Here is a 72,089-nt window from a genome sequence, read left to right as displayed (position 1 = left end):
AACTTCAAATACCAAAATTGAAATAATTCCGGTGAATAATGTCGCTAAAATCATCAAAATACCGAATATCGGGAGGTACCGTTATATGGGGGCTATATAATAACTTGGACCTACATGGCCCATTTACGAACTTAACCTGCCTACTGGGAAAATATACATGTGTGCAAAATTTTAGCCTTCTATCTCAATTTGTTCGAAAGATAGCTTGATTACAACAGACCGACAGACAGACAGACAGACAGACGGACAGACAGACAGACAGACAGACAGACAGACACACAGACAGACAGACGGACATGGCTAAATCGTCTTAGAATTTTACGCTGATCAAGAATATATATACTTTGTCTGACATGAATATTTCGAGGAGTTACAAACGGAATGACAAAATTAATATACCCTCCATAGTATGGTGGAGGGTATAAAAAGTCACCCTTTGTTTTGATCCGGAATACAGGGTTACCCATATTCGACGGACTCATCTGGCAACGCCAGAACTTTTGACAGAGATGTCACATCGCTTAATGACATACCGCGTTTGAGGCGTCAGTCCAAGCAGATTTTTACCATGAACCAATACACGCTACGCGAGCGCTCTGAAATATTTGAAATTTACAAGAAGTCAATTGTGAAAACTCAACGTGCTTTTAAAACATTAAAAAATGTGAGAAGTGCGCCTTCTATTATCCATTAAGCGTTTATACGAAAAATTTTCGACTGGTAAGGCTCTTTCTAATCCGAAGCCATATAAATGTCGACCAAGGCGATCGGCCGAGAATATCGCTGCCGTACGAGCCAGTGTTGAGAGGTCCCCAAGAACATCCCAAAAACGCCGTTCTCAGCAGCAGCCTGCGGACAAGCCTCGTCGATTGGAATGGGCCCAAAGGGCCCAAAGGTCCGTCGAATATGGACAATCCTGTATTCACTACTCTATTTGCACAATTAATTCAACTATAATTCGTTTAAGAAGATAATATATAATATTTTCAAAAAATTCCAAAAAAAAAATTGGTGGAAAATGTTGTACAATTCAAGACAAGATGATAATCATATAGATCCACCCATTTCAAATGTTGCGATAATTACCAGAAGAATTGTATACCTGATTAAGAATGCATATAGTTCATTGGGTCTTATTAGACACTCCACAATACTATGGTGGACATATTGACTTCGTCATTCCTTTTGTAACTCCTCGAAATACTCATGTCAGAACCAACAAAGTGTATATATTCTTGATCAGCGTAAAATTCTAATTTGATGTCCGCCTGTCTGCTTGTGTTTTGTAATTATGCTATCTTTCGAACAAATTGAGATAGAAGGCTAAAACTAGGTTCGAAAACGGGTCATGTCGGTCCATGTTTTTGTATAGCTCCCATATTACAACGGTACCACTAAATATTCGGCATTTTGATGATTTTAACAACATTATAGAATTGTTTCAAATTTGTCATACTACAACCTATGACAAACAATTGCGTATGCAGGTCCACGTCTCCGTGTGGCCCCCATAAAACGGTGCCTCCCATTTTCGGTATTTTGATGATATTATTCTATAAATTGCAAACAGAATGACAAACTTAATATATTTCCCATCATATTAGCCTAGAAGTATTTTTTGATTTTTTTATTAGCTAGGAGCTACAGCTAATAAATGTTATATATGTTCATCCAAATTAATATTAAAGTCCCCCAGAACTGTAATATGCACACCATAACAATTATTTTCGGTACTAGATATCTAACACAGCTTTGCTAAATTTCGTCATGATGGAAATGAGGTAAATGAATCACCTGTCACGCTATGTGTTAATTAGGTTGAGTTTAGTTAAGTCACATAAAGATTGGATCTAAGCTCTGTTTTCAGGTGATTTTATACCCTACACCACATAGTGGTAAGGGCATTATGTTTTTATGCGTTTGTTTGTAACGTGGAGAAAGAACCGAAATAGATCATTAGAATGCATATCAGTCCGCCTGTCCGTCTATTTGTCCATGCATTTTTGTGAACAAAATGCAGATCGAATTTATTATCCGATTGAGATGAAATTTTCCAAACAATATTTGTTTGGCCCAAAGACAATCCCTATTGAAATTGATGAGAATCGGTCCAAATTAAAATATAGCTACCATATTAGTTAGTTGTGTACCAAATGACCAATACCAGTCCAAATGAAATGACTCTTGGCACATCCGACCGAATTCAGTCTAGAAGCAATGACATCAAAATTTGCTGAAAATCGGTTCAGATATAGCTATAACTCCCATATATATGTTTCATCCGATTTGGCGTTAAAGTCTCTCACATGCGTAATATGCAATCCACAACAATGATATTTGATATCGGGCATCAGATACAGCTCAAAAATATCTCTGCCGAGATCGGTTCAGATTTTATATAGCTTTGATATATATCTTCATCCGATTTTACGGTTATTGTTCACCATACATGTAATATCAGCCCAAATTAAATATATATTTTTTTATATTCAGTCGAATTTTTCCATTTGGTTAGACTAGGTCCAGTATATCTACTGCTCCAATAAATATTTTTTAATATATTTCTTATCGAAGACATATTACATTCAGCGATGTTATTTGGTACAAAAGCCTCCGTCAAATTTGTTGAAATCGATTCCCAAATTTTTCACGTTAATACTAAACGCATGTTTGTGTCAAGCTCTAAACAACTTTTCACAACAAAATAATTATACGCAGTGAAATAAGCACCGAAATACGGTCGATAATTCCTAAAACCCGTTAAAAATTCAAATTTATTCAACAGAACTCGTAATTTACCTAGACTTAAATTTCTAGCGAAATTCCGGGGAATCCTAATTGAAACTTCTATGCATTACAATGTTAGCATACGACAGACAATGAAACTATATCAACGGGATTTGAGGTGGTGATTGTGCCGCATGAGCCTCTGCAATATTCGTTTCTTTCTGCACGTTCCACTTGAGTCACGGACAATCTGACTAATTATTGCACGTCGTGTATCGTGACGTCCAAGGTTAGAAGACATTAGTCCTGCAAATAAATCCCCCAAGAAAACAACAAAGACTTCTCAAATAATTTTATTCAACACTCTTCAAAAATGTAAATTACACGAAATTAAGATTTCGTAATAAATATCCACAAATGTCCTATTGGATAATCTCAATTTTTTCAAGCAAAACTAAATTTTTAAATATCACTTCGAATTTTCAATACAAAAGCAACTATGCAGGTTCAATTACTGGAAGGAAAATGTCACAATTACTCAACAGAAAATTACAATGGAAAGAGGAGCACAAGTCAACGTATAAAGTAATATATCTGGTTGTGGCTGATCTATCACAGTACCATCAAATATATGTATGGTTAACTTATTCACACAAACTGTATTTTATCATGAATCTCATAATATGCAAAATTCCAATGTTTCCATTCGAAAAGGTATTCCGGAACAATCCCACACAGAATTCGATACCAAAAAACAACTTTCGAAATCTTCTCACTGCAATTACAAACAACCAAAAAAAAAGTTAAGTTAATTCGACACGCCGTTCTCAATTGATGAGTTACTATGCATTTTTTACAGCATTTTTCTATATTATTTTTCCCCTTTGTAATATTTTTACAATTTTTGTTAAATATAATTTATTATAAATCAGTAAAGAAAGTCCTAAAGTCGGGCGGAGCCGACTTTATGATACCCTACACCACTTTGATAATTTAGTAGAGCTCCACATAACAATTAAAAGTTTTTATGGGAGAATTTAATCATACACGCTATAATTATAATTTAAAGTTCAAAGGACTAAATATGCCGAAATATTTGTATCTTTTAAATTCGGACTTATATTGCCCATTTGGTGCAAATTTAATTTGAAATCGGTTAGAGATATATATGGGAGCTATATCCAAATCGGAACCGATCTCTATAAAATTTAGCAAAGATATTTCTGGGCTGTATTTGATGTATTTCCCAGAATATCGTTGTTACGGAGTGCATATTACGGCTGTGGGTAACAACAATTTGGCATACTAGCTTCTAGGCTCAATTCGGTCGTAAGTACCAAATTTCATTCCATTTGGGCAAATATTAGACGTTTGGTGTACAATAAAAGGTAAATCGGACGCAGTTATATATGGGAGCTATATCCAAATCTGAACCGATCTCGATAAAATTTAGCAAAGGTATTTCTGAGCTGCATTTGATATATTTCCCCAAATATTGTTGTTACAGAGTGCATATTACGGCTGCGGAGGACAAAAATAACAAATCGGATGAACAATATACATGGGAGCCATAGCTATATCTGAACCGATTTCGATCAAATTTGGCATACTTATGTTCAGGCCTAATTTGGTTGTGTGTACAATTTCCATACTATTCGGGCTGATATTACACGTTTGGTGCACAATAAAAGCAAATCGGACGAAGATATATATGGGAGCTTTATCTAAATTTTTACCGATTATCTCCAATTTCAATAGGGCTAGTCCTTGGGCCAAACAAATGTTGTTTGGAAAATTTCATCTCAATCGGATAATAAATGCGACCTGCATATTGTTCACAAGAATGTATGACAGACGGATGGACTGACATGCATAAATCAACTCAGAAAGTGATTCTATGGAGATCCTCAAAAGTAACTATAACTTCTCCATGTTACAAACAAATGCACAAAGACATAATACCATTACCATTATGTGGTGTAGGGTATAAAAACGCTAGCAAATTAAAAAGTAAACAAATAAAAAAGCATTAAATTCGGCCAGGCCGAACTTTAAATTACCTCCACCATTTGGAAAGAATTTGAAAATTTTCACAAAAAAAATAAAACCTGTTAAAATTCTGTTTAAATCTTAAAAATACCGAATATAGCCGTTATATTGGAGTCTATACGAAGATGTTATGCAGCATAGGTAACTTTTGTTATAAGTCATTACAATATTCAAATACGAAACTTAAAAATATCCAGTGAAAAATGTAGCTAAAATCGTCCAAATATGTATGTGGGCTATATGATATCGTAGACCTATATAGACATTTCTCTTCCAGGAGGTAATGTACTCAAAAGGAACTTTTTTTCGATTTACAGGCAATGTTACTGAAAATTTTGGTTACAATCATCAAAATATCATATACGATATCGTGGACCGATATAGCCCATCTTGGAACTTGACCTGTCTTCAGACAAAACACTGATCTGTGCAAAATTGTAGCTTCCTATTTTTTAGTCGTTTTGACTCTAGCGTAATTACAAGAGGCGGACGAACGGACAAATCGAATTGGAATTTTACGCTGATGAAGAATATATATACTTTGTTATGTCTAAAATTACTATTTCTATTTAACATACATACATATGTATGGTACAGGGTATAAAAAATCCGAACGTCTTGTGTAATAGTTATATGGAGTGGATCTCTATCTCCAATTATCTGTCAGAGAAGGTGGCGCCTGTTATGAACTCAAAACACCAACTTTTAAATAATTCTGATAAAAAAAATGTAGCTAAAATCATCGAAATACCGAATATAGCAGTAGGAGTAGTACCTATTAGAAGTAGTAACCACTACGAACTATACCGTATACCCGGTACGGGGTAAAATTGTGAACAAAACAACTAAAAGCCCGTATATCTGGCGGTTCAGTTATACGGGGACCTTACCAAAAAGTATATAGCCCATTTTCAATACCAAAAGTTATTTACGCCTACGCAGGCACTGCTAAATAGACACAGAATTTTACACTGATCAAGAATAAAATACTTTGTAGGGTCTAAAATGTATATTTGGAGGTGGTATACTATTGTGGAGGGCATAACAAGCGTCGAATTCTGCCCTTCTTAAAATCGTTTTACTTTAGTGGCACATATATATTATTACTTCAATATTATTACTCGGTCAAATTAGTCTACAAAATGTTGTTGAGGAGAGCATGATTCGACGTCATTTTTTATTTACTTTTCAATTGGAAATATGTACCACCAAATTTTTTTTATTTAACACTTTTTTCACAATATTTTTTATATTAGAGGAAATCGTGAAAAACTATTGGAATGCCACTGAATTTTCACATTTTCGAGTTCCTAATATTGATTTCAATGTTATATCATTCACAAAGGTGAAAAAATTTTAAAAGAATTTGCAATACGTACATATATAAAAACTGAATATATGTTTTGACATTACAGGAATACAATAAGAAAAGAATTATGCAAAAAGAATATATGCCCCACCTTGGAATTTATTATACCATGGGTCCACATTTTGGTAAGCCCTTATTTAAATTCAATGAAATATAGGCCTATTTTTTCTAGCATAAATTACATATTCCCATATTAATCAGTAAATATTCAGGGTTCTAACCTATATACAAGCTGATTATTGTAGCATATATGCTCATGTCTTAAAAGCAGAAGACTATTCATTTCCTCTACTCGTTTCGAAGAGTTGATTGTTGACTTGTGCTGTGTGCCTCCAACAGCGCCAAAGCACTCAATACCCGTACAATGATTCAATGTTTGAGTGGAAACCGAATAGAGTTGAGTGGAAATTGTCGACTCCGCCCTCTCGATGACGTTTAAACCAATTAAAAATGACTTGGATCGCCAATCGTTGCAGAGATAAGAAATGGCGCCATGAAGTGCTGTTTAAATTAAAAGAGAGAAAATCCCAAATTGTCTCTTTTGAAGATATTCCCCAGTTGCAATATAAAGTGTAATTTTGATTATGTGCGTTTACATTCTATTTGACAAATACCTTTGTTTTTTTTTTTTATTATGTAATCTTTAACAAAACTCTTTGGAACCTTTACATGTAACATCAGCCCTTTGCGCTTGGTTCTAAATGCAATTTCTTTGACCAAAGCCCATTTTTTTATACCCTCCACCATACTATGGAGGGTATATTAACTTTGTCATTCCGTTTGTTACTCCTCGAAATACTCATGTCAGACCCAACAAAGTATATATATTCTTGATCAGCGTAAAATTCTAAGTCGATTTAGCGATGTCCATCTGTCTGTCTGTTGTAATCACGCTATCTTTCGAACGAATTGAGATAGAAAGCTATAATTTTGCACACATGTTTATTTTTTCAGTAGGCAGGTTAAGTTCGTAAATAGTATAAGTTCGTTCGGGGCGAACTTATATTACCCTCCACCATTTTGAAGGTACTTGAAAAATTTCCAAAAAATTTCGTCGAAAAATAAACCTCAAAGGGGCTTTACAAAGACCTAGTCCTGCATATACATTTTATATACATTCAAGTGAATAATGCCGTTAATACCATCAAAAAATCAAATATAGTGGATTACATGAATATGTGCTTACATGAAGAAACAATTTTCCGTCATAGTTTGTAATACGAGCTTCAAATACGAAATTTGTAACAATTCCGACGAATAATATTCTTAAAACCATCAATATACAAAATATAAGGAGGTATCGTTATTTGGGTCTATATGAAAATGTGGACCTGCATACGAAAAATTTGTCATACTCATTACAAACCTCCAATACGGAATTAAAAAAAAAAACAATTCCGGTAAAAAAAAACCCGCCTCTAAAACATTCCAAATAGCGAATATAGGGGTAACTGTTGTATGGGGGCTATACTTTATCGTTGACCTATAAAAACAATTCTCTTTCAGAAAGTAAAGTACTCACAAGTACTCCTTGTGGATGTTAGGTATAAAATTTATATTTCGAGGTGTTACAAACAAAATGTCAAACTTAATGTACCCTCTATACTCCACTATAGTATAGAGGGTACATTAAGTTTGGTTTAAAAAATACAGAAATTAGTTAATTCCCTGTACCACAATAGTGTGGAGTATAAAAGCAGTAAGTTCGGCCAATATCCTCTAGCATTCGGAACAAATTTGGAATTTAACAAGTAAAAAAACTGTAAGTTCGGCCGGGCCGCACTTTCAATACCCTCCACCATTTCGAACGTATTTGGCAAATCTCAAAAACAATTCAATACGTTAAAAATTCTGTTAAAATCTTAAAAATACCGAATGTAGCTGTCATTTTAGGGTCTATACGACGTCATGGACCTACATAGGTAAATTTTGTCATAAGCTATTACAATATTCAAATGCGAAACTTAGAAAAAAATCGGTAATAATGTAGATAAAATCATCAAAATACCGAATATCGAGAGGTACCGTTATATGGGGGCTATACGAAGACGTGGACCTGCACACACAATTTTCTGTCTTCGGCTATAGTATCCATTACGAACATCAAATACCAAATTTGAAACAATTCCGGAGAATAATCTCGCTAAAATCATCAAAATACCGAATATCGGGAGGTAAGGCTATAAGGGGGCTATACCAAAACGTGGACCTACATAGCCCATTTTCAATACCAAAAGTCCGGCAGACATAATATACATTTGAGTAAAATTTTATCAATCTACTTCAATTCGTTCGGAAGCTAGAGTGATTTCCACAGACGGACAGACATCCCTAAATCGACATAGAATTTTATGCTGATCAAGAATATATATACTTTGTGGGGTCTAAAATGTGTATTTCGAGGTGTTAAAAACGGAATGACAAACTTAATATACTACCATACCATACCATACTATGGTGGAACAAATGCACAAAGACATAATACCCTTATCACTATGTGGTGTAGGGTATAAACACGCTAGCAAATTAAAAAGTAAACAAATAAAAAAGCATTAAATACGGCCGGGCCGAACTTTAAATTACCTCCACCATTTGGAAAGAATTTGAAAATTTTCACAAAAAAAAATAAAACCTGTTAAAATTCTGTTTAAATCTTAAAAATACCGATTATATCCGTTATATTGGAGTCTATACGAAGATGTTATGCAGCATAGGTAACTTTTGTTATAAGTCATTACAATATTCAAATACGAAACTTAAAAATATCCAATGAAAAATGTAGCTAAAATCGTCTAAATATATGTATGTGGGCTATATGATATCGTGGACCCATATGGACATTTCTCTTCCAGGAGGTAATGGATTTACAGGCACATCAAAAACGAAATTTGAAACACTCCCGGTGTATTTTGTAGCTAAAATCATCAAATACCGAATACACATTGCAGTAAAATTTTATAAACCTACTTCAATTTATTCGGAGGCTAGAGTGATTTCCACAGAAGTACACACAGACAGGCGGAAATTGACATGGGGTCTAAAATGTATATTATGGTATACAAATATACCCAGTGTTTGTATGAATTATTTTGTTTACATTGCAAAGCAACTGAAATAAAGAGGGCAAGTTCCCCCTTCTTGTACACTTTTGGAAATTTTCGGATTAAAAATCCAAATCTATGCACATTAGGTATATAGTGTCTTCGGTAATATTGCAGATAAAATACGAGGAATATTTTCGAATCAACGAAGGGTTTGTTGGACCTTTTTTAGAATATGACTAAAAACTCCCTTTAGACGGGATCGTATCTAGTCAAAATTATTTGTCATAAAATTCTACTATTGGTTCTAGAAGACGTTAAGAATCTAAATGCAAGAAATTCATATATATATAAATACAAGAAAATCTTCAACAAAACATCATTTTAGAAAGATGACGTCACAAACAAAAATATTTTTCAAAAAATTTTACTGTTCACATAAAAGAAATCTCTATTTCCATTGTACATCAAAACCAGTAAGGAAAATTCAGGCGGGCCGACTATATGTTATTCTACACCACTATACACTTTAGAGCAGTTTTAGTTTGGTTTCAGAGGGAACTAATGTATGGGGGGATTATTCAATTCTGAATCGATTTTCACTAAATTTGACGGAGACATTTTAATATTTTATAACAAATAAGATTGCTATAGAGTGCATGACATCACTTCAAGAAGCATTGTATTGAAAAATATATAACGGAGCCGAGTTCCTCAAAATGGAAACGTACGTCCCGAAATTCATTCCATTTGGGCTGATATTGCCATTATTTGCACAATAAACCTAAAATCGGATTAAGGATATATATGGGAGCTATATCCAAATCTTAGCCGATCTCGATACAATTTGGCCAAGCTATTTTCGAACTCTATGAGATATCTGGTACAAAATGTCATTGTTGTCGAATGCATATTACGAATGTGAGGGACTTAAACACCAAATCGGATGAAACATATATATGGGAGCTACAGCTATATGTGAACCGTTCTTCGCCGAATTCGATGTACTTGCTTCTAGACTGAATTCGGTCGGGTATACCAAAATTCAAGACTTTTATACTGATATTGGCCATTTGGTGCACAAACACCAAATAGGATGAAACGTATATATGGGAACTATACCTATATCTGAACCGAAAATTTGGTGTACTTGCACATAGATTGAATCCGGTTGGATGTGCCAAAATTCAGGTAATTTGGACTTATATTATCCATTTAGTGCACAATTAACCCGAAATCGATTGAAGATACATGGGAGCTATATTTAAATGTGATCCAATTGTCTCCAATTTCAATAGGGTTCGTCCATGGGCCAACAAATATAGTTTACAAAATTTTATCTCAATCGGATGATTAATGCGACCTGCATTTTGTTCAAAAGAATACATGGGCGGACGAACAGAATGTCATGCATAAATCGACTTAGTGATTTATGAAGATCCATGTTACAAACAAATGCACTAAGATTTAATACCCTTACCACTATGTGGTGTAGGATATAAAAATATTACCAAAATTTTCGATCCCTTAAAGTAATATAAAATTTCGTTTTAGGCGGAATTAGTCAAAAGATTATTGGTTAGTTATAACGTCCAAAATACACACCGACTATAGGAAAATCCTCAACCTTCTGTGTTTCAGAAGGCGGCATCAAAAAAATTGCATAACTGTAAAAATTGTAGAATAATATTCTTGTCTAAAGAGTTTTTAATAGTTCTTCAATGTCTTAAAAAGACTCTGTCTAAAATTTGTTAATTTTAACATAGCTACGAGACCTTCAAATTATTATACAATGATGGCGAAAGTTAATATAAATGTATCTTTAAATTTAAATTGTTGCAAAATGGTCAGGCTTATCCCTTTATTGTTGTTTTTATAAAAACAACGTTTGTTTATTAGTGGAGAACGGTGGTAATGTTTACCAGGGGGTAAGGCAGGGAATACCTAGGTTTCGGAAAGAGCCACCAATCCTCATCAGTTCCCTTGTTTTTTGTCTGGGATATTCTCCCCAGAAGTTATTTTAAAAATAACTTCTATGACAAAAAAAATTTTTTACCCAAGTGACGAGATCGAAAGCTCAATAGAAGAGGAACCAAAGAATTAAATAAAACTAAAATTCTTTTGGAAAGTCTTCTAAATCTTACAACCGCACTTATAAACATTCACATCTTTCACGTCGACTGTGCTTTGTCTATAAATAGAACAGTGTGGCTTGTTTGTTCGGGATACCGTAGTATTTTGTTGTTGCAAAATGGTCGTTCTCCACTAATAAACAAACGTTGTTTTTATAAAAACAACAATAAAGGGATAAGCCTTACCATTTTCAAGAACAAAATACTACGGTATCCCGAACAAACAAGCCACACTGTTCTTTAAATTTAAATATAAAAGTTCCTATTTATTTGAGTTGAAATAAAAAAAATCCCAACTAATAGGACATGCTGATCTTAAGCACACTTAAGGTGAGAGTTCATATAAAGACTTTTTTGACTGGCTTAAGTCATTGGCTGTCTTCTTCAGAAAATAACAAAGGTGTGAATACATAGAACAAGTTTTTTACTGGCTTAAGTTATCGGCTGGCTTCTTTGTAAAAGAACAAAGGAGTTTTAGGTTGACTTAGTTCGATTTTGGCCCTACGCTCCTTTGTTCTTTTACAAAGAAACCAGCCGATGGCTTGAGCTTGTCAAGAAAGCTTTTTATGTATACTCGCCTTTACACCATTTGACAAGTTTTGCAGTTTTTTTTTCATACGGGAACATACATAGTGTAAAGGAATGTTAAAAATCGTTAGTTCTCTTCGAATTACAAAAAATGCTCTTAATTCCTTTCGGTCGTACAGTAGACACAACTGTTGCCTATACCTTTCTCCAATTTAATGTCTTAATACATTAACACATTGTTTTGTTTCCAGAATAACCTAACATTTATATTCTCATAAATTGTAGAAATTTAAAAAATATATATATTCCATTTATTACCCATTCAAAATGACACTCGCAGCAAAGACAATTTACACCAAAATTCGATCATAAATAAACAACCAACCGTCATAAATATCAAAGCGAAGGAACATAGATCTGCTAAAACAACAAGAATGCAACAAATTACAATCGTGATCATCATTACGATTCAGCAACCTGGTGCAACACTTCTTGGCAATATTCAATTTACAGGGATTACAAGCAAATCAATATCCACGTCTCAGAATCCAATACATCATCAGCATCAAATAACAGTTGCGAATCCGAACTCAGATGCATTTCATGTAATAAAACTTAAATTTACAACACGTAAGCGCCTTCACACGTGCCACCTTCACCGCCACCACCGTCAAACCCAGGCCTCATCTTTGGAGCCATCGTCTAACCACGCCAACACATGGAGGAGTCAATTTAAGAGCAATTGTTTAATATTTTAAGAAAATCTTATTTAGCTTTGTTTGTTTTGAGGCAAATTTTAGAGTGACGAAGCAACCAAGCCTGACCACGAAACGAAGCAACCAAACGAGTGCGGTCGAAGTTGTCGTTGTTGGCTGGTTGGTTGGTAACGAACAATGATGAAAGCCATTATCTGAACTTGTGTGTAAATCGAATTATTGGCAATTTATAGCGTGGCAGGGAAGATAAGTGGTTATATTAGCAGTGGTTGGTCATTTGCCTGGATTCGGGCATCTGCATGAAAGCAGAAGGAAGGCAATGCAACTTCGGTATTTGGAACGATCCAAATTGTTTCATTCCACAATTCAATGGACCATTGATAGTTTTTCGTTTGCAGCAATTATTGGTCCGTGTTTCGATACTTTTTGCTATACTTGTTTTTACCAAGAAGGCGAATACAATGGCGCTTATGAAGGCATAACTAGAGTTGCCAGCTTTCCAGTATATGTAACAAGGAAACAATTGTTTGGCGTATGTGGCACCATGGTACAATGATATCAAGGTAGGGCTATGATACCATATGATTTTAATTATTTTATTTTCTAGGCTGAATATGTCAACTTCATTTGCTTATGTGTGTGTTTTCTTTTCAATAACAAAAAAATTGTTCAGAAAACATACAAATTCGGGTGTTTTCAAAATGTTTATTTCAACGTATGCATCGACAAAATCTAGAGTTTTTGTAGCGAAATAATCCCTATATAGTACATGATTTTGAAAAAAAGTGTTGACCTTTCATTCAGTTATCGCGATTTTCAATTATTTATTCAAAATAAATGCAACAAGTTGTTTGATTTTTATACCCTACACCACAAGGTGGTCAGGGTATTATGTCTTTGTGCATTTGTTTGTAACAGGCAAAAGGAAACGAGATAGACCCATAGTTCCTTTTGATGATCTGCATAGAATCACTTTCTGAGTTGATTTATGCATGTCAGTCCGTCTGTCCGTCCGTCCGTCCGTCCGTCCGTCCGTCCGTCCGTCCGTCCGTCCGTCTGTCCATGTATTCTTGTGAACAAAATGCAAGTCGCATTTATTATCCGATTGAGATGAAATTTTGCAAACAACATTTGTTTGGCCCAAGGACGAACCCTATTGAAATTTGAGATAATCGGTAAAAATTTAGATATAGCTCTCATATATATCTTCGTCCGATTTGCCTTTTATTGTGCACCAAACGTGTAATATCAGCCCGAATAGTATGGAATTTTGCACATACAACCAAATTAGGCCTGAAAATAAGTATGCCAAATTTTATCGAAATCGGTTCAGATATAGCTATAGCTCCCATATATATTGTTCATCCGATTAGTTATTTTTGTCCTCCGCAGCCGTAATATGCACTCTGCAACAACAATATTTGGGGAAATATATCAAATGCAGCTCAGAAATACCTTTGCTAAATTTTATCGAGATCGGTTCAGATTTGGATATAGCTCCCATATATAACTTCGTCCGATTTACCATTTATTGTGCACCAAACGTCTAATATTTGTCCAAATGGGATGGAATTTGGCACATACGATTTGGCACACATAGTCTAGCAGGTAGTATGCCAAATTTGGTGAAGATCGGTTCAGATATAGTTATAGCTCCCATATATATTGTTCATCCGATTTATTGTATTTGTTACCCACAGCCGTAATATGCACTCCGTAACAATGATATTCAGGGAAATATATCAAATACAGCTCAGAAATATCTTTGCCAAATTTTATCGAGATCGGTTCAGATTTGGATATAGTTCCCATATATATTTTTATCCGATTTCAAATTAATTTCGCACCAAATGGGCAATACAAGTCCGAATTTAAAAGATACAAATGCTTCGGCATATTTAGTCCTTTGAATTTTAAATTATAATTATAATCATAGCGTGTATGATTGAATTCTCCCATAAAAACTTTTAATTATTAAGTGGAGCTCAACTAAATTACCAAAGTGGTGTAGGGTATCATAAAATCGGCCCCGCCCGACTTTAGGACTTTCTTTACTGGTTTATTGTTGTGATACTATTTCTGACATTACAAGCCAAACAGGTAGACCTCTATACTTACAATTTTTTTAAAGTTGGCCTACATTTTCTTCATTGTACCATGTGTGGCACTTCCACATGCCATTTGTGTTATCAGTATCCTAATAAATATAGCTACATACCGTCTACATTACTAGTAGGCTAAAAAATAATGAGTTGTTAATTTAAAATGTGCAAGACAAAATTGCTTACTATTCCCACTACAAGTAATGAGTAACGAAGTGAGCACACCGACAATAGAAGCTTACATCGCTGTTTCCAAAGTTAGAAAACACAGAAGAAACAAGTAAAAAACAGTAAGTTTCCACACAATATTTGTTCGATCCAAGGACGAACCCCTATTGAAATTGGTGAGAATCAATTCAAATTTAGATATAGCTCCCATTTGGGTTTTAAGTCCCAAACATGCGTATTATGCACTCCGAAAAAATGATATTTGGTACCAGATAACTTATGGAGATCGCTTAAGATTAGGATATAGCTCCCACATAAATATTTATCCGATATCAGATTTATTGTGCACCAAATGTCTAATATCAGCCCAAATGGACTGAATTTTGGCAAATCTGGCTAAATTCATCCTAGAAATAAGACTTCAAATATATATATGTTTCATCCGATTCGGTTTTAAGTCCCTCATATGCGTAATATGCACTCCACAACAATGATATTTGATACCGGGCATCAGATACTGCTCGAAAATACCTCTGTTAAATTTTGTCGAGTCGGTTCAGAGCTTCGATATACATCTTCATATAGCTGCTATTTAAAATATGTAAAATTTCATAATGTAAAGGGCTATTTTTTAGCTATCATAAATTGTTCGTGTTTTGTTTCACTGTTAAACATCTTCAGTTTAGTCTATAATTTAACCATGAATTGTTTTACCAACGAACAACCTTGCAAATCATTCAATGTTATTATCAAAATGCATGAAAGAGCATGACTTGCATAACAATCGGTTTCAATAAGACGGTACCGCATGCCACACAGCACACGTAACAATATACTTATTGTGAGGCGAGTTCGGTGAACATCGGAACCGGTCAATTGGCCGCTACATCGTGCGATTTAACGCCTTTTGACTATTTTTTTGTCGGGAAGTGTTAAAGTTCATGTCATTGGAAGACAACATTTAAGGATTAATTCGTGAAATACTGGTCGAAATGTTGGGAAGAGGATGCCAAATTTAGATTAGGCGGATGGACCAGTCGCGGTCAACATCTGCATGAAATAATTTTCAAATATTAAATTATATGGACCTTGCTACCAATTAATAATATTGTCCACATAGGTCCATTATTCATATAACCATAATATATACGGTACCTTACGATAGGTAATATAATAATATAGGGCGATTTCGAAGATCGAAGCTCTTTTGCTTGTCAGTATGACATTTCAAGAATGAAATAGGCCAAAAACATACATATGCAAGAGGCTTTCAAATCTACAGAAATTTTTGTTATGCAAACTATGTTGGTATTGGGTATCATCTGATCGGCCCTGCTCGATCAAACCTTGTTAATCGGTGTCATCGCCACTCCACTGAGATGGCATGACCCTTATATAACAGTGACCTGTGATAATCCCGACCATAAGCCAGATTTGTCCATGGAGATGTGCGAACTTGTTCTCTTCCCGGAGAGTGTAGGGCAAAGTTTCTTCGAGACATTACATCTCCTTTCATTTAGCCAGCTTTGTTGAAAAACCCAAGATGTCGACCACGGTATCGATTGACTCCGATCCAGTCTTGCCAATCCATATGCTTGCTGCTTCATTACCGTGATTAAGTTTGAAAAAGTTTCTAATATTACCACACTTACCATCTTTAAACCATCAGTATAGCTTTTACGGGTTCAGACATCCCTGTGCATGGCAAAATTGGTTAATACCTTTAATGACCGAAACGCAATGTATTATTTTTCGAAACAAAAAATAAAAACACAGAACTGGCTGAAGTCGGGCACCCTCAGAAAAAAAGTATAATCAGCTGATATTTCCATCATACCTTTTGATTATACCATGATTCGTATGATTTTTTTTTCGGCACTCTACGTTTACAGAAAAATCAGTAAGGAAAGCTCAAAAGTCGGGCGGGGCCGACTATATGATACCCTACACCACTATGCATATTTAGTAGAGCTCTCGTAAAAAGGTTTATACAGGGCATTTCAGAGCTCTATGAGATATTTGGTACAAAATCAAAATCTATCTAATTCTATCGTGAATTTTACGAACTATAGCTATCTCTGAACCGGGTTTCTCCAAATTTTACGTATTAGCTTCTAGACTGGTGATTTGTGCTGATATTGACCATTTAGTGCACATTTAACCCGAAATCGGACGAAGATATATATGAGAGCTATATCCAAATCTGAACCGATTTCGATAAAATTTAAAACAGCTATTCCTGTGCTCCATCTAATACCTGGTACCAAATATCACGGTTGTGGAGTGAATATTACGAATGTATGGGACTAAAACTCTAAATCGGATGAAACATATATATGGTTGCTATATCTATATCTGAACCGATTTTCACTAAATCTGATATACTTGCTTCTAGGCTGAATTTGGTCCGATGTACTAAAATTCAGTCCATTTGGACTTATATCGGCCATTTGGTGCACAATTAACCCGAAATCGGATGAAGATATATATGGGAGCTATATCCAAATCTGAACCGATTTCGATAAAATTACAAACAGCTATTTCTGGGCTGTATCTTATATCTGGTACCAAATATCATTCTTGTGGAGTGCATATTACGAATGTGAGAGGCTTAAACACCAAATCGGATGAAAGATATATTTGGGAGCTATAGCTATATCTGAACCGATTTTCTCCAAATTTGATATACTTGCTTCTAGGCCGAACTCGGTTGGGTGTGCCAAAATTCAGGTAATTTGGACTGATAGTGGACATTTGGTGCACATTTAACCCGAAATCGGATGAATATATATATGGGAGCTATAGCTGTTTCTGAACCGATTTTCTCCAAATTTGTTGTATTTGCTTTAAGGCTAATCTCGGTCACATGTGCCAAAATTCGGGCCATTTGGGCTGATATTGGCCACTTGGTGGTCAATTAACCCGAAATTGGATGAAGATATATATGGGAGCTATATCCAAATCTGAACCGATTTCGATAAAATTTAAAACAGCTATTTCTGTGCTCCATCTAATACCTGGTACCAAATATCACGGTTGTGGAGTGCATAGTAGGAATGTGAGGGACTTAAAGATCAAATCGGATGAAAGATATATGGGAGCTATAGCTATATCTGAACCGATTTTCTCCAAATTTTATATACTTGCTTCTAGGCCGAACTCGGTTGGGTGTGCCAAAATTCAGGTAATTTGGACTGATAGTGGATATTTGGTGCACATTTAACCCGAAATCGGATGTAGATATATATGGGAGCTATATCTAAATTTGATCCGATTCTCACCAATTTCAAAAGGGTTCGTCCTTGGGCCAAAAAAATACTGTTTGGAAAATTTCATCTCAATCGGATAATAAATGCGACCTGCATTTTGTTCACAAGAATACATGGACAGACGGACGGACGGACAGACGGACTGACATGCATAAATCGACTCAGAAAGTGATTCTATGAAGGTTCTCAAAAGTAACTATGGGTCTATCTCGTTTCCTTCTCCATGTTACAAACAAATGCACAAAGACATAATACCCTTACCACTATGTGGTGTAGGGTATAAAAAACAATTGGCAACTATGCAAAAGTCTCTGTGAGATATTCCTGTGGCAGAAAAAAACCAGTAAGGAAAGCTCAAAAGTCGGGCGGGGCCGACTATATGATACCCTACACCACTATGCATAATTAGGAGAGCTCTCGTAAAAAGGTTTATACAGGGCATTTCAGAGCTGTATGAGATATTTGGTACAAAATCAAAATCTATCTAATTCTATCGTCCATTTTACGAACTATAGCTATCTCTGAACCGGGTTTCTCCAAATTTGACGTATAAGCTTCTAGACTGAATTCGGTCTTATGTACGAAAATTCATGCCATTTGGGCTGATATTGGCCATTTGATGCACAATTAACACGAAATCGGATGAAGATATATATGGGAGGCATATCCAAATCGGAACAGATTTTAATAAAATTAAAATCAACTATTTTTGGGCTTTATCTGATATCTGGTACCAAATATCATTCCTGTGGATTGCATATTACGAATGTGAGGGACTTAAAGACCAAATCGGATGAAAGATATATATGGGAGCTATAGCTATATCTGAACCGATTTTTACTAAAATTGGTGTACTTGCTTCTAAGCTGGTTTCTGTCGGATTTGCCAAAATTGATGCTATTACGGCCATTTGGTGGTCAATCACCAGAAATCGGATGAAGATATATATGGGAGCTATATCCAAATCTGAACCGATTTCGATAAAATTTAAAACAGCTATTCCTGTGCTCCATCTAATACCTGGTACCAAATATCACGGTTGTGGAGTGAATATTACGAATGTAAGGGACTAAAACACTAAATCGGATGAAACATATATATGGTTGCTATATCTATATCTGAACCGATTTTCACTAAATTTGATATACTTGCTTCTAGGCTGAATTTGGTCCGATGTACTAAAATTCAGTCCATTTGGACTTATATCGGCCATTTGGTGCACAATTAACCCGAAATCGGATGAAGATATATATGGGAGCTATATCCAAATCTGAACCGATTTCGATCAAATTACGAACAGCTATTTCTGGGCTGTATCTTATATCTAGCACCAAATATCATTCGTGTGGAGTGCATATTACGAATGTGAGAGGCTTAAACACCAAATCGGATAAAACATATATATGGGAGCTATATCCAAATCTGAACCGATTTTCTCCAAAATTGTTGTATTTGCCTTAAAGCTAATCTCGGTCACATGTGCCAAAATTCGGGCCATTTGGGCTGATATTGGCCATTTGGTGGTCAATTAACCCGAAATCGGATGAAGATATATATGGAAGCTATATCCAAATCTGAACCGATTACGATAAAATTTAAAACAGCTATTTCTGTGCTCCATCTAATACCTGGTACCAAATATCACGGTTGTGGAGTGCATAGTAGGAATATGAGGGACTTAAAGATCAAATCGGATGAAAGATATATATGGGAGCTATAGCTATATCTGAACCGATTTTCACTACATTTGATATACTTGCTTCTAGGCTGATTTTGGTCCGATGTACTAAAATGCAGTCCATTTGGGCTGATATTGGCCATTTGGTGGTCAATTAACCCGAAATCGGATGAAGATATATATGGGAGCTATATCCAAATCTGAACCGATTTCGATAAAATTTAAAACAGCTATTTCTGTGCTCCATCTAATACCTGGTACCAAATATCACGGTTGTGGAGTGCATAGTAGGAATGTGAGGGACTTAAAGATCAAATCGGATGAAAGATATATGGGAGCTATAGCTATATCTGAACCGATTTTCTCCAAATTTGATATACTTGCTTCTAGGCCGAACTCGGTTGGGTGTGCCAAAATTCAGGTAATTTGGACTGATAGTGGACATTTGGTGCTCATTTAACCCGAAATCGGATGAAGATATATATGGGAGCTATATCTAAATTTGATCCGATTCTCACCAATTTCAATAGGGTTCGTCCTTGAGCCAAAAAAATATTGTTTGGAAAATTTCATCTCAATCGGATAATAAATGCGACCTGCATTTTGTTCACAAGAATACATGGACAGACGGACGGACGGACGGACGGACGGACAGACGGACGGACATGCATAAATCGACTCAGAAAGTGATTCTATGAAGGTTCTCAAAAGTAACTATGGGTCTATCTCGTTTCCTTCTCCATGTTACAAACAAATGCACAAAGACATAATACCCTTACCACTATGTGGTGTAGGGTATAAAAACTCATTCACGATTCGTTGCGTCTGCGCCTCCCGCTATCAATCCAATTTGTATGTCTCTTTGGCCAACTACTTTTCTTCTGCTGCATCGTTCGTAATCCGTTTGTATTGGCCACATCCGAACCATCATTGTCAATGAACGTGTCGATGTATGTGCACCAAGCAATGGGCAAATATAATGGTGATACCTGGAATCCAGGAATTGAAATCAATATTCAATTATCTGAATTTTCGTCATTTGTTGCTGATATTTGTTAAAGCTTCTTTCGTTAGTATCGAAATGGACGAAGCAGTAAAGGAAGGTGGGAAGGGGTATAGATTACGATACTAATCCATAAATTGGATTTTTGGCGCAAAGATGAGACTCTTTCGAATTCGTTCTGCTTCTTATAGAAATTGTAAATAATTTTATGAGGAGCATAATAAGTGTTTTTGTTACCTTTCGTTCAACACACGTTCCAGTGATCGAGGTCAATTCGATATGCATAGGAAATGTGAATGTATTGTAGCTTAAATATAGAAAGGTTCTAACTTAAGGGCCTATATTTCACATAAGATATGTTCAATTTTTTGGAAAATATGGAACTATGCGTGAGGTAGCTGACCGAAATATTCCACTTCATCTAATACAGATAAAAATATTGGCATTTGCAAAATTTAAAGGAAATTAAATCAATTGTTGTTGTTTTTATTGTTGACCTCTTGCATATTAATTCTTAATAACTTTATTTTGGCTTAAGGTCAATTGAAAACATCAGTGTTTTGTTTTTATACTTTTGATTTTTATTTTCCGATATTTCGACTGTCTTCGACAGTCATTTTCAGGAAAAAAACTACAAAAAGATACAAAACAATTAACAAACAGGATAACAATAATAATACACAATTTACTTTTTATTGAGAAAAGCAGCAGCCTTCTTTCACCGTATATGCTTAACCAAATTCTTGTCTGTCTATGCTTTTGAACTAAGTTCCTATAAATGTGTGTATATATTCGATATTTCATTGAAATTGGAGATATATACCCAAATCTTAACCGATTTCCAATTAAGTTGTCAAATTTATTATTTTAACCAAATTCCGCCACAAATCGACCGAAAATATATATATGGAAGCTATGTCCAAGTCTGAACCGATTTCAATATAATTTGACAAATTAATTTTTGGATCAAAATCCCGTCACACATTCCAAATTTCATTGGAATCGAACATATATATCGTGTTTGCTGCATCAAATAAACGAACATCTATATCCGAATCTGAGCCGACTTTAAAATAAATTTAATATTTATTTTCTAATCAAAATCTCGTCACACATTCCAAATTTCATTGGAATCAAACATATGTACGTTTGTAGGCATTTGCTAGGATGGATACCTTCTGGCATATCTTAGTTTCGTCCCCTGCATTTTGTTCTTATATTCTACATTGCACTTATCTTCTTTTTTATTTTCGATTTTGTTTTGCTACATAAAGAGTTGACGTGATTCTTAGATTTAAAGCCTAATTGATACTTGTCCTTATCATAAATATTAGAGTTGCAATATTGCTCCGAAAATCCAGGTATGCAAATAATTGGCTTGTATAACTTTTCCATTGTATCCCTCGTTTTGATTGCGCCTTTTATTAAATCGTCAAAAGTGTTTTTCGGGAAGTCGTTGTTTTGAAGGACATTCGTATTCGCTCTCCGTTTTTTTTTTTTTGGTGAAATCGTTTGCGCTTATGCTGTGTACTCTTTTTATAACATTTCCGGCTGTATTTATTTTTATTCGTCTTGAGTGTTTTGAGTAATGATTAATAAGTCGTCCCGAAGTTTTTGATACCAATCAAGAATCAGTTCATTGCCTTGCCTGATTATAAGGGCGTCCAAGTATACTAGTTTTCCTTTTTCTTCGGCCTCGGCACATATCTATCAAGGGAGTTTAAAACATTTAAAGTATTGTCAATCTCCGTTTTCTTTACAATGCAAAATAGGTCGTTAACATATTAAATCAATATTTTTGGTCTTGTCATCAATTTCCCAATTGAAGCGTCCAATAACTCCTCCATTACGATATCGCAATAATCGGTGACGCCGGAGATTCCACAGGAAGTCCTTTTTTCTGCTCATACACCTTGTCATCATACTAAAATATCTTGATTCTTTTATACATAGAGTCGGTATTTCAATGAAGAGGTCCTTCGGAATTTGTGTATGTGTTTTAATAATTTCCCTTTTGTCTGTTATTGTCCTCAAAGCTAAATGTATAAGTATGCTGGGAAAAAGAGATACAACGTCGAATGATAACAAGATTTCGTCCTCTTCAATTTTTACATCTTTAATTCTGTCTTTTAGATCCAGCGCGTCTATGATATTATTACCAGAATCCTCCGTCAAATGTTTTGAAATGTCCATGATCTATTTGGAAAGCTCATATGATGGGGAGTGGGAGTGGGTTTCCTTCTTTATGGATTTTGGGTCGTCCGTAAATTCTTGGCGCAACTGCTGTGTTAGTAATTAATATTTTTTTCGAAAATATTTATTATATTCATTTTTAGTATTTTTTCCGTCAAAAATAATGGAATGTGTATAATTTGAAGACAATCGGACTCTTACATCACATTTTATAAGAGTTATAATTATTCAAAAACTTTAACCTTTGTGGGGGAGGTACTTGATGAAGTGGACCGATATTGTCCATTTTCGCACCTGATGCAAATATAATATTTGCAAAGTGCAGTAAAATATTTGTTGAAAATTTCGGCCTTTTGTGGGGGAGGTGCCAGAAGGAGTGGACCGACATTGTCCATCTCCGAACTCGATCTAAGTTTGATTGTTTGATTCCGATATACTAAGTTTGGTTCAAATCGGATACTCCCTTCGTGTGCACCAACCAGCCGGACGGACATCGCTAGATCGACTCCAAATGTCCTGAAACAGATTTGGCCGACGTGTTGGCCGTATAAAATGATAGCCATATGGCTGATGGTATAAAAAGTATCGTATACTTTCTAAACTCTTCATACTACTCCCGCTTAATACACTGCTGATCCACATACAACTAACCTGAACATCTATCATTATTGATAATAAGATAAAAACCATTAATTTTATTACGTTGTCGATTATTTTATTCCCAATGTTGGATGGTGTAGTATTCCATTTCGCTCGTCCGTCCAAATTTAATTGTGCGCAACATGCGTGTGTGATAAATCTTCATCAATTCGAGTCAATTTCCTCTCAATAATTTATTTGCAAACATTTCGGATGTGTTCTGTATTGAACATTAGAGTTGGGGATATTATGGATTGCGATTTCGTACGACCGCTTTGGCAAGTTCGGAGTAGACGTTCGTTCATACCTTAGCAGCCAACAAATAGTACGCCAAGCATATAGGTGGAATGTCTGAACTTCTGTTCATTTGTCTTAGGATAAATGGTGTCGTCACATCGAAAAAAAGATATCCTAGCCGAACCCAGCCAAAATTTGGAAACTTGGAGGCTGTACGCGCCAAATAATCCAGGTAATATAAACAAACTACATTCTGCATTACCAGTAGGCTTAAGTCATCGCCCGGCTTCTTCATTAAAGAACGATTGTTATATATGTACCTGTATTAGACCAAACTTACCAAGAGAGGCAAAAGTCCTAGTAATGTTCTAACAGCGAACATGCTGCGCTTGGAAATCTACTAAATTCGTTTTTCCTCTAAAACAAAATTTAAAAATTGTTCTACCTTCACCTGGTTAGTTTTGGATGGGTCCGGGCCGTTATGATCAGGGCGCGAAGAACTGGTAAGGTAGAGGTAAAGTTTTATAATCCAGGGAATTTCACTCCACCCTGTTTCTTGTTCCACATACGACTGGCACACACATACATAGTTGAATGTCCAACGCTTCAAACTTGGCTGGCATGATTGACTGTATCAAACGCTTTGGAAAGTCAAGGGCGACCAACAATTTTCTATGGTACGGCTTGTTCTCGACTAATATGTGACGACATGGCGTAAATGCTGCTGTGTTATTAATAGGACGAACCCATGTTTTAGGACGAACCCATGTTCATGTTTGTCGTCTTCAAAGTTCTAAAATTATTCGCTGCTGACAACAAAAGCCAAATAGACCTGTGTGAATCGCTTTTGCTAGCTTACTAGCCTGGCTTCAGTAGTGATGCCACCTGTCCCATTTTCCAGGCTCAAGGTTCAATGTTGCAAGATACTTAACTCTCGGAGTATCCAGCTATTTCAAGATTACAATTGAGCTTCCATCTGGACACAATGCTCTGATTGGTAAACTGTAGTAGTACCTCCTCGTTGCAAAGAAATATAATAAGAAGTAGTTCTCCTAGATGTGCCCCATTCCCAAAGGGGTATTCGACTTTTTGGTGTTTGAAATAGCCAGCGCACACCTTCGGATCAGTCACCGTTACCATTAAAAGTTTACCAGGATTGGAAATAGATAGAACAGTTATTCACATTTTCAATGTTGCAACTCTTCAGATGGTCTACCCACTTTTTATATCCTACACCATACAAGGACGAACCTTATTGAACTTGGTGATAATCGGTTCAAATTTAGATATAGCTCGCATATTGATTATATAATCGATTTCGTGTTAATTTTTGCACCAATTGGCCAATATCAGGCCTATTGGCTTGGCACATCCGACCAAATTTAGATTAGTAGCAAGTACATCGAGTTTGGAGAAAATCGATCAGATATAGCTCTCATATATAGTTAATGCCAGTTAACTTATGGAACTCAAAAATACCTCGGTTAAATTTTATCGGTATCAGATTTGGATATAGCTCCCATATATATCTTCCACCGTTTTCAGATGATTAATATCAGTACAAATGGAGTGAATATTGGCCTGAAATCATCCTAGGAACAAATACTTCATATTTGATGAAAATAGGTTCAGATATAGCTATAGCTCCTATTTATGTTTCATCCGATTTGGGGAGCTAGTCCCACACATGCGTAATATGAACTCCACAACAATAATCTTTGGTACCAGATATAAGATACAGCTCAGAAATAAATGTCAAAAAAATAAATGACATTTTGTCAAGATCGGTTCAGATTTGAATATAGCTCCCATATATATCCGATTTCTGTTTTTTTGTGCACCAAATGATTAATATCAGCCCAAATGAATTGAATTTTAGAACTTCCGACGGAATTCAGCCCAAAAGCAAGTGCTTCAAATTTTGTTGAATGCGTAATATGCACACCACAACAATGATATTTCATGCCGGGCATCAGACACAGCTCGATCCAGCTCAAATTTCTCGTTCAAGATTTATTCAGTGAGAAAAACTTGAAGTTATCTATTGCTGTCAAATGTCTTTCCCGTTATGTTAAGGGTTTGAATTAATAGCAACATTAGTAAAATGCGAAAACCCCTTCAGAAACAACTACTTGCCGCTCTACAGACTTCTACTAACCCACTCTCTGTCCACTAACAAAACAAAACTAAAACAAATGTGTAATTTATATTAATTTATAACATATCTCTGATTTAATTATTTATTATCCAAATGTATGTGGTTCCATTTAATGACCATTTTAAAATTCATAATCGCTTCTCCCTATTAAATTCCCATGGCATGCCAGGGCTGTCAGAAAGAATAAATATGACTGTAAATGCGCGTATGTGTGTGTGTGTGTGTGTGTAGGTTTCAATCCGTATGTATGTCTGGTATCGTTCACATCTTAAGATGAGGTGATCAGAACTCACAGACCTGCACACGTAGCCGTTGATCTCTTATCCTGCTGCCCTGCTGCGTATTAAATTAACAAAGACACCATGTGGTGTGATGTTACACTTGTGCTCACATCAATGCCGCCTAAACGCCCTTTCACAATCATATTTATTATAAAATAATTTGTTATTACCCGTTTTTTTTTTCTCTTCTGTTTTGTTTTAGTCTCCTCCTTATGTTTGCCCTCCTACTTTAATTTGTTCACATTGTTGCTGTCCGGTCGAAGAGTTCTCTGATAAGGTATCCTTGTTGATTTTGTATGGTAATATGCCGTTGAGCTATTTGAAATTTAAATAAGATTTTATGAAATATGCATAATTGTTTAAAAAGCGGCAATAAAATTAATCATTCATAGTTGGTAAAATTAGTTTTGAAATCTGCCTAACTATTTCTATGTAGGGTACCAGTAGTCGGCACTTTAAGGAAAAAATTTACGGCTTCGATTGCAAATGTTCTGTTACAATCAATAAAAATGATAGTATTTTGAAATACAGTATAGAAATTTTAAATATGTACAATAATGATTTTAGACAGTAATCGGCACCACTTTCCAATTGTCGGCATTACAAGTTCCTCTAGTCGGCATACCCTTCTTTTGGTAAGAAAAAATGAAAGTAAAAAATTTCGGAAATAGCATCAAATTTTGGAATAAGATTAGATTCGTTCGAATTGGTCACCTTTGGCACGAATTATGGCCTTCAAACGGCCAATGAAACCGTCACACGCTGCTCGAATGTTGCTCTGCGGTATTCTGGCCCATTCCCGGCAAAGCGCTTGCTTGAGGTGATCGACACTTTGGTATTTTTTGGTGCCAACTTTGCACCATTTCATGTATTTGATGCATTAAACACGCTGTGTATGTTCGATTTCAATGAAATTTGAAATGTGTGACGAAATTTGATCAGAAAATAAATTTGTCAATCAATTCCAATTAAATTCGGCATGAGTGACTTAATTTGGTACAAAAATAAATTTGTTGTGAATGTTATGTACCAAACACCATATGTATGTCCTATTCCAATGAAATTCAGAATGCGTGGCGGAATTGGGATACAATAATAAATTTGACAAATTAATTAGAAATCGGTTAAAATTTAGATATAGCTCCCATATATATTCTCGGCCGATTTCACATATTTTATGCACCAAACACGGTATGTACCTCCAATTTCAATGAAATATGGAGGTGTGACAAAATTTGGTGTAAATGTAAATTTTGTCAAATTATATTGAAATCGTTTCAGATTGGAATATGATTTTATTAAGAATCATTGACCCACAACGCCTTTGCAATGGTATAAGGCTAACAGTAAACAAGTAAAAAAACTGTAAGTTCGGCCGGGCCGAACTTTGAATGCCCTCTACCAATTGGAACGAATTTGGCAATTTTCAAAAAAATAAAATCCGTTAAAAATTGTGTTAAAATCTTAAAAATACCGTGTTAAAATAAAAAAATATACATGAAGACGTGGGCCTGCACAGACAATCTTCTGTCATAGGCTGTAGTATGCATTACGAACATCAAATACCAAATTTGAACCTATTCCGGCGAATAATGTCTCTAAATTCATCAAAGTACCGAATATCGGGAGGTACCGTTATATGGGGCTGTACCAAAACGTGAACCTACCTTTTTCAATACCAAAAGTACTGCAGACATAATATACATTTGAGTAAAATTTTATCATCCTACTTTATTTCGTTCGGAAGCTTGAATGATTTCCACAGACTAACAGACGGATAGACGGACGGACATCGCTAAATCGACGTAGAATTTTGTGCTGATCAAGAAATTAAGAAATCCGAAGGACAATTCCTTCATGTATGCGGACTAAATGTAGCATGTTCTTGCTTTTCACATGGTCAGCTGTTCCTGGCATGTTCACGCGTTGGAAGACCGAGTTATTTGTTTGTTTACGCATTAAAGTATTACAATAATAACGTTTTTAAAAATTTTGAATTTGTGAGTTTTGCCTTGTTAAGGCGAAGATCATATGTTTTATGATTTATGTGTTTGTTTTCTCTTTCGAGACGAGCTTAATGATCTGAAATTTGCAGTGAAAAGGAAAGCCAGATAGACACTATCACACACTCACCACTATGCGACGCGTTTCGCCGTTGGTTAAGCGGCTCATCAGGCATATTTGGTGTGGATGATGGCTTACAAGGGCCGTTCTCTGGAAAGTAGTATATATTTCGAACTTATTGCAAAAAATTAGCATATGCGAATTATACACTAGAAACTCTCCAGGTTCGACTCAAGTTCTATTGGCAGATCTTTTTCACAGCAAAGTTTTGTTTTTGTAGTGATGGATTTTTTGTCCACAACAACTACATTGCTTCCAATGCATACACTTGTTTTAGTGCTGCTTTAGGAAGACGGGTTAATGGCTCTGAACGTAGAGACGGCAACTTCTAGTTGGCTGCACACCGAGGTCCGCGGTTCAAATCCCACAGCCAGGCTCGGCTGAATTTTTGAGTTTTGCCTTGTTAAGGCGAAGATCATATGTTTTATGATTTATGTGTTTGTTTTCTCTTTCGAGACGAGCTTAATGATCTGAAATTTGCAGTGAAAAGGAAAGCCAGATAGACACTATCACACACTCACCACTATGCGACGCGTTTCGCCGTTGGTTAAGCGGCTCATCAGGCATATTTGGTGTGGATGATGGCTTACAAGGGCCGTTCTCTGGAAAGTAGTATATATTTCGAACTTATTGCAAAAAATTAGCATATGCGAATTATACACTAGAAACTCTCCAGGTTCGACTCAAGTTCTATTGGCAGATCTTTTTCACAGCAAAGTTTTGTTTTTGTAGTGATGGATTTTTTGTCCACAACAACTACATTGCTTCCAATGCATACACTTGTTTTAGTGCTGCTTTAGGAAGACGGGTTAATGGCTCTGAACGTAGAGACGGCAACTTCTAGTTGGCTGCACACCGAGGTCCGCGGTTCAAATCCCACAGCCAGGCTCGGCTGAATTTTTGAGTTTTGCCTTGTTAAGGCGAAGATCATATGTTTTATGATTTATGTGTTTGTTTTCTCTTTCGAGACGAGCTTAATGATCTGAAATTTGCAGTGAAAAGGAAAGCCAGATAGACACTATCACACACTCACCACTATGCGACGCGTTTCGCCGTTGGTTAAGCGGCTCATCAGGCATATTTGGTGTGGATGATGGCTTACAAGGGCCGTTCTCTGGAAAGTAGTATATATTTCGAACTTATTGCATCACTACAAAAACAAAACTTTGCTGTGAAAAAGATCTGCCAATAGAACTTGAGTCGAACCTGGAGAGTTTCTAGTGTATAATTCGCATATGCTAATTTTTTGCAATAAGTTCGAAATATATACTACTTTCCAGAGAACGGCCCTTGTAAGCCATCATCCACACCAAATATGCCTGATGAGCCGCTTAACCAACGGCGAAACGCGTCGCATAGTGGTGAGTGTGTGATAGTGTCTATCTGGCTTTCCTTTTCACTGCAAATTTCAGATCATTAAGCTCGTCTCGAAAGAGAAAACAAACACATAAATCATAAAACATATGATCTTCGCCTTAACAAGGCAAAACTCAAAAATTCAGCCGAGCCTGGCTGTGGGATTTGAACCGCGGACCTCGGTGTGCAGCCAACTAGAAGTTGCCGTCTCTACGTTCAGAGCCATTAACCCGTCTTCCTAAAGCAGCACTAAAACAAGTGTATGCATTGGAAGCAATGTAGTTGTTGTGGACAAAAAATCCATCACTACAAAAACAAAACTTTGCTGTGAAAAAGATCTGCCAATAGAACTTGAGTCGAACCTGGAGAGTTTCTAGTGTATAATTCGCATATGCTAATTTTTTGCAATAAGTTCGAAATATATACTACTTTCCAGAGAACGGCCCTTGTAAGCCATCATCCACACCAAATATGCCTGATGAGCCGCTTAACCAACGGCGAAACGCGTCGCATAGTGGTGAGTGTGTGATAGTGTCTATCTGGCTTTCCTTTTCACTGCAAATTTCAGATCATTAAGCTCGTCTCGAAAGAGAAAACAAACACATAAATCATAAAACATATGATCTTCGCCTTAACAAGGCAAAACTCAAAAATTCAGCCGAGCCTGGCTGTGGGATTTGAACCGCGGACCTCGGTGTGCAGCCAACTAGAAGTTGCCGTCTCTACGTTCAGAGCCATTAACCCGTCTTCCTAAAGCAGCACTAAAACAAGTGTATGCATTGGAAGCAATGTAGTTGTTGTGGACAAAAAATCCATCACTACAAAAACAAAACTTTGCTGTGAAAAAGATCTGCCAATAGAACTTGAGTCGAACCTGGAGAGTTTCTAGTGTATAATTCGCATATGCTAATTTTTTGCAATAAGTTCGAAATATATACTACTTTCCAGAGAACGGCCCTTGTAAGCCATCATCCACACCAAATATGCCTGATGAGCCGCTTAACCAACGGCGAAACGCGTCGCATAGTGGTGAGTGTGTGATAGTGTCTATCTGGCTTTCCTTTTCACTGCAAATTTCAGATCATTAAGCTCGTCTCGAAAGAGAAAACAAACACATAAATTTTGAATTTGTTTTATTTATATTTTTAACCAACAAATATTCATATATACAATTTTGAATGCATACAAAAGCGAAATAAGTAGCGAAGCGCGCCGGGTTCAGCTAGTTTAATCATATTTATGTTCATTTCTTCTCTGGTGAACCCATGTTAAAAGTTCCATGCTTCCATGGATGCCTTGTGGAGTTTACGCCACCACGCGTGGCACTACTTCGGCTTTTACCGTTTTAAATGTCCTCTCCGGTGATTTAGTACCTCACAATTCCGGTGTGGTTGCTAGAATTGATAAACATTTGACCCATTTCAATCAGCGGTCCAATGTCCTATGCGCACCTTACCCTCCTCTAACATACTTCGAATTATTACCGCATGTCCACGTACGCCCATACAACCAGTACATCCAGATTCTCTGTACTCTTCGTGAAAAAAATTGGAAATATTTATGAAATATGAAAATATTTCAATATCAGGTATCATTTAAAATTTGGTAAGGGTGTCAAAGTTTGGCTAAGTTTGATTTTATATAAAAAGTAAAAGAGGTGCTGTGTATGCCCTACACTAATTGCGTATCTTATAGTTTTAAAAACATAAGTATTTTACTTTCAATATTCAGGACACCAAGGGGTATTATTTTAAAATCGGTGTTGGTGTAATACCAGTGGCGTATACCGGGGACTAATAAACCCAGAAAAAGAAAGAAAATAAAAACAAGGTTATATTATTTAGTGTAATATTATTTTCAATGGTTAATTTGTAAAGTGTGGGTTTCTAGGAAACAAGACTACCTTTGCGTATGATCAGCATAATAGCGGAACAAGATCCTCTCCTCCTCTCTGCAATCGAACTGACCGTTGGGAAAAAATGAATAATGGGCGTAAACTCCCCCCTACAATCCGAACTAAGCGAATGTGACTCTTAACAGAGAAGAGATGATTTCCACATTGAACTAAATAACCAAAACCATTAGAAAAGCAGTAACATGACATAGATACACGAAGGGTTTGTCCTTCGGATTTATTTATTTCATAACAAATACCAAGCGTGCAGTAAACTGCAATCTTTTGAAGTTGAGTGGCATTTCTATTGCAATTAGTGAATTCGAGATAGCAACATACTTCGCCGTACTAAGCGTATTTCAAATAAATTGTTGTGATGTTTTTTAGTGTTAGCCTAAGGCGTTGTGGGTCAATGGTTCTTATTAAAATCATATCCCAATCTGATCCGATTTAAATATAATTTAAAAAAAAATACTTTTACACCAAACTCCGCCTTTCATATTTCATTGAAATTGTTGCGTCAAATATGTGAAACCGGCCGATAATATATATATGAGAGCTATATCCAAATCTTAACTAATTTCCAATTAATTTGTCACATTTATTATTGTAACCAATTTCATTCTCATTCTGAATTTCATTGGTATCGGTCATATATATCATGTTTGGTGCATAACATGTATGAAATCGGCCGAAATATATATGTTAGCTATATCCAAACCTCAACTGATTTCAATATAATTTGGCAATTTTTTCTGGTGCAAGATTTTGTCTCTCTCGCTTTGGGCTGAGTATATATATGGGAGCTATAATCAAATCTGAGCGTATTTGAATATAATTTGTCAAATTTATTTTTGTACCAAATTTAGCCACTCATGCCGAATTTCGTTGGAATCGGAAATACGTATCGTGTTTTGTGCATCAAATATGTGAAATCGGCGGAAAATATATATGGGAGCTATATCCAAATCTGAACCGATTTTAATATAATTTGACTAATTTATTTTCTAATCAAAATCCCGTTACATATTCCAAATTTCTTTGGAATCGAACATATATATCGTGTATGGTGCATAAAATACATGAAATCGGTCGAAAATATATATGAGAGCTATATCCAAATCTGAACCGATTTTAATATAATTTGACAAATGTATATTTGTTTTAATTTCCGCTACACATTCCAAATTTCATTGAAATTAGAGATACATAGCGCAGCAAACATCAAATACATGAAATCGGTCGAAAATATATATGGGAGCTATATCCAAATCTGAACCGATTTCAATATAATTTGACAAATTTATTTTCGGATTAAATCCCGTCACACATTCCAAATTTTATTGGAATCGAACATTCATATTGTGTTTGAGGCATCAAATGAACGAAATCGGTCGAAAATATGTATGGGAGCTATATCCAAATCTGAACCGATTACAATATAATTTGGCAAACTTATATTTGTTCCAAATTCCGTTACGTATTCCAAATTTGGAGACTGTATCTTCAACCAATCAATAGATATGTGCATATAAAATCTAAATTTTTGGGAGGTACCTCCGATTCTGATGCTATATCTTCCAAGTGCAAATTCAAAAATGTATATAGCCTATGTTACTTTCAGGCCATGTTGCAGTATATATGGAAATTTTTCAGGAAAATCTATTCAGCGGTTTTCGAGTCCATAAATTACAAACAAACAAACATACAAACATTTTCCTCTTTTATAGATATAGATTGAATTTTGGTAAGAATTGTCCAGGAAAAAAGTTATTCGTGGTGGAATTCAAGCGTGATAATGTGATTTCTTTATATTTGGCTGGAAAACCACAAGTGACTATCGTTAGAGCACTCCAGCATTTAAATGCGAATAAATCATCGCTCGTTGCCGTGATACAGGTAGCGTAACCCGACATCAAGGAAGTGGGCGGAAGAAAACAGCAGCATCAGCAGAAATGGTTTGAAAAGTAAAGATGCGACTTGATCGAAATCCGCGTCGCAGTGGCCGAAAAATGGCTCGTGAGCTGAACATATCGCAATATTCCATTCGGCGAATATTGAAAAATGAGCTCGGGTAAAGCCAAGTGCAAGAACTTACACCGCAACCGAAAGAAAAAATACTCAAAAGAGCTAAATAGTTGCTTCGCTTGGTCGGAAGTGGTGAACTGTCGAATTTGGTTTTCTCCGATTAGAAAATATTCGTTGTCCAGCAGTTTGTAAACAAACAAAATGATCGTGTTTACTTGCCAAAGAGGTCAGCTGAAAATGTGCACCTTCGTCGGCCACCAGAACTCAAGCGCCAGCAATGGTGTGGGCCGCCATAACAGTCGATAGTCGCTCTCCGCTCGTATTAATCGACCGTAGCATCATAATAAATGCCGAATATTATCGGGAAAATATTCTGGAGGGTGTATTAAAGCCTAAGGCACGCAAACATTTTGGCCGCAGACCTTGGACATTTTAACAGGACTCAGCACGCGCCACCAAAGAATGGTTACAAAATGAGGTTTCTCGCTTCATTTCCAGCGCACAATGGCCACCAAAATCTCCGGATACCAATCCGTTGGACTATTGTGTCTGGAGTATTTTGGAAAGCATGGTTGGCACTAAAAAATACCAAAGTGTCGATCACCTCAAGCAAGCGCTTCGCCGGGCAGCGTGTGACGGTTTCATTGGCCGGTTAAAGGCCAGAATTCGTGACAAAGGTGACAAATTCGAAGAAATCTCAACTTATCCTACAATTAGATGATATTTCCGACATTTTTGCTTTCATTCAATAAAATTTAAAAAATGTAAAAATTATGGCGTTTGACTTTGTTGCAGTTTTTATACCCTCCACCATACTATGGAGGGTATATTCATTTTGTCATTCCGTTTGTAACTCCTCGAAATACTCATGTCAGACCCAACAAAGTATATATATTCTTGATCAGCGTAAAATTCTAAGGCGATTTAGCCATGTCCGTCTGTCTGTCTGTGTGTCTGTCTGTCTGTCTGTCTGTCTGTCTGTCCGTCTGTCTGTCTGTCTGTCTGTTGTAATCACGCTATCTTTCGAACAAATTGAGATAGAAGGCTAAAATTTTGCACACATGTATATTTTGCCAGTAGGCAGGTTAAGTTCGAAAATGGGCCATGTAGGTCCAAGTTATCATATAGCCCCCATATAATGGTACCTCCCGATATTTGGTATTTTGATGATTTTAGCGACATTATTCATCGGAATTGTTTCAAATTTGGCATTTGAAGTTCGTAATGGATACTACATCGTAAGCCAAAAAATGAGCCATGTAGGTCCACGTATTCATATAGTCCCCATATAACGGTACCCGCCGATATTCGGGATTTTAATGATTTTAGCGACATTGTTTACCGGAATCGTTTCAAATTTGGTATTTGAAGTTTGTAATGGATACTAAATCCTAAGTCAAAAAATGAGCCATGTAGGTCCACGTCTTCGTATAGCCCCCATATAAGGGTACCCCCCCGATTTTCGGTATTTTGATGATTTAAACGACATTATTTAGCGAAATCGTTCCAAATTTGGTATTTGAAGTTCGTAATGGATACTACGGCCTAAGACAGAAAATTTTCTGTGCAGGTCCACATCTTCATATAGCCCCATATACCGTACCCCCCGATATTCGGTATTTTGATGATTTTAGCGACATTATTTACCGGGATTGTTTCAAATTTCGCATGTGAAGTTCGTAATGGATACTTCAGCCCATGCCAGAAAATTGTCTGTGCAGGTCCACGTTTTCGAATAGCCCCCATATAACGGTACCCCCCCCCCCATATTCGGTATTTTAATGATTTTAACTTCATTAAAAACAGATTTTTCTTCAAGTTTCACATTTAAATTATTGTAACAACTTATGACAAAATATGCCTATGCAGGCCCACGTCGTCGTATAAGCACTCGGTATTCTTAAGATTTTAACAGAATTTTTAACGGATTTTATTTTTTGGAAATTGCCAAATTTGTACCAAATGGTGGAGGGTATTAAAAGTTCGGCCCGGCCGAACTTGCAGCTTTTTTACTTGTTTTTTTTTTTTTTTTTTTTTTTGTGTAGGCAAAATATCAAACTTATACAATCGGTTTACTTCGAAGTGTAAATGATAGGGTGCTAAAATATTTTCCAAAATATTAATTCATTCAAACGCTATCAGTTTTTTGAAAACATTAAATCTATTGTCCTCTCCAATTGTAAAATCTCCATTACTTATTCATGAAATTCCAAATTCATAAATCCTGAAGTGTTAAACGAGAACGGGTACCATTCACCTCTGCAAACTTTTCTGCCTTTATGGACTCACTTTGGTCACATGCCACTTCAGACATGACTGTTCCTGCATAAATCAACGCATATTTATTGGACCATATTTATCAAATGTCTACTTTCAATTAAATTCATATGGCAGCGAGCTGTCAGGCAACAAATTAAAAAATTACTCAAAATTTTGAAGAGGAGGGAAGTTGAATCGCTCGCTCTCATGACGAAACGATGAACATTCTAAACCTACACATTCATCCATTCATTCATTCACCCCGCCATTCTTGCAATATATTCTTGTCCGTTTAGAGGTGATCTTGCTGGCAAAATGATTTTAATTAGTGAAGCTAATGCTGACACACACCAGACCACCAGGAAAATCTGCTTCGTATACAATAAGAACAACAACAAGGAACGTTAAAAGTTAATGCAGATTTGCCTTCTTCGTCTTTGGCATGGCTGGGAGATAAATAAAGCAATATCATATTTAGTTAAATTATGCGTATCGTCGTTAACGTAGATTCGGAAAGACAAGACAACGTCTCAAATACGGAGGCATGATCATCACACACACCACAAATATCTACGTACATATGAAGTTCTTCTTGGTAGGTCCGAAATCTCCTCAAATCCTTGGAATAATTTTGTTTTCATTTGAAAGCAATCATTTTAAATTTAAAGATCACACATCAAAAAAGTGTACAAACCATTTATGACAGTGTTGATTACTAAATTATAATTCTTCCCTGCCGATTTTCTGCTGTATTACGAAGGGGATAACAAGGTAAACCCAATTTTTATACCCTCAGCCATATGGCTAGAGAGGGTATATATCATTTGATACGGCAAAACGTGCCTCATCGAAATAAAGGTTTTAGAACCTAGGACCAATGAATTTCAGAACAGGACATTTGGAATCGATCTAGCGATGTCCGTCTGGCTGGCTAGTGCGCACGATAATTCTCGAAAGGAGTATCCGATTTGGTCTAAATTTTCTACATCATAATATTATTATCAAACTTAAATCGAGTTTGGAGACATGGAATATCGGTCCACTCCTTCTTGTACCTCCCCCACAAATTTTGAAAACTTACAACTCTTATTAATTGTGATGTAAGATGAGTCCGATTGCCTTCAAATTACACATATCACAATATTTTTATTAACCCAAGGTCTGGTCTGAAGATGGAATATATCGGTCCACTCCTTCTGGTAACTCCCCCACAAAGGGTCAACATTTTCTATATACGTGAGGCTCATAAAATGCGAAATTAACATCCGATTCCATTCAGACTTGACAAATCTCAAAATTTCTATCAACACAAGATCTGTTATAAAGATGGTAGAGTTCGGACCATTCCTTCTGATACCACCTCCACAATGGGTCAAAGTTTTGAAACACCACAACGATTTTAAAATCCTAAATAAGCATCCAGTTATCTTCATATTTCACACATAACAATATTTTAATATTTATTAACTCAAAGTCTGATGGGATATATCGGTTCATTCCTTCTGGTACTTCCCTCACAAAGGGTCAAAATTTTGAATAACCATGCAGATCATGAAACGCGAAATAAACATCCGATTCCATTCAGATTTGACAAATCTCAATATTTCTATCAACACGAGATCTACATATTATAAATATGAGATCGGACCATTTCTTCTCGTACGTCCCCCACATAGGATTCAAGATTTTAAAAAACAAAAAGCTCAAAGAGAGCGAAATAAGCATGAAACTTGCTATGGTAAGATCTATTGTGGGTCACAATTTTCAATAGTTTTATCTGTCATAACTTATACAGGATGAGATAAAAAAACTGCAACAAAGTCAAACACCATAATTTTTACATTTTTTAATTTTATTTAATGAAAGCAAAAAATGTCGGAAATCGCAAAATAGGAGAACATAACATCCTAAATATTCGTCGTAGACCCCATAAAGCAGAAGCATAAAATTCTAAGTCGATCTGTCTGTCCGTTGAAATCACGATACAACCCACATTATTTGACGTAGAGTCGTAATTTTGACGTAGTCAAAATTTAGCAGAACAATTTGTATTGTGTCTAGAATGGTTGGTATTGAAAATGAGACATGTAGGTCCACGTTTTGGTATAGTCCCCATACAACGGTACCTCCCGATATTCGGTATTTTGATGATTTTTGCAACATTTTTTCACGGATTTGTCTGAAAATTGTTATTTGTAGGTCATATTGGGTCCTAGTTCATGTAGCGAAATGTGGTATTATGGGTCCAAGCTTTGGTATAGCCCCCATATAACGGTACATCACGATGTTCGGTATTTTAATGGTTTTTATCACATTTTTTAACGGATTTGTCTAAAAATTGGTATTTGTTGGTCATAATGGGTTTCGGCTGCGGTGGCGAAACATTATATGTATAGGTTCACGTATTTGTATAGCCCCATATAGCTGCACCTCCCTATATATGTCAAAAATTGGTATTTGAGGGTCACAATGGGGTATTTATTATTTACCCTAAGATGGAGGGTATTATATTAAAAGCTCGGCCCGGTTGAACTTAATGTTTTTTTACTTGTTGGAATTTCAATGGCTTTACCCCGAGCTCATTTTTCAATATTTACCGAATGGAATATTGCGATATGTTCAGCTCACGAGCCATTTTGCTGATGTTGCGTTTTCTTCCGTCCACATCCTTGACGTCGGACTACGCTACCTGTATCAGGGTAATGAGCGAAGATACGAGGCACAAAAGATTTATTCACATTTAAATGCTAAAGTCCTCTAACGATAGCCACTTGAGGTGATCTCAAGCAAACGCTTCAGTCCAAAATACCGCAGAACAACATTCGGCCAGCGTTTGATGGTTTTATTGGCCGTTTGAAGGCCATAATTAGTGCCAAAGGTGACCAATACGAACAAATCTAGACTTATCCTAAAATTTGATGATATTTCCGACATTTTTTGCTTTCATTCAATAAAATTTAAAAAAAAAACTGTAAAAATTATGGCGGTTGGCTTTGTTGCAGTTTTTTTTAATATATGTTCGTAGGGACAACATGTGCTCTATTCCAGAACTGCAAGAATATAAAACTTTTTTCTACAACAACCGATTTTTCCTTGCAGGTTCTGGAAGAGAGCAATGCTGATTGTGCCAGTCGACCTACTGGACTTCAAAAACACATTTCTTCGCTTTTATACCATACACCACATAGTGGTAAGGGTATTATGTATGTTACATTTGAGGATCTTTATAGAATCACTTTCTGAGTCTGCATGTAGTTTTGTGAACAAAATTCAGGTCGCATTTATTATCCAATTGAGATGATATTTTCCAAACAATATTTGTTTGACCCAAAGACGAACCCTATTGAAATTGGTGAGAATTGGTTCAGATTTTGATATAGCTCCCATATATATCTTCAGCCGATTTCGGGTTAATTGTGCACCAAATGACCAATATCAGTCCAATGACTTAAATGTGATGAAAATCGGTTCAGATATGCGATTTGGTGTTTAAATCCCTCACATTCTTAATATGCACCCCACCAGAATGCTATTTGGTACCAGATATCTTATAGAGCTCGAAAATACCTTTGCCCAATTTTATCGAAACCGGCTCAGATTTGGATATAGCTCCCATATATTATTATTGCTATTTTAGATTTATTATGCAAATAATGGCTAATATCTGCCCAAATGGAGTGAATTCCACGTTTCCATTTGGTGGAACTCGGCTCCGATATATATGTTTTTTTTTTAATATAATCCTTTTCGAAGTGATATCATGCACTCTAAAGCAATGTTATTTTGTTTTTTGTAAAAATGTCTCCGTCAAATATGATTAAAATCGATTCAGAATTGGATATGCTTCCACTATATAGTTCCGTCCGAAACCAAATTATAACTTCTTTAAGCCAAAGGTTAATAGGTGGTATGATCTACTTCAAATAAATTCTTTTGTAACGGGTACTCGGCTCCGCCGCCTCTTGGCATTTCCTTACTGATTAAAGAATCACACTTGATTGTTTGCGTACATTTTATTATGTCTTCTTTTTAAATGTTAAAAATATCAACAACTGTATGATATTTGTCAGTATATTAAGCCAGGATATACTTATCCAACTCTTTAAATTTTAGACATAGTTTGTTGTTTTTGGAAATTTTTTTGGTAATTTTGATCGAAAAAAAATAATTTTTCTATTTTGCGGAGAAATAAATCGTTACAAAGGGTGTCCCAACTAAAACGTAATTTCCAATTTTTGATAAAACACAGATATTTAAAAAAACTAGTAAGGAAGCAGTAAGTTTGGCCGTGCCGAACTTTGAATACCCTCCACCATTTGGAAGAAATTTGCAAATTTTCAAAAAAGTTCGTTGAAAAATACTGCTATAATCAAAAAAATACCGAATAAAGGAAGTTACCGTTATATTGGGGTCTATACGAAGACCTGGACCTGTACGATATTCAAATACGAAACTTGAAACAATTCCGATGAATAATGTTGCTAAAATCTTCAAAATACCAAATATAGGGTGTCAGTCATAGATGTTAGTACCCATAATGAACTTCAAATATGCAATGTGGATTCAATTCGTCGGCTTATTCGCATAAACCATCAACTTCAAAAAATCGCAAAGAAAAAATCTAAAGTTGTTACATTGCAACACGTCCGGATAATGACTGTCGTAGCAATTGAATTGTTTCTTTGGCTCAATGGCATGTGGCGCCGTCCTGTTGAAACCATATGTCCTCCACATTCATTTATTCAATTCTAGGCAAGAAAAATGTGGTTATCATTTCACGATACCGATTTCACTATTACGTTCTAGTTGAGACATCTTTTAGATATCTAGAATAGCAGCGATAATTGGCTGCTAAAAATTCTTTAAAAATGTTGCCCATTAATGAGCTACGTCCAGGATTTAAAGTCCAGCACGTATTGAAATTAGCATTACAGTGCAACTGCTATTAAATATTTGAATTCAGGGCTAAAGTTGCACACGATCAGATTTTCAGCTCGGAAAATAACACAAAATAGCAGTGAACGGCTGTAACTAAATTGAAATTAACCAAAAAGCCTAGCACCAAAAAAGCAGCACGGCGGCTACTGCTTAGCTCGGTTTTTAGCCAACAAAAACAAACGTTCATTTTTGAGTTTTGTATCGCCTATAAACATTTCACGACGTATGAAATGCGAAAAAAGCGCATTTTTTTATACATTTGATATTTTCATACATAGACAGTGCGCAAATATTGTTGAAGTCTTTTAATTTATGTCTATTTTAGTTCTATACGATATTATTCAACAATTTCAGAAGAAAATATTGGCAAGTTACAATTCAAAAATAAACTTGGATTAGCTATCGAGCTCAATTAAATATGTGCATGTTTTATTAATTTGTACATTGATAACACACAACCATAAAAATATATTATCGGCTGCTGTCAAAAATAGCAGTAGCCGAAATGAGAGCTATTGCGCTATTCGTGTGCTAAATTTGTTGTTTCACTGACATGTGACTATTTTTGGTTACTAACGAGTTAAATAGCTGATCACGTGCAGCTTAAGCCGTGGCTGCAAATATTTTATAGCTAAGACTAATTTCATTTGGTGCTAGCTTTTAACCCTGGTTCTTTTATTACAATCAAAATAAGTTTTCTTCTTTTCATCAAACTTTCTCAAACCTATACTCATTGTACATGATCGCTAGGTCCAGTTGTTCCTATCACATCAATACTTTTCATCAATCTTAAATCCTCTAACTGGCATTATAAATTATTTCGTAATACAGAATAAAATAACCAGTTTGTACATTTTATGCAAATAACATAATTTTCTTTATCGATATACTAAAGCATACAAAACAATATGAACTTAAAATTTATATATATTTTAGGATTTAGTCATTACCATTTTCGACGTTTATTTCCGAAGGTTCATCAAAATTGTAGGATGAATTGGCTCTTTAAGTCTTTTGTATTTCATTAATGGCGTAACATAAAATCGGCATGTTTTTCTACATTTCGATTGTAGTGTAAAGCTGGAAAAAAGTTTAGATACCAGCATTAAGGTGCAATAACAAGTCTTTTAGGTTTATGAAAGATCTATTGAGGCTGCAGGTGTTGTCACATCCATATCGAAATATCGACAGGAACATGATGATACGGTGTTATGAGAGATCTATTGAGTTTATGAGAGATCTGTTGAAGCTATAGGATTTGTCACATCCATATCGAAACATCGACAGGAACATGATGATACGGGACACTCGGCATTTTGTCTAAGAAACAAAAAAAATTGTTCCAGATATATAATTATTTTTAAATAGTTCTGACAATGAAAGTGTGAATCGACTTACTTGAACCATTGCATCAAGTGTTCAGTATGACCGCCGTGACGACAAGTTTGACACCATGAAAACCATTTGGAGAATGGTTTCGACGGGACTCCTTGACTTTCGTTTCCCCCCTCACCGGCTGTATAGGCATTTAGCGTAGTACCCATATGCAATAAACACAGGGAACAACGGGGCAGTGGTTTGCGACAACTTGGGCAGGACGAAAGCTACATGAGCAAAAGGTTTTATTATCGATATACCTACATTTGGGAGGAAAATAATACAATATTTCAGGTTCATACCTTATTTACATTAGAGGAAACATTGCGCATACGAGCATCTTCCTGTAAGGCATTTGAAACCGATTTTCCACAAAAATTACAAGATAAATAAACGGTGCGTGGACTGCGAATGGAAGATCGTAAATTTGCAATTTTTATTTCCAACTCGGCTCTTTTCTCCCAAAATCCCCACGAATTTAGGCAATCCATGTAGCTGTAACGGCAGAGAACTCGTTAATTTATGCACTGTTGGACAGTAAAAAAAATCATACCTTGTTATCCAATATTGTATTCTAAAATCGTTAAAGAGTTCGCGATGGAAATAATTTATGGCAATAAGTGCCACTGTTTGTATATCGAATGTAGAATCCATGTATGACTGCAAAATATTTATGCCCTCCTGGGACTCTCCAGTAAGTAACAAGCCATTAAGGTCTCCTTTTTCTACGGATCTTTGAATTTGCAGTTTGACATATTCCGCCAATTTTGACTCCGATAAATATTTACATGCGAATGCCATACGATCAGCTAAGGAGATGCCTTCTTTTTCTTCCGCCTGAAATTATAAAGATGTTAGGGGGTATTTATAAAACTGGCAGCATTATATGAACATTTTGTATGTTCTAAAGTTTAACAAGAATTCCTCGTTTTAATCGAACTCTTTACATACCAAAACGGAGTCAAAGTTGTCATTGTCTGCAACAAGAAATGAAAAAATGGCTCTAAGATGGGGATCTTTGATTTGTTTGTTAGCTAGTGATCGTTGATTCCGCCAAGCAGTGCTGGTACGATCGGCATTGAAACAAGAAAGAGCTATGGCAGCAATACGGAACATACTCGGATCGCGAGACTGATCGACAGCTTTGGATAGAATGTCACAAGCAGCCAGAACTTTCAAGTGAAAAACATAAATCATTGCTGCCCGACTGAATTCCTAATAAAATTATATAACAGTTTAAATTATTTAATTCAAAAACTTTATTTGAAATAACTAACCTTGTTTTCGCACAAGGTATTCACAAAACGATCCAATTCCTGTTCTGATGGCCATCCACACAGCTTTAATGCGGTATCGCGTTGGTCGCTCCTGAAAGTATTCGGAATTGGATTATTTGTACATACATGCTGCTTTCAAAAAATTACCTATAGCACACTAAATTACATGCATTGTTTATAAAGTCTGGCCATTGTAGAACGTGAGACTCTATTCTTGATGTATTCATAAATGCCTCGGAAGTATGACTCAGACCGATACCTAAAACAGTTTTCAAACCGATTAACTTCTCTTCGCTGCGATAAACGTTTGCCAAGCTTAACCAAACTGTCTTAAGGTAAGATGTCAAGTGAAACTCTCCATTCAAACGTTTGCCAGCCATTTTCAGACCGTAATCACACAACGCCCTCTCTCTGGTCCATTCAACCAGGTCCTCTTCTTGAAGATCTTTGTCGACAACATCGAAATTCAATGGGGATTTGGCATTGCTCAATTCGGATGAGCTGGTTTGACTAGTTTGGCTGCTATGTACTGGCGTATTCGGAGCTGATAGGGGCTTTTGTAGCAACAGTGGCAGTTTCTTGTGATTACTATAGGCCGTTAATATAGATAACGGCAAATGAAAATCCATAATGCTTCCAGTCTCGGAAAGCAAGAGAGCTCTCTCGAAATCCATATGATGCCATGACAATGCAGCAAGAGTATATCCCTTATGGGAGGCGTGGTGTTTCGTATGAAATGGCAACAATTGTTTCTTAACGTGGTAAACTTCACGGCTCTTTTCCACATCCACACAACGTATATCATATAGAGTTATGTACGGCGATTCTCGTTGTAGCGACGACAACAAACTGGATCTTGTTGGACACCAACTTAAGTGTAGGTGATTCTTAGCCGATTGTATTTGCAACAAGGGCCGATCGATAGCACGCAGATCCCACAGCATTATCACCGAATCAAAGAAACTACATAGGTAATTGCCATTCGGTGCTACTCCTAAACCGTAAACAGTTTTGGTCTGTATGGACTGACAGGTGGTAGTGCTTTCTGAAGTGATTCAAACTTTTGTTAATAGAAACCAGAGAATATGCACATAACTTACGTCTTAGATCGTAGAGTTTTATTTGCTTCTGGTTCATTCCAGCTATGAGAATTTGATGATTTTTATCCCAGCATAATGAATGAGCCGATTCAGATACTCCGAAGAAACTTGATTCTGGAAGTTTATAAAATGTGAATAGATATCTTATTCAAAGAGATATACACACTCAACTTGTGTGTTACACATGCTACGGATACAAAGTGCCAATTTTCAACATGTTCGGCATTGACATATATATTGGGATATGTATTTGCCATCGGCTTAAGTTTCATCGCATGCAGAACCATTATTTGGGAGCTATAGAAGTTAACTTACCACTCTCCTTTGGTGGTCCCCGTTCTGTGTCCCAAATTGTAATGCAGGAATCAGAGCGATGACGATCATGGCCAATAGCTAACATGTTAGGATTATTCTCACTCCAAGCCAAACAGAGGCACATTCGTTGCTGACGGGGAGCTACAGGGCCACAAAATGACATTTAGAATGATTTAATATTGAATACCTATGAATACTCACTGTATTCAGGATCTTTTTCCATAACTCCATGGAAGTCGCTGATACCAACTTTGCCATTTCCCAAACCAACAGCAATTATTGGACGATTTTTGTGAAATGATGGTTGGACACATCGAGCGTATTCGTAGTGGTTTTCGATAGCCTCCAAATTGGCAGGAATGTTTGGCAAACGGGCTACAATGGACAAAAGATTCGATGCGTATTAACATTTGCGACATATGTTTCTCAAAATGCATTGCTCACCGCTAGCTTCAGACTCGACTTTATTCCGTCCTACCACATATAATTTGATTTCCTGTCCACCCCATGTTACAAATTTGTCGGGAATATTTGGAAACCAGCTCAAACCATGGATGTTTCCACCGCTCATGTTCATCGTTATCTTTTCCGTTCCAAAAAACAAACAATCTAAAGCAGACAACGAAGCCAATTGATTTTCTCGACTGCGGCAGCCACAACCAAATTTCGCCGACTGATGACTTACACTGCCTTTACAAAAGGCAGAACAATGCAATTTACGCAATAGTTGTCAAGAACCAATTGCGAAATGATTAATCAAATGGCTATGATTTGCTTCACAGCTAGAAAAACCGAAAATTGTTAATATTGTTTGCTAGTAGAAGGCACGTGTTAGTAAAAAAACGCTAAACGAATAAATGAGTTAGTTTATTGGGTATTATCATGGTAGAATTAAGAAGCTAAAGTCATGCAATCATAGGTTTGCTTTTTTACAATTATTCATTTGACAACATCTCATTGTCAACAATTATATTTATAAATCTATTTTATGCACAGAAATAAGAGGAACCTTTTTTTATTCAGCGAACTTTGAAAAGGTAAATTACAGAAAATGTAGAGATGGATTTTCAGTAACGAGGCCCATTTCCATCTTAACGGCTTCGTGAATAGGCAGAATTTCGAATTTGGGATGAGGAATCTACTCGAATGATTCTCGAGAAGCAAATACATCCTCAACGTGTGGGTTTTGGGCTGGAGGAATCATTTTTACGAAAATGTGACAGGTCAAGCGCAAACAGTCAATGGTGTTCGGTATGCTGAAATGATAACAAGTTTTTATTTCTTGTCTAGAATTGAAAAAATGAATGTGGAGAGCATGGTAGAACTAAGAAGGTAATACGGCAACAAAGACAAACGCCATAAGTTTTATTTATTTATTTTTTTTTAATTTTATTGAATGAAAGCAAAAAATGTCGGAAATAGCATCAACTTTTAGAATAAGTTTAGATTTGTTCGAATTAGTCCCCTTTGGCACGAATTATGGCCTTCAAACGCCCAATGAAACCGGCATACGCTACCCGAATGTTGCTCTGCGGTATTTTGGCCCAGCGCTTGCTTGAGGTGATCGATACTTTGGTATTTTTTAGTGCCAACCTTGCTTTCCAAAATACTCCAGACACAATAGTCCAACGGATTGGTAGCCGGAGATTTTGGTGGTCATTGTGCGCTGGAAATGAAGCGAAATGAAGAACCTTATTTTGTAACCATTCTTGAGTGGCGCGTGCTGAGTGCGAGGGTGCTGAGCCCTGTTGGATTGTCCAAGGTCTGCGGCCAAAATGTTTGCGTGCCCAAGGCTTTAATACACCTTCCAGAATATTTTCGCGATAATATTCGGCATTTATTCTGATGCCACGGTCGATTAATATGAAAGGAGAGCGACCATCGGCTGTTATGGCGGCCCACACCATCATCATGGCCAGCGCTTGAGTTCTGATGGCCAACCGAAGGTGCACATTTTCAGCTGACCTCTGGCAAGTAAGCACGATCATTTTGTTTGTTTACAAACTGCTAGACAACGAGTGTTTTTTCATCGAAGAAAACCAAATTCGGCAGTTCAACACTTTCGGTCAAGCGAAGCAACTCTTTAGCTCTTTTGAGTCTATTTTCTTTCTGTTGGGGTGTAAGTTCTTGCACTTTTTGGAATTTCAATGGCTTTACCCCGAGCTCATTTTTCAATATTTGCTGAATGGAATATTGCGATATGTTCAGCTCACGAGCCATTTTTCGGCCACTGGGTATAGATCAAGTCGCTTCTTTACTTTTCGAAGCATTTCTGCGATGTTGCTGTTTTCTTCCGTCCCCTTCCTTGACGTCGGGGTTACGCTACCATTATCAGGGTAACGAGCGATGGTACGAGACACAAAAGATTTATTCACATTTAAATGCTGGAGTGCTCTAACGATAGCCACCAAATATAAAGAAATCACACTATCACGCTTGAATTCCTTGACGAATAACATTTTTTTCTGGAAAATTCTCAACAAAATGCTTTTATACGCTTGTAAACAATATAATGAGCTGTCACTGGAATAATTTTAACAGCTGTAGGACGAGTGGTTTAGAAATGACAGCAGTCTGAAGTTGGTTGCAGATTTTTTTCATCTCACCCTGTATGTTTACATTTTTTTTCAAATTTACAACACCTCATAGTCAAAATCTTTATTCATAAACCCATTGAATACACACAAAAACAGAGATGGGAATTGTTTATATACTGTAAAATTTGACAAGGTATATTACAGAAAATGCAGAGCTGGAAATGCTAATTAGAAATGAGGTTACCTTTATTTCAGTGTATCATGGTGGAGGGAATGTGGTTTCAATAACACGGCGCCACGAGTCCTACAGCCAGAGATACAATACAATTGCTGTATCAGTAAGTACCGGGCGTGTTATTTCGTGTTTTGATGACAAAATTGGCCGGCTGGATTGTGCGATGTAACACATTTCGATTTTTTTCTTTGCTGTTTTTTGAAGTCGATGTTTACGCGAATAAGTCGATGACGATACAGGCCTTAAACGCTGCATTAATGAAATGTCGCAGTATTTATGCAAAACGGTAATTGAAAATGTCATTAAAAGGTCGCGTGTGTGCCAGCTAACCCGCGGCGACCATCTGCACAATATCTTGTTCCATACATAACCTCATTCCGTCTACTTTACAATATAATAAAAACATATATTGTTTGCGCCAATGCGGGGTAAAGGGGGAATATGCAAAGCAAACCAATACAAAATAGAATAAATAAAAACACAATAGCGGGGTTAGTTTTAAATATAAATAAGGCAAAAGCCAGGCTTTATTGTAATAATAAATAAATAGGGTTTTGGTAAACAATATTACCTTTTTGCACAATAGCGGGGGAGAGCCTTCGTTCGTATCGGGGCGATAGAAGAAGAGAGTTAATAACCAAAACAACGATCCCAACATGAAGTAAGTCGGCGTTGGCGCCATTCGCCACTCGTTGAAATCTGTTGACATTGACAGATTTCAACGATGTTAATCATTTACATGTAATTAGGCGTTAACCCATTGTTAACGTTGCAAAACAATAATTTTCAATCTAAATTAAACATGCCGCCCACCTTGCAACATATTGGGATGTTGTAACTAAAATACAATACATAATTCTATTTTTCTTTCGTTTCTTTTTTTTTAAATTTAATTCAATTCTTTTTTATCTTCAATTTCTTTATTTTTAATTCAATTCATTTTTTCAAACAACATTGTGTAACACTATATGTTACATATGCCCGACAATACCCAACCAAATATGGTGTAGTGGGCTATCGGTAACCCTGGCGTCGCATGCACCCAATGTGTTACAACCCTGGCATAGACTTCCGGCCCGAGTACCAGGGCCACCCGACCAGGCCTATTAAAATCAGGATCTGCCAAAGGAAGACCAAGAAAGGAGTCTTTTATGCGCTCTGGGATTGCCGCTGTAGGCATACGCGCATGGTCCAGATGGGTCACCACTGCCACAATTGACAAGGACTGACTCCGGTCGTAAATCGAGGTGAGACTAAGCCTACATATTTGGCTACCATCGATTCTTGAAGTAGGGATACGAAGACTATGCACCAAAGAGGAGCATATCTGACTCTGCCTACTACATTGGTCCAATACCGCCCTCACGATAGAGGGACGGCCAAAAGCATCAACTTTGACTAACAAAGTCGGGGAAATGCAGATACCAGACTGGAGGGACAACAAGCCGACCAGTCCAACCTGCGAGGGGGAAGCATTTTCTGTCGGACGATAGTAAGGACTATGACGCGAACGTATGCGGACGACGCCGACTATTACTTGTGGGTTTAACCACGGTCTTCGAATCAACGTGAAGAAGAGTGTGGTGATCTTCGTTGCATACGGCACACTTTCTTTTACTTTGACAGTCCCTGGCTTGGTGGGATTTCGCTAAACACCGTATGCAATCATTAAATTTAACAACAACTCGACGACGCATGTCAACATTCATGACGCGGAAGTCGCTACATCTATCCAAAGGGTGCATGCGGTCACAAAGGCGACATTTATGGGAGGCCGCAGATGAATCCCGAGAGGATTCGGACCTACTAAATTTGGCCGACTCCTCCAACGACTGAGGAGTGGCAACCAGAGCCGCAGATGGACCCGAAGATCCGGACTCGGTTCGCGAATTTTCAATTCTGGGGTTAGCAGGGACCGGAGCCGCAGATGAATCCACCGATAAGGATTCGGACTCGGTTTGCATAGGTACAGCAGATGCGAGGGCCGCAGATGAATCCCGTTTGGATTCGGACCCAGGCTCAGATATTGTCACAGCAGCAATTGGTTCCACCAGGGCTGCTTCTACGGCAGCAGAGGACAAAGTAGTATCAGTTGGGGGACAATCCGGGGTAGCTTTGACGTCATCAATATTCAAGAGTTCGTCTTCCGTGTACAATTTCATCGACATACTATATAACGAGAAGAGAACCATTCTAATTACTTATCGAAGGGTCGTCGGCCAGAACGACCAACTTGGCGATGGGCCGTCTTACAACGCCGTTCTCGGTTCGGACGTCCGCGACTCGAACGTGACCGTCAGTTCCCGGATGAACATTTACGACACGGCCTAATTTCCACGACGTTGGCGGAAGCTGTTCATGACGAACAACAACTAGATCGTCTATGGCTAACTCTCGCTCTGGAAATTTCCATTTATACCTCATGTGTAAATGTTTCAAATATTCCTCTTTCCACCTCAAACTAAACTGGTGGGCGAGGGCCTGAACTTTTCTAAACCGATTAACTAAGCTTAATGGTTGCTCTGTGATGAGAGGTTCAGGCGGTGCTAACAAAGGGGCCCCAATGAGGAAGTGTCCTGGCGTTAACGCGACAATTTCGTCCGAACTGTCCGACATCGGACAAAGAGGACGCGAGTTCAAACACGCTTCTATCCTAGCCAAAACTGTTGCTAATTCTTCGAACGTGAACTTAAGATTTCGAGCTTGCTTTCGAAAATGTAGTTTAAAGCTCTTGACTCCAGCCTCCCATAACCCTCCCATATGAGGAGCACCAGCAGGTATAAAATGCCACGATAGGCCATGATCTGATAACGTGGAGGAGACTGAGCCAGCACTTTCTTGGAGGAATTCTCTAAAACCTCTCTGAATTTCCCGCGAAGCGCCAACGAAATTTGTTCCATTATCCGAAAAAATAGAACGGGGACAACCACGACGAGCAATGAATCTATGCAACGCGGCCATGAAATTAGCAGTCGACAAATCGGATACTGCTTCCAAATGAATCGCCTTTGTAGCGAAACAAACAAATACACATACATAACCCTTTGTGAGGCGACAAGACCGACCTAGGTAAGATTTTATATCAAATGGACCCGCGAAGTCAACGCCAGTATTTGTAAATGGCCGATCAAGAGTTGTTCTCTCTGGGGGAAGTGCAGCCATGAATTGACTGCAGCTGCGCTTTTTCAGTAAAATGCAGACTTTGCAACGCCGAACTACAAAACGAATGAGATTTTTCATACGTGGAATCCAATATTCCAATCTCAAAGTACGCAACATCAATTGAATATCACCGTGTACACATTTGAGGTGAGTATATTCGACCAACCTAAGAGCCAAAGTACTACGATAGGGGAGGATTATCGGGAATCGCTCCGAATAGGAAAGCGTGGGTGAATGTGCCAATCTACCATTCATTCGCATGACGCCGCTTTCATCCACGAAAGGATTGAGGGGAAGTAGGCAACTCTTACCATCTAACGGCTTTTTGTCCATTAAATTCATATACTCGTTAGAGAAATGCATCTTTTGAGCGATAATTACCAGCCGAGTGCGAACGTCACTTATTTCTGATGAAGAAATTTGCTTGCAGGGAAAACAAAAATGGTTTCTATACCGGGGATGTGTTTGGCGAAGAAATCTAACCAAATAGGCAATGACTCGAAACGCTTTACGCAAACATGAAAAGTTAGCCAAAATATCTTCAAAGGTCGACGAAAAGAACGAAAAATGAGATTGAACTATTCTCATTTCGAGGTCAGTATCAAGGGTAGCCAGATTATGATTCGACCATATAGATTTATTCTTACCTAACCAATTAGGACCGTGCCACCATAGGCGGGAGGAAGACAATTCTGAGGGAGACATACCTCGACTTCCAATGTCAGCGGGGTTATCTTCTGATTTGACATGATACCAGTTGTGATTGCCAACATTTTCCTGTATCCGACATACACGATTTGCAACGAAAGTTGTCCATGTGGAGGGGGTTTTCTTCAGCCATGCTAGCACTATAGTGGAATCTGTCCAACAATAAATTTGACGAAATTCGATACCTATCTCCCGAACTATAGTTTTTAGAAGATCTGACGCCAAAACTGCTCCACAAAGCTCTAAGCGGGGTAATGAAATTGATTTTAAGGGAGCGACCTTTGTTTTGCACGATAGCAAATTTACGAAAATTTTTCCATCTGGGGACTCAACACGCATATAGACTACCCCCGCGTATGCCTTTTCCGAGGCGTCGGAACCTAGGAATCCGGATTGAGTTTACATGGGGATATGATTCCACGAACCTTTTCCAATCAGCCTCAGTTGCTGCCAAAAGTGAATCATCCCAACCAACATTATCCAGCCAAACCTTCTGCATAATCATTTTCGCTGTCACAATGACTGGAGCCAACCACCCAACGGGGTCAAACAATTTCGCAATAGCCGAAAGAACCTCCCTCTTAGTGTAGGTGGATTTATTAACAATAGGGTTAACTGCAAAGTAGAAACAATCTAACCGCGCATTCCATCTTATACCCAAAGGTTTAGAACTGCTAGCTTCTACAAACGACAACAATTGAGCGTCAACCAAATGCTCAGGGGGGAAACGATCCAGAATAGCTCTATTATTGGCAGTCCATTTTCTAAGCTCAAACTTTGCCGACGAGAGTGCCCTAATCAACTGGTCCCTAGCTGCTAATGCAGTCTCAATGTCATGAGCTCCAGCTAAAACATCGTCAACGTACATACAATTTCGCAAAATATGCGCTGCTAGGGGGAATTCTGACTCAGTATCATCTGCCAGTTGTAAAAGCGTCCGAATTGCTAAGTATGGTGCACAATTTACACCGAATGTGACCGTCTGAAGTTCATAATCTAAAACCTGCTTCGTCGTCGAATCACGATATAAAATTCTCTGAAGAGGTGAATGCTTGGGATCTACGCGGATTTGCCTATACATTTGGGTAATATCAGAGTTGAAAACGAATTTGAAGACCCGCCAACGGAGGATTAAAAGGACCAAATCTTGCTGTAACGTTGGACCTACGTGCAAAATGTCGTTAAGACTCTGCCCATTCGAAGTTTTGTTTGAGGCATTAAATACTACTCTGAGTTTAGTAGTCGACTTTTCTAAGTTAATCACAGGGTGATGAGGTAAATAACACGAAATGACTTCCTTTGAAGTATTTGCGGATATTGGCTTCATGTGATCAAGTTCTAAGTATTCCGATAATACTTGATCGTAAACTATTTTTACGTCGGGCTTCTTCATCAACGAATTTTCGTTGCGATAAAATTGTTTAAGAACATTTGAACGAGATTCTCCCAAGTACCCAGTAGCGCCAATCTCAGCTTTTATTGGTAGTGTAACAATATATCTACCCTCTGAGTTCCTACGAGTAGTCCGAACGTAATTCTCCTCACAGAAACGGTCCGATGGGGATAATATTTTTCTTTTGGGAGTTTCCTCAAGTTCCCAGAATCTCAACAATGTGTGGTTAAGTTTATCTTCCTCTGCTACGTCAATAGTAGTGGCGAAAGTTCGGACTTGTGCTGCTGGAATAGGACCAGTGACAAGCCAGCCAAACACGGAGTTTTGAGCCAGTAAAGCTCCAGACAAAATCGGACGACAACCATCTAAAACTATTTTGGGGTAAAGATCGGCTCCTAACAACAGATCTACAGGTCGAGGTTCAAAAAGATTTACATCAGCTAAGCGAAGGTCGGGGATTTGCTTCTTCAAATCTGAATTTGCCACAAATGACGGAAGATTTCCTGAAATGGCACACAACACTAACACACTTGTTTCCAATAACAGAGATGTGTCGAATGGACTGCTAATTCTTATACTGCAAGCTTTATTAGCAGTAGCCGAAAGCGAACAACTTACTCCTGATACAACAACATTAGCAGGGGATACGGGAAGCTTCAAACGATTTTGGAGTCGCTCTGAAATAAAAGAGGACTCTGACGCAGGATCTATCAGCGCCCTAGCAGGATACAGAACACCGTCGTGAACGATATTCACCATTGCCGTACCCAAAAGTACAGCTTTGTTCTGTGCGGCGTGAAACACTTGACGAGGTACACATCCAGCCGATGTGGATGCTACACAGTTTCCCGAATTGGATTGCCTAGAGCTCGAATTTGGGGATACGTTAGAAGTCACGGTGGAAGTTTGAGACGAATTACCCAATGTAATATCTTCCCGATGCAACAATGTATGATGTGCCTTATTGCACTTCGAACAACGACGTTTGCTATCACATTTCTTTACTTCATGACCGCTACGAAGACAGTTCATGCAAAGATGATGGCGTTTCATTACTTTATACCGATCAACGGGTTTTAAGCTCTTAAAGCGGGGACAGTCATACAATTTATGACGTTGATTTTGACAAATGACACAATGTGGACCTTTCGAAGCACGGGGAGAACTAGGCGATTTAGGGACATTAACATTAGAAACATGCGCTTGAACTTTTCTACTACTTAACTGCTTCGACCTATCTGTGCCACGCATGTCATGAAGACACATGAGCGTACGAATTCTCTCAGTGAGAAAGGCATCCAAGTCTTTCCAAGACGAAAGAGAGGATTTATCCTTTACACTTTGCTCCCAAAGGGTCTGAGTAAGTTTTGGCAGTCGTTGGAGACACAGAAACACAAGAATCGGATCCCAATTTTCAGTTTTAACATCATAAATTACCATCGAAGTTAAACAACCATTTATACCGCGTTGAATCGTCTTTAATCCTGAACTAGTCTCACTATAGAGAGCAGGAATATCGAATAAAACCTTCAACTGGTTATGAACAAGAAGTCGAGGATTGTCATAAGTTTCGATCAAAGCCTTCCAAGCCGGCGCAAAACTACGATTAGTGAGTGGAAACTTTGACACTATCTCGCGAGCTTCCCCTGTCGTCTTCCGGACCAAATGACAAAGTCTTTCAATGTCGCTTAGACGAGCATTATTAATATATACAGCGGTAAACAAATCCCTAAACGTTGGCCATGAGTGGAAATCGCCTTCAAAAACATCTGTGTCACAAGGCGGCAGAGCTAGATTATGTACAACATCTGAATTTGAAACAGAATCCAAAGTTCGAAAACTCGCACTACTATTCCCCACAATAGAGGTAAGCGGAGTCTGAATTTGAGAAGGATTTTCGAGCGAAGCCTGATTCGAAACATTCAATTGGTTTCGCGTTTCAACCGACGTTTTCGGCATAATTGGATTCGGTGATTTTTGTAGGGTTTCACCCGGGGTTTCTAACAAAGACGCTACAGAACCACTAACGCTTGAATTAATAGAAGAAGAACGAGTCCTTTTAAATTGATCTAACTTCCTATTAATTGCAGCCTGGCATCTCAGATACAGTTGAAAAGATGCATGATACTTTTGATCGACAGCATCTATTTCTTCTTTTGACGTATCTACAGACGTCATCATAAAATCACAGCCTTTTTCAAATTTTTCCTGCACTCTTTCCCACAAGTTCTCTAGTCCATTCATTTGGGATTTTAAATACTGGAAATCCAATTCCTCATCACGCATAGACTCAAAGCTAGCGTTAAACTTTACGAGAGCATCCGAAGCTCTGATAAACATATCAATTGGAGTCAAAGGCATTTTAAAAGGTTTTTACAAAGTCTCTACTACAATAAGTAAGAGAAAAACAACTAAAGCACGATTTGCTATAAAAAATAACCAAAAACCAAATTCGACTTCGCACAATATACGAAGGAGTAACAACGCAAAATTATCAACAAACTCAAAAATGTCCAAAAAATCGTCCAAATTTGTTAAATGTTCAAGGAACGTACCGAAAGATGCCAAGAATTTAACAAAACCGCACTATAGGGCCAAAAAACTTGAAAACTTCCGCGAAATTATTGCCTTGAACCTCTCACACAATAGTGAAAAAATCAAAATTTGAACTATAAATTTCAAAATTATAATCTCCAATGAGATATTTAGCCACCGATAATAAGGTACCAACAAAAATGTGAGAAAATCAATAAGTAAATATAAAATATTCAAAAAATATATCGATAAATATATATACAAATTATCAAATTTTCTAAAAATTGTATATTTTACCGGTAATTTTCCAAAAAACCGTATTTTCGCGCACAAAAAATCTAAAATATTTTAATTTTTAATATTTTCTAACGAAAATATAGAGATTATTTCGATTTTATTTCAAAAGTTAACTACAATTTAGGCAACTAAACTACCGAATGTAGCGTGATTTTCCAATAAATATTTATCAACAATAAAATTTCTGAGCAAAATCTCCAAAATTAATTAAAAATTTCAAATTCCGCACGAAAAATATCAATTTTAACACTTTTTACTAAAAAGTCGTATTGACCGATCGTAGGGTGCACGCGTTATTTAATTTTTCCAAAAACGTCGTTTTATTACACCCAATTACCATTAATAATTATTCCAAACAAAAATCAAAAATTTTTCATATATTATATTACAGGTCGTTTTATCACGGTTCACCTGTAATGCAACGAACGATAGAAAAATATCAAACGTCTGACCAAACGTATGTATGTATACGCTTATGTGTGGCTGACCGACCAAGCAGTGATCATCAGTGGTGTGCCTATTACTGCGTTTGTATGTTTGTATATCGATGGTTAGCGAACAACCAAACAAACCAATGTAATTGCTGCGTGTATTTTTTGGGGGTGATTTTTAATGAATATTTTAATTATCAAAAATGCAAATTTGCAAAAAATTTAACAATTTTTAATTTCAACTATACCGATCGATAGGAAATTTAACGTACATTAAAATGACACCCGACAACAATATTTTATTTTCACTAGAAAAGCCAAAAAATACACTTTTTTTCACAATTATTTTGATTTATTTGTTTTCTATGATTTTTTGTCGAATGCCGACGGCAAAACAATATTTGCAAAACTAGACGGCGGGGGAACGGGGTACGCGACGCGTTGTAAAACGGCCACTGAACAAATAAACGACACGAATTGTTGTTGTTTTACACAAATTTTTCGAAAATTCTTTTTCAATAGAATTTTATTATTTTTTTTCACAAGGCACTTTTTTTCACTTTACGTACCTGGTTGTTTTTAATGGAAACGAGATGATGATAAAGATGATGATGACGATGATTGTGTGGACTGTATTTTTGTTGATGGTGATGATGAAGTTTGCTTTGTGAAAAGAAAAAAGAAGAAACGATTAACTTCTTTTTACCAAGGGCTCGTAATCCGGTACGAAGTGACCAATGTTTGCGCCAATGCGGGGTAAAGGGGGAATATGCAAAGCAAACCAATACAAAATAGAATAAATAAAAACACAATAGCGGGGTTAGTTTTAAATATAAATAAGGCAAAAGCCAGGCTTTATTATAATAATAAATAAATAGGGTTTTGGTAAACAATATTACCTTTTTGCACAATAGCGGGGGAGAGCCTTCGTTCGTATCGGGGCGATAGAAGAAGAGAGTTAATAACCAAAACAACGATCCCAACATGAAGTAAGTCGGCGTTGGCGCCATTCGCCACTCGTTGAAATCTGTTGACATTGACAGATTTCAACGATGTTAATCATTTACATGTAATTAGGCGTTAACCCATTGTTAACGTTGCAAAACAATAATTTTCAATCTAAATTAAACATATATGATTTTTTCCGTTAACGTGAAAAACAAAATGTATAATTTTGGGATAAAACAATATTTTCCCTCTATCTTGGATTACATTTTGGGGATGCCCCCAATATTAGAAAATTTTCAAAAAATAAAATCCATTAAAAATTCTGTTAAAATCTTTAAAATATCTAATATCGGAAGGGGCCGATATATGGGGGGATATACGATATTGTGGACCTATATAGACAATTACCTTTCAGGGGTTAAAGTGCTCACAAAGAACTACTTGTGTGTATTTTCAGACAATACCATATGAAAATATGGCTAAAATCATCAAAATACCGAATATCGGGGGTACCGTTATATGGGGGATATACGATATCGTTAATCTATATATGTCAGGGGGTAAACTGCTCATAATGAACTACTCGTGTGGAATTTCAGTCAATTCCGTTGAAAAATGTGTCTGAAATCATCAATATACCGAATATTGGGAGTACCCTTATATGGGGGCTATACGATATCGTGGACCTATATAGATAATTCTCTTCCGAGGTATAAAGTACCCACAAGGTACTCCTTGTGTGGATTTTCAGACAATTCCGTTGAAAAATGTGGGTAAAATCATCAAAATACCGAATATTGGGGGTTACCGTTATCTGGGGGATATACGATATTGTTTACCTATATAGATAATTCTCTTCCAAGGCATAAAGTACCTACAAGGAACTTCTTGTGTGCATTATCAGACAATTCCGTTGAAAAATGTGGCTAAAATCATCAAAATACCGAATATCGGGGGGTACCGTTATATGGGGGCTATACGATATCGTGGACCGATATAGCCCATTTTCGAATTTGACCTGCCTGCAGACAAAAGAGGGATCTGTGTAAAATTTTAGCTTCATATCTTTATTCGTTTAGACTGTAGCGTGATTACAACAGACGGACAGACATGGCTAAATCTTAGAATTTTACGCTGATCAAGAATATATATACTTTGTTGGGTCTAAAATAATTATTTCGATGAGTTACAAACGGAATGACGAACTTAATATACCCTCCATACTATGTATGGTGGAGGGTATAAAAAAAACAAAATCAGTTGTTGCATATTTAAAAATCGAATTGACACAATAAGGCTCCAGTATGGAGTTGCTTTTTTATCTGAATTTGAGCAACTGTTCTTGTTGAGCCACGCTTGTAACCATGGTAGGAAAATACAGGTAGATGCTCAACGCATGGGATCATTGATGCATCAAGCCTTTCAAATTTAAATAACAAAATAACACCTAACAATGCCGACGACATAGTTCGCTGTTATCGTTGAAATGCTGCTTTTGTAGAACATCATACAAAAGTTGCAGTCAACCATGACACGATCCAACCTTTGGCATAAATAAATCAAACAGGTCGATTATGTTGGGTGCCAATTTCGGTCAAATACTTAGGACATGATTTCCTAAAAAATGTTCGTGTGTCGAAAAAACTCAATTCAAACAATTCGTCTCGTGCTACCCTTTAATATAAATCGCATTTTCATATTAAGCGAGTATTCACCACAACTAAGGCATTAATTTTAAGATGTAGATGGCTCTCAATATAAAATACATTTTTCTAATTTTGTAGACAATAAAGTGCACTTTAATTGTTCCACTAAAGTCCATCATACACAAGTTTAAAAATACGAGCCATACATTGTTTTTTGAAAATGTCACCCTGTGGCTTGTTGACTTGCCAGGGCACACACCAGTGACATATTTATATGAACTTGGCATCACTAAAATCTTATTTATGCCCAAGAGCTCCATCTACATATCGTTTTAAATCATTTTGCATTTTCTAGTTGTAATGAATAGATTAGAAAGAGTAAAGACAGTGCATTTATACCATGGTAGAAGAATATAGGTAGACGCGTCGACACAGTTGCTGGGACAATGAACTGTCAAACCAATTTTGGAATTGAAAATGTTGAATGAAAAATTATTTAAATTTGCAAAAATTGATGAAAAACGCGAATTATAATAGCCTCCGAATGACGTAGTATAAGAAAACGTATAAAAATTTACTTATATTTGAAAAAACATTTAAATTTTTTTGACATATCAATGCTCCCAAGCGTTGATGCATCTACCTGTATTCTTCTGCCATGATTTATACTATGAAGTTTAACCATAGACAAATTAAGATATAGACAACGAAATGCTCTCACCGTTTATCTTCGAAAAAAATCGAATCAGCAGATGTCGTCTATATCGTTTCAGGGGTTTGAGTGGGAATATTGAAGTCACTCAATTCTAAAACATTAAAAATAACAAAAACTGTAAGATATTTGTCAGTTAAAAATTGTTCCATAATAAAAGAAATGTGAAAAGTACGTGATGATATCAAAAAATTCCGGAATAATAAAGTGAAATTCTTGAAAAACGATAAAATGTGTTTTCGAAGTCGAGTGGGTTGAACGCGTAAATCAGCATCTTGACTATGCAAAACATGATGAGAGCCACCTGGATAAAAAGACAAAACTAACTTTTCGTTGTCTATATCTTAATTTGTCTATGGTTTAACCCAATGGGATTATGTATAAATGCCGCTCAGATAATGTTTGTTTGTTATGTTGAAAAATAAGTGTTTATTCACATTGATGACAGTCTGCATGGAAAAAATGTGTCATGGGAAAATACAATTTTAAGCAGCGAACGAAAACAAACGAAACGATTAACGTACCGCTCACACGAAGTCACAAACTTTTTTAATTTTTTCAATCGTTTTGTACTTCATACAAAACATGGTAGAAGAATATAGGTAGACGCGTCGACACAGCTGTTGGGACAATGAACTGTTAAACCAATTTTGGAATTGAAAATGTTGAATGAAAAATTATTTAAATTTGTAAAAATTGTTGAAAATAGCGAATTATAATAGCCTCCGAATGACATAGTATAAGAAAACGTAAAAAATCTACTTATGTTTGAAAAAACATTTAAATTGTATTCCTGTATTCTTCTTCTTGTTTGATACAAAACAGAACCACAAACCTTTCAACGTCAGAAATACACAAACAGTACGTTTGTTTTAATGTACTATGGCCGTGAGTTGCCAATCTGTTCTGTTTGACTTTCCTGCAGTGAGTATTGAACCTGACCTCCTAATTTATAAGAAATATTCTTTTGCATTTTAAATTTAATAATCCAAATTCTAAAATTGACATTTTTGAAATTAAAATAATTTACTGAAAAGTAATTTTTTGTTTAAATTTTTAGACATATAACTCTGACACTTGTATTAGGTACAAAAACAAATGTTGTTGTTTTTTTATTGTTGACCTGCATAGCATAGCATAGTCTATGCTAGCATAGACGGTGAAACAAGACTGTTGCTTTTCTCAATAAAAATTTTTTTCCCTGAAGATGACTGTCGAAGACAGTCGAAATATCGGAAAATAAAAATCAAAATTATAAAAATAAAACACTGATGTTTTTCAATTGACCTTAAGCCAAAATAAAGTTAATAAGATACAAAAACAAATTTGTATGTAGTTGTGACCATGGTAGAAGAATACAGGTATTCGCATCGACATAGCTGCTGGGACAATGAACTGTCAAACCGATTTTGGAATTGAAAATGTTGAATGAAAAATAATTGGAATCTATAAAAATTGTTGAAAAAATCATAATATAACAACCACCGATTTGCGTCGTATAAGAAAGCATTTAAAATATAATTATTTTTGATAAAACATTTTAAAAATTTCGACATATCAATGTTACCTATATTCTTCTACCATGGTTGTAACCATGGCTCAATAAGAAAGGTTGCTCAACTTCAAATAGACTTAAATATGCAACAGCTGGTTTTGTTTATTTTTATTTTTTTTTATAAAATGTTTATATTCGGGAAACCCGCGAAACAAGAATGGAATTTAGGGGTTATTCTAAAGGGTTGAATCTAAAATTGTAGGACATTACAATTTTATCACAAAATTGCACACTTTGTTTTGAAATAATTTCAATTTATTATATTTTTTATTCAAAACAATACGCACACATACACAAAATGTGGTAGCTTTGTTGTACCCTCAGTTATTTTGCCATGGTTGTTACGTTCGTTGTACAACAGCACTTGATGTTACCTGTATTATTCTGCCATGATAGGGGCATAGAAGTGACTGAAAATAATTTTTTCTTATGGAAGTCTTGTAATGTTAAAACTATGGTAGATTAACTAAAAGGTAGAAAAAACTATAAAACATATAATTCAATAGCAAGATGTTGATAGTAAAGTCATATTCCGAAATTGGTTAATTTTAATAATTTCATATACTTCCTCTCAATGTATAGTTGTCAGAGATTTTATGGTAAAAAAAGTATACCCGATATATAGCAAATGGTTAATAATTAAATTAAAAAAATTAAATTAAATTAAAAATTAAAATTAAATTAAATCATTGTGATAAAAATTCAAAACGTATCTGGGTAACAATCATTGAAAACCATTTATTTAATTTTTATGATAAATGAATTATTTTCATAAAGACTTGAAACTTTTTATAACCCCCAAGCCGAATTAATATATAGTTAACTTCACATATACAGACATTTAAATTCAAGTATCTTAGCTACTTGCAAATTAATTACTGAAGTTAGTTATTCATAAAATGTTTTGTAGTAAGTAAAAAGTGAAATTTAATTTTCTAACGGCTGCTATTTTTTTAGAATTTGTCAATAATTAACCCTAATTTCAATTTACTTCCCATCTTAAAAAGGCCTTGTTTTATTTTCAGTAATATTAGATTTAAAAACTAATTATATATGTATATTAATCATGAATTCCATTTTACCTTCATAAAAGATATGATTAAAACCTCGTATACTTTTCTATATTTGACGCTACGCACGCGTTATGTTACATTACAATATGTTAGTTACTTGGCTTAAAACGCATTACCTGCTTTCGTACGGTTTCTGTTCACTTCCTAACGGGTTTCCATTTATTGGTAGTGAAGAATTTTTCAGGTAAGACAGAAATTTTGTGTGTATCACTTTTGACCAAGAGAAATGACTACCTGTTGCAATGGAATATTGAAATATGTGAATTTATTACGTAGCAAGTGCAATTGACAGACTCAATATAATCACGATGTCACATTTTCGGCATAACGAGGGGGATGTTGCAAGACAAAGCAGCAGCAAAGAAATGGAGGATGGCCAAAGACCACACCACAGTGGTAGATACCAAGAAAATCCCAGTCATATTATGGAACATTTAGCCACGTTTACAGTGAACGAAGACGCTGGAATTGTCACTCCGATTGATGGAATGCGACGACTTCTACAAATGGAAAAGAACACAGGTATATGGTCGCAAAAAATGAAGTTGTGTTTGGACAAAAACAGTGTGCTCATAACTGATTTTGAGACGGGGGTGAGTAAGCCACACAAAGAAAAGAAATGACACGAAAACCAATAAAGCATTTGTCTACTTTTTCAGGAATTAATCGAAAGATTCCCATATTACTTGATAGAGAGTCCAACGGCATTTACATCGGACGATGTACTGGAGTTGTATAACAATGTTCTAGTTTTCATTGTCTCGGCCGGAGATGGAGTTCAGTCAGAGATGCATATATTCCAAGTAAGGTCTTTAGCCAAAAATTCTCTATACAATTTTCTAACTTACATACATATTTACTGTTCTGGCATTATTGAAATAGTCTCAGAGCATATCGGCGGTGCATTTAGTTGAAGATATTAAATATCTTCTGAATAACAGCTCTGGTCGCACAGACTCACCAACAACATACTCTAATCAGGCCATAAGTTTAAGAAAGACCGAAGAATCTGATTTCTACAAAAATACACGAGAACTTTGTAAGTACCTATTATAGTTCTATTTGAAATAAGACCTACTGACCAATTTGTCTAATTAGATAGTGCCAACGTTGGCGCAAACGCTGAATCTCGAATGTTTGAGGACATCGTAAGTGAGAAGTATGAGCGGGAAGTCAACCTTTTAAATAGTTGCTTTGATGATATCGAGAAATTTATTGCTCGACTGCAACACACTGCAGCTGCTGTACGGGAGATAGAGAGGAGGAAATACAAGAAACGTGAAATTGGCGATGGCCTTTTGAACTTGCATACACGCCCTCCTTCCGAACAAGAATTCGTCGACATTTTGGCCAAATTCAAGTTGTCTTTCAATTTGCTGTCGAAACTTAAGTCTCATATTCATGACCCCAATGCTCCGGAACTGGTTCATTTTCTTTTTACACCTCTTGCGTTGATCGTTGAGGCTGCGCGTGATACATATGCTGAGTCCCAAATTGCTTCGAATGTAATTGAGCCATTGCTAACCAGCGACACAATACAATTCTTAATGAACTGTGTCAGTAGCAAAGAAACGGAACTGTGGAAGTCACTAGGTGCATCCTGGATAACTCCAGCTGAACAATGGTGTGAAAGGGAAGATATGAGTAACATTAGAGGCTATAATAGACCATCTCATAATATGGGCGGCAATGAGTTTCCCTTGCCACGGCCAGACCAATATGGGCTGGCAGATGAACAGCAAATCGATTATAGCCATTTACCAGGAACATCAACGTCACGTCTCAATATGTTATCTGGCTACAAATACAAAAACAAAATGTCAGAGCAAAGAAACTTTGATCCATCCATTGGTGAGGAGATCGAAGTCAACCAAGTTCAAGACGTTATGCGATCACAGGAGCAAGTGCTAGGAGGAATGCAAATCCAAAATATTCCCGGAGAAGATATGAGTGACAATGCACCACACTCCTCGAGTCAACATTTAGGAAAATTCAAAGCTCGACATTCACCGATGGAAATGGATACACTGAATGAAAAGTGGCTAAACCAACTCCGTATGAAGGGATCAAAAGTAGTTGTTGTGTGTTATCCGCGCATTGCAAACAACGACAAGGAATTGAGTGTTGTCAAAGGAGAATATTTAGAGGTAAACTAATATAACAACTTATTATTAATAACACTATTGATATGTATATTTCGTCTAGATTATTGATGATTCGAGGAAATGGTGGAAGGTTCGAAATGTAAACGGTAATGTAGGTCATATACCCAGTACAATTGTGGCCCCGGTTTATGTTTCGTCTTCGTCTCACAAAAATTGAGTTGATGTGACCGGAAACAAAAAAATTGTCATTCGAAATATTGTTATTAACAAATAGTTTTTTGATATATGTATGTATCTAATATCCTTATAATTGTAGCATGTACAGTGCCAAAAAGAGGTTATTGGCACTGTTACTTTAAAAAGAAACGATGAATTTTATAAAAAGACAAGACATATACAATGTATTTTAATATAAACATATTTACACACATTTAATATTCAATATATTAATAAATAAACCTTAAATCCAAAACTAACATTTATAAGAAAAACAAATTACTAACTTTGAACTTTTATTCAGAAAACATTTGTTATTGATATTAAGATTTAGATTTCATGAAGTCATCAACACAATCTGTTAGTATTTTCTTCGATTCTAACGCCATTTTGCATACTTGGTCATACGACATTTTTGTTTTATATGATTCGATAATTAAAACGCTGGTTTATGTATGTCGAAAGAACTGTCGAAAAACTCTCTCTAGACGTATTTTTTTTAAAATTTTGTAATATTCAAAATATCTCAAAAATTTGAAAAATTCACATAGAATTTATTTTTATAACCTCCATCATACATGGTATGGAGGGTATATTAAATTCGTCATTCAGTTTGTAACTCATCGAAGTAATCATTTTAGACCCAACAAAGTATATATATTCTTGATCAGCGTAAAATTCTACAGTCAAAACGAATTAAGATATGAAGCTAAACTTTTGCACGGATCTGTTTTTTGTCTGCAGGCAGGTCAAGTTCGAAGATGGGCTATATCGGTCCACGATATCGTATTGCCCCCATATAACGGTACCTCCCGATATTCGGTATTTTGATGATGTTAGGCACATTTTTCAATGGAATTGTCTGAAATTCCACACAAGAAGTCCCTTGAGAGTACTTTACCCCCTGAAAGAGAATAGTTCATATAGGTCCACGATATCATATAGCCCCCATATAACAATACCCTCGATATTCGGTATTTTGATGATTTTGAGCCACATTTTCAAACGGAATTGCCTGAAATTCTACACAAGGAGTTCTTTGTGAGCACTTTATCCCCTGACAGAGAATTGTCTATATAGGTCCACGATATCGTGTAGCCCCTATATAACGGTACCCCCCGATATTCGGTATTTTGATGATTTTAGCCACATTTTTCAACGGAATTGTCTGAATTCACACAAGGAGTTCGTTTCGGGTACTTTACCCCCCTGAAAGAGAATTGTCTATATAGGTTCACGATATCGTATAGCCCCCATATAACGGTACCCCCGATATTCGGTATTTTGATTATTTTAGTCACATTTTTTAACGGAATTGTCTGAAATTCTACACAAGGAGTTCTTTGTGAGCACTGTACCCCCTGACAGAGAATTCTCTTTATAGGTTAACGATATCGTATATCCCTCATATATCGGCAAATTCCGATATTAGATCTTTTAAAGATTTTAACTGAATATTTAATGGATTTTTTTTTGATTTTTTAATTCGTTTCAAGTTGTGGAGGGTATTCAAAGTTCGGCCCGACCGAACTTACTGCTTTTTTACTCGTTCTATTTCGCATTTATTTTCTTTCGACATACATAAACCGGCCATGTTCTCAAATCTAAATGGAGATTCTTAGTTTGAAATTGTCCTTGAGTTTTCGATTGCTGTTAGTGTGAAGTGATATGAATAGGCAAGGCAAAGATTACAAAGTTCTTAATGTCCATAAATTTGTTAAATAAAGAAGAAGAAAAATATAAATAAAGTAAAAATATTTATGATGCTCATTATACATTGTCGCGGGGAGTTATCGTTTTTCTTACGACTAATAAAAAATATATTTCAATAATAATAATAATAATAATAATAATAATAATAATAATAATAATAATAATAATAATAATAATAATAATAATAATAATAATAATAACAATAATAATAATAATAATAATAATAATAATAATAATAATAATAATAATAATAATAATAATAATAATAATAATAATAATAATAATAATAATAATAATAATAATAATAATAATAATAATAATAATAATAATAATAATAATAATAATAATAATAATAATAATAATAATAATAATAATAATAATAATAATAATAATAATAATAATAATAATAATAATAATAATAATAATAATAATAATAATAATAATAATAATAATAATAATAATAATAATAATAATAATAATAATAATAATAATAATAATAATAATAATAATAATAATAATAATAATAATAAATGCCGCAAATGAATTTTTGTCTTCATAGATTCTCCGTGACCATTTTATATAAAATGTTATGACAACACTTTTGCAGAACATTTTGTTGTTGAAGACTCTCTTCTGGTGGTACTTATTTCCCAGCTCAAGAAATGAAGAACGAAAAGGACGATCGAATTTAAAATAGTTCCCATTCGATTAGACGAATGACATGTTGGCTTGGAAATAAGCTATAGAAGCTGGAAACAGATATATAACACGATATCTTGATGCACTTCAGGGTCATAAGTAACATATTGAACTCGCTTTAATCTTAATCTTCACTTCGGGGTTCTTAATATGTCAATCAAATTCTTTCATCCTCAAATTCTTTGACTTGTGGGTGGACCACCATTTTGTGTCACAGTGTAATAGAAACAAAGAAAGAACAATAAATGTTATTATTTCAAGTGTGTTGCACCCCTGCAGCGAGCATTTTTAGTAAAATTGTAGTATTTCACTGCCCTGCGTGGAAATAAATTGGTTTAAAACAAACTTAAGCTTAGTTTTAAAAAAACCACAACTAGTTATTTTTATACCCTCCATCTTGGAAAGAAGGGTATATTAACTTTGTCATTCTGTTTGTAACATCCCTAAATATTCGTCATAGACCCCATAAAGTATATATATTCATAACCAGCATAAAATTCTAAGTCGATTTAACGATGTCCGTCTGTCTGTTGAAATCACGATACAGCCCAGATTATTTGACGTAGAGCGTCAAAATTTAGCAGAATATTTTGTATTGTGTCTTGGATGGTTGGTATTGAAAATGAGATTTATCGGTCCACGTTTTGGTATAGTCCCCACATAACGGTACATCCCCATATTCGGTATTTTGATAATTTTTGCCACACTTTTTCACGGAGTTGTCTGAAAATTGGTATTTGTTGATCATAATGGGTTCTTGCTCCGGTGCGAAACTTTGAATTTATAGTTAAACGCTTTGGTATAGCCCCCATATAACGGTTCTAATGTTTCCTTTACCCTAAGGCGATGAGCTAGGCAGTGGACAATTGTTCATTCCTGTATTACTTTGAAACTAAATATAAACTAGTTACTTTTAAACTAACTACAAACCAATTTCTTTTCTTTCTTTGTTAAAAAGTTTTATTTATTTATTTTCATACCCTCCAACATACTATGGAGGGTATATTAATTTTGTCATTCCGTTTGTAACTCCTCGAAATACTCATGTCAGACCCAACAAAGTATATATATTCTTGATCAACGTAAAATTCTAAGACGATTTAGCCATATCCGTCTGTCTGTCTGTGTGTCTGTCCGTCTGTCTGTCTATTGTAATCACGCTATCTTTCGAACAAATTGAGATAGAAGGCTAAAATTTTGCACACATGTATATTTTACCAGTAGGCTAGGTTAAGTTCGCAAATGGGCCATGTAGGTCCAAGTTATCATAACCATATAACGGTACCTCCCGATATTCGGTATTTTGATGATTTTAGCGACATTATTCAACGGATTTTTTTCAAATTTGGCATTTGAAGTCCGTAATGGATACCACAGCCTAAGACTGAAAATAATCTGTGTAGGTCCACGTCTTCGTATAGCCCCCATATAGCGGTACCCTCGATATTCGGTATTTTGATGATTTTAGCGACATTATTTAACGAAATCGTTTCAAATTTGGTATTTGATATTCGTAATAGATACGGCAGCACAAAAAGGAAATGGGCCATGTAGATCCACGTCTTCGTATAGCCCCCATATACCGTACCCCCTATATTCGGTATTTTGATGATTTAAGCTAAATTATTAACAGATTTTTCTTCAAGTTTCGCATTTAAATATTGTAATAACTTATGACAAAAGTTGCCTATACAGGTCCACGTCGTCGTATAGGCATTCGGTGTTTTTAAGATTTAAATAGAATTTTTAACGGATTTAATTTTTTTTTGGAAATTGCCAAATTTGTACCAAATGGAGGAGGGTATTGAAAGTTCCGCCCGGCCGAACTTACAGCTTTTTTACTAGTTTTATAATCCAAATCTTTTTTTTTTCTATTTGAAGATACCCTGGCTGCACTGTTTTTTTAAGCATATGTACTTATGTATTGAGGCTAGCTGCACTAGCTTGTATTATTTTATGTTGCATTTATATCGAAGTATTTTTGGAAATGTATTATGCGAATTATTTCAAAGTATTTTGATATAACCGGTCACCTTTATTTTTAGACCTGTTTTTCGTTCAAATTGGTTGACTTCTAGATGAATTTACAACCAACTTATAATCAGTTCATAAATGCATTATTCTTCAACTAACTACAAATTGGTTGAAAAGTCATCTGAATATGATCCAGTAGTGGTTACTTAGCTTTTTGATGTCCAGATGACTTTTCAACCAATTTGTAGTTAGTTGTAGAATAATGCATTAATAACTAACGATTTTCTCAACTGGTTGACAAAAGTCCCGCTGGGTGGTGACATTGTCACCAGTACTAGTGCAAAAGCATACACAAACCAATGTAATTTCCTATGGACATTTAACATAGGCTTGTCATAGGAGAAGTACCAGTAGACCATGACTATATTGACTAAGTAGTTCTTTTGGGACTATATGGCAACATTTGAACCATATAATCACTGCATTATATTGGGTTTTCTGTGCTATATGTTGGCATTTGAACCAAATAAAAAAACTAGAAGACGATGAGTTCTTTTGAGATCATTTGAAGAATTTTAAGAAAATGCTTGTAATAGAATAAGTATTTAAAAACGTTACTTTTTTGATGCATTCATTTATTATTAACAAAATAAAGCACAATTCAATCTACAAACGATATTTAATTAAATTTAATCCAACAACAAACGGTTTTGTTTTCTCCTGACTGACGATTCTGCAAAAATTGGCCACAACAATGGAATTCCATCGACATTTATATCTAGTTCGACTTCCGCATACTTTTCCAAAATGAGACCAACTTTTCGTAGTTGTGTTTCTATGCCAATATAACAATAAATTCCAGGGGCGACATTTCTCGTTAACATATTTTTTTCTCTGCCCACCAAAGCTTCTTTAGTGCGCGGAAAGTCTGGATCTTCTTCCTTTAATATTGATAAAAGACTTTCCAAACCTTTTTTTGAAGGATTCGTTTCCATGCACCACTTTTTAAGTTTATCGCATTGAAAATTTCTGTTTTTATACTTCCACCATTCCGTTTGTAACTCCTCGAAATACTCAAGTCATACTCAACAATATATATATATATATATATATATATATATATATATTTTTGATCAGCGTAAAATCCTAAGTCAATTTAGCGATGTAATAACACTATCTTTCGAACAAATTGTGATGAGAGGCTAAAATTTTGCACACATGTTTATTTTGCCAGTAGGCAGGTTAAGTTCGTAAATTGGCCTTATAGGTCCACGTTTTCATATTGCCCCCATATAACGGTACCTCCGGATATTTGGTATTTTGATGGTTTGGCGACATTATTCACCGGAATTGTTTCAAATTTGTATTTTGATGATTTTAGCGTCATTATTCACCGGAGTAGTTTCAAATTGGGAATTTAGAGTTCGTAATGGGAACTACTGTCTCTGACAGAAAATTGTGCATGAAGATCCAGGTCTTCGTATTGGCCCCATATATCAGAACCCCCCTTTATTCCGTATTTTGACGATTTTAGGTCCAATACTCACCGAAATTGTTTGAGATGTCGTATTTGAAGTTCGTAATGGATGCTACAGCCTGTGACAGGAAATTGTCTATGCAGGTATAGGTCTTCGTATAGCTCCGATATAATGTTACCTCCCTATATACGATATTTTGATGATTTTAGCTACATTAACGGCTACATTCGGTATTTTTAAGATTTTAACAGAATTTTTAATGGATTAAATTTTTTGAAAATTTCCAAATTCGTTCCAAATGGTGGAGGGTATTCAAAGTTCGGCCCGGCCGAACTTACTGCTTTTTAATTTGTTATATAATATTTTTTTGTTTTTTGTTTTTTTTTTTCTAAGTCAAATGACATAAAAATATTATATACACATTTTTATACCCTCCACCTTGGAAAGGAGGGTATATTAACTTTGTCATTCCGTTTGTAACATCCCTAAATATTCGTCGTAGACCCCATGATGTATATATATTCATAATCAGCATAAAATTCAAAGACGATTTAACGATGTCCGTCTGTCTGTTTGTCCATCCGTCTGTCTCCGTGTGTCTGTTGAAATCACGATACAGCTCACATTATTTGACGTAGAGCGTCAAAATTTAGCAGAATAATTTGTATTGTGTCTAGGATGGTTGGTATTGAAAATGTGATATATCGGCCACGTTTTGGTATAGTCCCCATATAACGGTACTTCCCGATATTCGGTATTTTGATGATTTTTGTCACACTTTTTCACGGAGTTGTCTGAAAATTGGTACTTGTACGTCATAATGGGTCCTAGTTCGTGCGGCAAAACATTGTATGTATAGGTTCACGCTTTGGTATAGCCCCCATATAACGGTACCCCCCGATATTCGGTATTTAGATGATTTTTGCAAGATTTTTTCATGGATTTGTCTAAAAATTGGCATTTGTTGGTCATAGTGGGTTCTAGCTCCGGCGGCGAAACTTTGCATGTATAGGTCCACGTTTTGGTATAGTATATAACGGTACCTCCCGATATTTGGTATTTTGATGATTCTGCCACATTTCTTCACGGACTTGTCTATAAATTGATATTTGTTGATAATAATGGGTTTTAGCTTCATTGGCGAAACATTGCATGTATAGGTTCACGTTTTTGTTGAGCTCCATATAGCGGTACCTCCCGATATTCGATAATTTGATGATTTTTGCCACAATTTCCCACTAATATGTCTAAAAATTTGTATTTGTGGGTCTTAATGGGTTCTAATGCTTCCTTTACCCTAAGGTGGAGGGTATTAAAAGTTCGGCCCGGCCGAACTTAACGTTTTTTTTTATTTTTATTTTCAATAGATTTTAATGACAATGAGAAATGAAAAAAACAAACTGTTGATACTCTCATAAGAAATACATCAGAATCAGTGTCCCTAACCAAACTCTCTGTATACAGTTCGAATACAAAGTGTATTCTTTTCCTTAAAGTTGCTTTCATACGTTAAGCGGGGCCTTTGTCTGTCTGTAACACAAAATATTGTATATACACATTTGATTTTATTTCAGGCCAATATAAATACTGTAAAAATTGAATCTATACTAAACGAACTCTTTAAACATCAATTCAATCTTTAACTGATGTTACACCCCTATCTAATACCTGGCGTAAAACTTCGACACTTTTCACCGCCGAATTTGAATACATC

General features: G+C 36.0%; 3 protein-coding genes across 3 annotated transcripts; 1 reads left to right on the top strand and 2 right to left on the bottom strand.

The window, feature by feature from the left end:
- Positions 1–41,765: 41,765 nt before the first annotated feature.
- Positions 41,766–45,716, bottom strand: LOC101893920 (GATOR complex protein MIOS). Its single transcript, XM_005181422.4, has 11 exons — positions 45,403–45,716; positions 45,160–45,333; positions 44,959–45,099; positions 44,644–44,757; positions 43,691–44,588; positions 43,544–43,634; positions 43,218–43,481; positions 42,820–43,103; positions 42,569–42,761; positions 42,288–42,493; positions 41,766–42,209 (listed from the first exon to the last, which is right to left on the bottom strand). The coding sequence occupies exons 1-11, from the start codon at positions 45,533–45,535 to the stop codon at positions 42,119–42,121; spliced, it is 2,589 nt and encodes an 862-aa protein (XP_005181479.1). The 5' UTR covers positions 45,536–45,716; the 3' UTR covers positions 41,766–42,118.
- A 2,550-nt stretch (positions 45,717–48,266) lies between these two features.
- LOC131805962 (uncharacterized) lies at positions 48,267–57,062 on the bottom strand. Its single transcript, XM_059129772.1, has 2 exons — positions 56,826–57,062; positions 48,267–49,899 (listed from the first exon to the last, which is right to left on the bottom strand). The coding sequence occupies exon 2, from the start codon at positions 49,896–49,898 to the stop codon at positions 49,230–49,232; it is 669 nt and encodes a 222-aa protein (XP_058985755.1). The 5' UTR covers position 49,899; positions 56,826–57,062; the 3' UTR covers positions 48,267–49,229.
- Positions 57,063–62,261: 5,199 nt separating this feature from the next.
- On the top strand, positions 62,262–64,790 carry LOC131805958 (epidermal growth factor receptor kinase substrate 8-like). Its single transcript, XM_059129770.1, has 6 exons — positions 62,262–62,374; positions 62,467–62,783; positions 62,850–62,993; positions 63,073–63,229; positions 63,289–64,337; positions 64,396–64,790. The coding sequence occupies exons 2-6, from the start codon at positions 62,499–62,501 to the stop codon at positions 64,510–64,512; spliced, it is 1,752 nt and encodes a 583-aa protein (XP_058985753.1). The 5' UTR covers positions 62,262–62,374; positions 62,467–62,498; the 3' UTR covers positions 64,513–64,790.
- Positions 64,791–72,089: the final 7,299 nt, after the last annotated feature.

This window comes from Musca domestica, unplaced genomic scaffold, assembly GCF_030504385.1.
Source record: "Musca domestica strain aabys unplaced genomic scaffold, Musca_domestica.polishedcontigs.V.1.1 68, whole genome shotgun sequence".
Lineage (NCBI taxonomy): Eukaryota > Metazoa > Arthropoda > Insecta > Diptera > Muscidae > Musca > Musca domestica.
The sequence above is the reverse complement of the archived record's forward strand: the minus strand, read 5'-3'. Positions and strand labels throughout refer to the sequence as shown.

Excerpts from the sequence above, each read along its gene's own strand:
- LOC101893920 (XM_005181422.4), bottom strand. The coding sequence starts at position 45,535 with ATGAACATGAGCGGTGGAAACATCCATGGTTTGAGCTGGTTTCCAAAT. Across the intron at positions 43,482-43,543 it reads ATACCTTGTGCGAAAACAAG|GAATTCAGTCGGGCAGCAAT; the intron begins GTTAGTTATTTC and ends TAATTTTATTAG. Across the intron at positions 42,210-42,287 it reads CACTTGATGCAATGGTTCAA|ACAAAATGCCGAGTGTCCCG; the intron begins GTAAGTCGATTC and ends TTTGTTTCTTAG.
- LOC131805962 (XM_059129772.1), bottom strand. The coding sequence starts at position 49,898 with ATGTCGATGAAATTGTACACGGAAGACGAACTCTTGAATATTGATGAC.
- LOC131805958 (XM_059129770.1), top strand. The coding sequence starts at position 62,499 with ATGTCACATTTTCGGCATAACGAGGGGGATGTTGCAAGACAAAGCAGC. Across the intron at positions 62,994-63,072 it reads CAGAGATGCATATATTCCAA|TCTCAGAGCATATCGGCGGT; the intron begins GTAAGGTCTTTA and ends TTATTGAAATAG. Across the intron at positions 63,230-63,288 it reads CAAAAATACACGAGAACTTT|ATAGTGCCAACGTTGGCGCA; the intron begins GTAAGTACCTAT and ends TTGTCTAATTAG.